At 34.3% G+C, this 71,775-nt stretch overlaps 6 protein-coding genes and 1 pseudogene across 8 annotated transcripts; 6 read left to right on the top strand and 1 right to left on the bottom strand.

Moving 5' to 3' along the window:
- The first annotated feature begins 22,625 nt into the window (after window positions 1-22,625).
- On the top strand, window positions 22,626-24,906 carry LOC131627796 (F-box/kelch-repeat protein At3g23880-like). 2 transcript variants are annotated; one of them, XM_058898652.1, is made up of 2 exons: window positions 22,626-23,905; window positions 24,049-24,906. In XM_058898652.1, the coding sequence occupies exon 1, from the start codon at window positions 22,650-22,652 to the stop codon at window positions 23,901-23,903; it is 1,254 nt and encodes a 417-aa protein (XP_058754635.1). In that variant the 5' UTR covers window positions 22,626-22,649; the 3' UTR covers window positions 23,904-23,905; window positions 24,049-24,906. The 2 variants fall into 2 exon arrangements, with proteins under 2 accessions (XP_058754635.1, XP_058754634.1); XM_058898651.1 differs by having other exon boundaries at window positions 24,094-24,904.
- A 2,027-nt stretch (window positions 24,907-26,933) lies between these two features.
- LOC131627776 (uncharacterized) lies at window positions 26,934-27,743 on the top strand. Its single transcript, XM_058898632.1, has 2 exons — window positions 26,934-27,476; window positions 27,522-27,743. The coding sequence occupies exons 1-2, from the start codon at window positions 26,934-26,936 to the stop codon at window positions 27,741-27,743; spliced, it is 765 nt and encodes a 254-aa protein (XP_058754615.1).
- A 1,952-nt stretch (window positions 27,744-29,695) lies between these two features.
- Window positions 29,696-32,124, bottom strand: LOC131627774 (uncharacterized). Its single transcript, XM_058898631.1, has 9 exons — window positions 31,999-32,124; window positions 31,793-31,887; window positions 31,476-31,568; window positions 31,245-31,372; window positions 31,061-31,151; window positions 30,831-30,987; window positions 30,368-30,487; window positions 30,215-30,286; window positions 29,696-29,848 (listed from the first exon to the last, which is right to left on the bottom strand). Exons 1-9 carry the CDS (start codon window positions 32,122-32,124, stop codon window positions 29,696-29,698), a joined length of 1,035 nt encoding a protein of 344 aa, XP_058754614.1.
- Window positions 32,125-33,412: 1,288 nt separating this feature from the next.
- LOC131627794 (F-box/kelch-repeat protein At3g23880-like) lies at window positions 33,413-35,646 on the top strand. 2 transcript variants are annotated; one of them, XR_009291565.1, is made up of 3 exons: window positions 33,413-34,163; window positions 34,582-34,731; window positions 35,372-35,510. XR_009291565.1 is itself a non-coding variant. In XM_058898650.1 (2 exons), exons 1-2 carry the CDS (start codon window positions 33,452-33,454, stop codon window positions 35,497-35,499), a joined length of 840 nt encoding a protein of 279 aa, XP_058754633.1. In that variant the 5' UTR covers window positions 33,413-33,451; the 3' UTR covers window positions 35,500-35,646. The 2 variants fall into 2 exon arrangements, 1 of the variants encoding a protein (XP_058754633.1); XM_058898650.1 differs by lacking the exon at window positions 34,582-34,731 and having other exon boundaries at window positions 35,372-35,646.
- Window positions 35,647-44,400: 8,754 nt separating this feature from the next.
- Window positions 44,401-48,081, top strand: LOC131627773 (F-box/kelch-repeat protein At3g23880-like). Its single transcript, XM_058898630.1, has 5 exons — window positions 44,401-44,505; window positions 44,603-44,718; window positions 44,892-44,940; window positions 45,434-46,722; window positions 46,859-48,081. Exons 1-4 carry the CDS (start codon window positions 44,401-44,403, stop codon window positions 46,718-46,720), a joined length of 1,557 nt encoding a protein of 518 aa, XP_058754613.1. The 3' UTR covers window positions 46,721-46,722; window positions 46,859-48,081.
- Window positions 48,082-56,685: 8,604 nt separating this feature from the next.
- On the top strand, window positions 56,686-58,870 carry LOC131627793 (F-box/kelch-repeat protein At3g23880-like; annotated as a pseudogene).
- A 3,813-nt stretch (window positions 58,871-62,683) lies between these two features.
- LOC131627772 (F-box/kelch-repeat protein At3g23880-like) lies at window positions 62,684-65,066 on the top strand. The gene is made up of 3 exons (XM_058898629.1): window positions 62,684-62,999; window positions 63,046-64,078; window positions 64,536-65,066. Exons 1-3 carry the CDS (start codon window positions 62,684-62,686, stop codon window positions 64,558-64,560), a joined length of 1,374 nt encoding a protein of 457 aa, XP_058754612.1. The 3' UTR covers window positions 64,561-65,066.
- Window positions 65,067-71,775: the final 6,709 nt, after the last annotated feature.

Below are 71,775 nucleotides of genomic sequence, written 5' to 3'. Positions count from 1 at the left end.
TCTTTCTTGGCTTTCCATTTAGGTTGCCTTGTCTCGTTTCGTTTCTTTTGTATTGGGTTGCACCCCTTGTGCGTTTAATACAAGTGCTTATCGAAAAAAAAAACAAAGAAAAACTAAATTGTTGGTGTTGATTTGACATGTTTTCAAAGAGAAAGAAAGGTTTTACATGTTGTTTTCAAAGAGATAGAAAACAAATAATGATAAAATGTTTTTTTTTTAAGTTTTCGATTTCAAATTTTTTAACTTAGTTTAAAGTTCCGTCAACTAAATAATATTATAAATTAATTCTTAATTTTATTTTGACTATCTAATTTTGTCATTTTCGTTAATTCGTGAAAAAAAAATCATAAATGTATAAAAGTATAATCTTTTTTTAAATAGTTTAATTGTATTTTTGAAAAAAATTCTTTATTTGTAATTTAATCTTTTTGACTGAACAATGTTTTATAATTAAATTATTAGTAAAATATAGATGTATAAAATTTTAAATAGTATTTTATTTTGATTGTTTGCAGAATTATAATTAAAATAAAATACCATACATTTTAGAGAAATAAGAATATGCACTCACAATATAAAATATTTTTACACTGTTAATCAATCACAACTATGTATCCAATTAAAACATAATTTTAATTTTAAAAAATTAATATAAAATGACAAGTGTAATGATTTTGATTGGATTCACCTTGTAGAATATCCACATAATCCTCAACTCCATATTTGAACGGTTTAAAGTCTCCCGTTGATATCGATTTCTTGGTTAGAGCGGTTAAACCTTCCATAGCAAGGACAAACAAGAAAGGTGAAATGGGATCACCTTGGCGTAATCCTCTTTGAACCTTGAAATCTTTTGTTGCACTTCCATTTACCAACACGGATATGTAGTTAGTAAAAATGCTAGCTTCCATCCATTTCATCCATCTTTTACCAAATCCCATCTTCTCCAATATCCATCTTAGATAATTCCAAGAGATGGAATCATATGCCTTTTCGAAATCCACTTTAAGTAATAAGCACCCTTTCCTCTTCTTTTTAGCCCAATCAAGAATTTCATTGACCATTAGAACCCCATCCATCATACTTCTTCCCGGAACAAATGCGGTTTGATTGAAAGAAACCAACTTATCCACTACACCCCTCATTCTTGTCGCTAACAACTTTGCAATGATCTTATAAATACTCCCCACTAAACAAATAGGCTGATATTCAAACAAATCTTGCGGATTCTTCTTTTTAGGAATAAGGGCAAGAAAAGATGAAGTTATGGATTTGACAAGAGTACCTTTGTGATAAAAGTCATTGCAACACTTCATAACATCTTCCTTTAGAAGAGACCAATATCTTTTGTAAAACTCCAAAGAGAAACCATCCGGCCCCGGGCTTTTGCTTCCATCACACGACCAAATTGCTTCCTTCACTTCATTTTCCTCAAAAGGTTTCTCTAAACCCGAAGAGTCTTCCGTAGATAAGGAGTTAAAAAAGATCCCCCTAAGCTCCGGCCTAAATTGAATTTCTTCTTTAAAGAAGTTTTCAAAATGCTTGAAAGTGAACTCTTTTACTCCTTCCACCTCTTCCAATCTACCCCCCGATGTTTCAATGGAGCAAATAGAATTTCTTCTTCTTCTTTCTTTTAAAGAGTTGTGAAAGTAACGGGTGTTATCATCTCCTTCGGATAACCAAAGTTGTCTCGACTTTAGTCTAAGAATACCTTCTCTTTTGTTCAAGTTGTCCCAAAAGTCCTCCGCCACTTTCATCCTTTTCAATATCACATCATCCGGAGCGTTACCTGCAAAATGAACAAACAAGTTATCTAAAGAGTGCAACTCTTTCCCATCCTTATTGATATTGAGGTCTATCCACCCGTAGATGTTTTTGTTCCACCAAGCTATTCGATTTTTGAGAGTTTTCAACTTTTCGGTCAAGCAATAATCACCTCTTCCTTTATACACTATCTTTTTCCACTCCTCCTCCACAAAGTCATCAAAATCCTCAGGTTTGAACCACATATTATTGAATTTAAAAGGTTTAGGATCCCAATTCTTTCTATTATCCTTCAACCAAATAGGGACATGATCGGAAACCTCCCTCTCTCCTATGTATTGACCCTCCACCTTCCAATCTTCAACAAAACAAACCGATAGTAGGAATCTATCAATCCTACTCATAGCCTTACCATTACTTTTAAACCAAGTAAACTTGCCTCCTATTGTAGGAAGATCCACCAACTCCATATCCTCAATGAACTCTTTGAAAAACCTTATCTCCCTCCTATAACTATGAGTGGACATTCCAATTCTTTCTTCCAAAGAAGTGATAGAATTAAAATCTCCACCCATGCACCAAGAGCCCTTCAAATTTTTGTTTTTGAACTCACATAACTTGTCCCAAGTCCTTTTTTTCGTGATAAGGTCACAAGAGGCATAGACATTGACAAAGTAAATAGTTTTACCTTCCTTTTCCACACAAAGGCCTAAGAAACCTTCACCTCTAAAACTATAGTTTAAGATGAAGAAATCCTTTTTCCACATTGTTAGAATGCCTCCCGACGCCCCTATAGCATTAGAATGCGACCACTCCACAAGATTATCTCCCCACATTTCTTTGACTACGTTCGGCTCTATTCCACTTAGCTTTGTCTCTTGAATAAAACAAACATCAACTTCTCCTTTTTGTATGTGATAACCAATTCTTTTCCTCTTAACCCTACTTCCACCTCCTCTTAAGTTTAAAGAGAAAATAATCATGGAAATTCTTGATTGTTGATCCCCTTTGTCACCCCTTCCTCTTTGATATCTCTATGTTCCATTTCCTTTATTTTTGAAATTGGATCAAATTTGTCGGATATATTCTTTATGCCCAACCTGACCATTGAGTTCCACAGCCCCTCCGCCGCCTTGTTCAGCACTCCATTGGATATTCTTTTGTTACAATTCTTGATATCATCACTTGAGATTGAGTCACAGGTTAAAGGTAAACCTCCTGACAAATAATTTGTCTTTAGAAAAAGCTTGTTCTTGTTGGATTGGGAAGAGGCTCCCAACAAGAGATGTTCTTTCCCTTCTATAAAACGATTCTCCACTGGGTATATGAAGTTTTCCGCTTGATCCCCTAAATCCAATACCTCCCTAATTTTCTTCCTCGCTTTTTTACTATTTTTCACCTTTTGACAATGTTCATCAAAACATAGATTCTGTTTTCCTTTGATACTGTGTTCCTTCTTTTTGATATTTTTAGTCACTTTCTTTAGAGGCACTGCAAAATTTCTCGATGCTATGGATTTATTTTTGTTGTTTGTAAACCGCCCTTGCATGCATGTATTTTCATCTTCTAAAACATTCTGCCCAACGCCCTCCTCTTGGCCCACTTGAAAAGGTAATTGGCCCACTTCATTAGAAAAAGCGTTAACTTCCCTGCTTGTCTTTTTCCTAACCTCCAAAAATCCCTCTCTTTTATCTTTCTCCAACATTTTGCAACCCTCTCTCACTGCCACCTCATTAAAACTGGTCGTTGAATTAGTCAAATGGTTGTTTAAAATGAATAAACCACCTGGTCCCACAACTTCAATGCTATCATTTAACTTTCTCTTCACACTATCGTCTCTGTGCTCCTCCTCTACCCTGCTCAGGGTTTTCACCGATATAGAGTCTGTTGTACTTTGTAAATCTGAAGGTTTCAAAAGTTTATCCTCTAAAAGCTTCTCACAATTAATTGTTTCTGCAACTTTGGTGCTTTTCTGACTTCCTTCTTCTCTGTTTTGCAGATTATCCGCTCCCCTATCAACATCAACATTAATGACGCGGTTCATTTCCCTATGCCCTTCTGACCTCCGGTCCGAACGATGCTCCAGCGTATCCTCATCTCCGCCGTGTGAGTCCTGGTAGTAGGAAGAATCTCCGGCCGAATCAGAAACGGCCGACGATCGATTTTCGTCTTGATCCCCTTTTTCCCAGGTTGGTTCTTCGATGATAAGAATATTGAACCAAGTTCCATCGATTAATGCCCTGATTCTGTTTCTAATGGGTTCCAAATGGTTTGTATAGATCATTAGTTTGATTACATCCATTCTGTTGCACTTCTGATTTAGAATTTGGGGATTCATCATTTTTCCATAACCTTCCCCAATAATATGTTCATAAATCTTTCGTTTCTGGTATAACAGGGTACTCCAAAAACGGACACAAAGGCTTCTCTAGCGCATTCGACATCTGTTGGCTTCCACTCCCTGAGTTCTGCGAACCAGAAATTTATCCATTCTCCCCCTTCTTTCATCAAGGTTTCCAGTTCTCCTTCTGCACTTTCCTCTAGAAGACACAAATTAGGGCCCAAAACAGATACCTCAATGGTGAAAATGCCTTCCTCCAACAAACTGTCTACAACAGCAAACGCATCTCCAGCTCTTCTAGTAACTCCAACCTTGGCTTTTTTGAATCTCTTAGTCTCTGATTCGTTGGTTGTGAAAATTAGCGATTGACTAGTCTGTTTTGCCTCCTCAGGGTTCATCGCTACACCTCCTCTGATGGCCTCTGCGTAAGTTTTCGAAGTGCTTGCTCCTTCTCCAACCTTGGTAAACCTTGGCATACGTCTTTCTGCTGGATCTGTTATTGTTTTCTTGTCTTGAAACTTTGATAAAACTGGGCTATGATTTTTTTTCAAATCCTTCCTTTTTATCCTTGAAATGTTTGCACTTAGTTTGATGCCTTCAAGCCAAACGTTGTCCATTTTAGTCTCCAACATCTTTTCGTCTTCCACATTGATAAATCTAACAAAACCGAATCGTTGTCCTCACCAATCTCTTTTTGGTGGAATCACTATCTCTTCAATCACCCCCAACTCTTTGAACTCTATGAATAAATCTCTTGCGCACCATTTGTCCCCAAAATCAGTTATAAAAATGGTTAACACTTCCCTCCTTATTACCTTAATCTCCTTCCTTAGTATGTCCCAAACTGGTCTACCCCCACCAACGTTACTCTTCTTCCCTTTAACTATGCGCCACTCTCCCTCCGTGATCATGCTGGTAGAAACAGAACTAAAAACTCACAGAAAACCGCTGCTTGGTGGAAACCTCTCACTCTTTCTCATCTCTCTATGAGTGAGAGGTTTCCACCAAGCAGCGGTTTTCTGTGAGTTTTTAGTTCTGTTTCTACCAGCATGATCACGGAGGGAGAGTGGCGCGTAGTTAAAGGGAAGAAGAGTAACGTTGGTGGGGGTAGACCAGTTTGGGACATACTAAGGAAGGAGATTGAGGTAATAAGGAGGGAAGTGTTAACCATTTTTATAATTGTAGGTATGTGATTATATTCTTTTACATCCATTTATGTTTAACAAATAAAATGATAATTTTTATATCTGGCAGTGTCGGGGGAATTCAGAGCTTCGAGAACAACAATTAAGGCAGTGTCAGGGGAGAAAGAATTCAGAAGAAAATGGTTTGAGTTAGATGGGATTTTTATATCTCGGCCTGAAAAACTTGACCTATTTTGACATCAAGTGCAACAAATGTATTTTCTACCTATTGTCAGAACAATTTATAGTATTACTTTCCATATAAGTGTAAAAGGCAACTCATATTTCACTGAAATGATGTAGACTTGTGTTGGCTGAGTTGAAATTACTTGGTGCATGTAATTTCTTCAATTTTAGATATAAGGAAAACATATCTTTCCCTTTTAAAGTAGAAAATTTCTTTAGCCACCTCCCTATGGGGGTCACCCCCAGCGAAAATTCCAAACTACCCCTGCTTCGGAAATGAATATCCGAAGCACTTTTTTTTTAAAAATTTCCATAATTCGGAAGTGCATCTCCGAAAACACCTCATGGGGGGTGTCTTCGGAGATGAACTTCCGAAAACACCTCATGGGGGGTGAATTCGGAAGTTCATTTCCGAATTATGCAGAAACTGTGTTTTTTTTTTATGTTTTTTCTTAAACAGTCTCGCGTTTTAATTAAACGCAAACGCCAAATAAAATAAGCGACATATAAACAGAAAATACTAATACGATAAATAAAATCCAAATAATATATACAAGCCTAACCAAATAGTAATAGTGTGCGCAAGATACAATCCGAAAACAAAAAATAAATAAACTCGACCACTACTGGGTGTGCCTAACCCTCTCACCCTGAGCCCTCCTCTGCCGCCTGTACCCCGCTGCACGGCTGGCATCAGTGACGATCGTCTCCATCACGGCGACTGCATCTGGACCGCCCTGAAGAACGACACCTCGATCCAAGGCGTCCCGCCCAAGCATCTCTATCCGCTGGCAGATCGGCAGGAGATCAATGGCGTGGTCATCCTCGGCCTGCTGAAGGGTCAACTTCCGGTACCCCCCTCAGGCTCGTGGGAAGTCACGGCCGCCACCTCCTCCTCCTCCTCTCGCTGGCGGGAAGAAGATGCCCGAGCCAGCCGACTCCTAGATCCTGAACCAGATGTACCCTCTCCCACGTCCACGGGAACTCGCACACGACGTCCCCGGCCCTGCCCTCGTCCCTGGGTCGACGCCAGCTGCGCCGCCCGCTCGCGTCTAGCCGACGCAATCTGGGACTCTCTCCCTTGTCTGATGCGTGCTGGTTGGTTGCGTGACATGTTCCTGTAAACAATCGAAATCGATTAATATGCGAGACAAATGAAAAAACAAAAAAAAAAAGAACTTCTGGTACAGTTCGGAAGTTCATTTCCGAAAACTGGGATGGAGGTGTTTTCGGAAATGAACTTCCGAAACACCCCTGCGCAGACCTTCAATACAACCTCCAATGGAAGACCCAAAAAACCTAAACCAAAACTACTTTTATGCCTACTAAACATCCTAATATCAGTACTAACCTATCTTAATGTGATTTTTTCAGTTTCTAAACACCCTATTAGAGTTTATTCAAATAGATCTAAAACTTGAAAAACAATGTAGAACTTATGAATTAGTGTTTGATGATGAGTTTGGAAGAAGACTTTGGAATGCTCTTTGATCTTACACTTGATTTTGGCAGAAAATTTGAAGAGAGGTTGAGTATTAAGTTGATTTAGGGTAAATGAATTGGCGAAGGGGGCTGTTTTGCTAAATCTGCAAAACGTGCAGTATTTCGGAAGTTCATTTCCGAAATGGTGTTTTCGGAAATGAACTTCCGAAATAAGACAATTTTTTCAAAAAAAAAGGCGCTTTTGGAGATGCATCTCCAAAAACGCCTTTTTCTTGCATTTAGGAAATGAACTTCCGAAGTCAGGGGTAGTTTGGGTTTTTCACCAGAGGTGGACTAGAAGGTTGGGAGGTCTATAGAGAAATTTCCTTAAAGTATTCATAACTCTTATATCCTTCATTTTAATACCTTATTATAGTTTGAGTCCGTTCTATTTTAAAATATGACAATAAGCATATGCTTTGTTTGTGTGATAGACATATAAAGGAATGTGTTTATTAGTCATTCTCCTAGATTCCGAGTGTTTACTAATGACCCATCAGTGGTATCAGAACCCGGTTCGAATAAGCGACCGGTTACTTGTGTCAAAAGTCTTCTTGACATGGTGGTTAAGAGGTGTGTTCTGTTGAAGTGCCCAACTGCCCATGATGAAATAAAGGTGTATCTCAATGGCGGTACAAGCATGTGGATAAAGAGCTCCTGCTTGAGGGGGAGCATAATGGATGGAATCACATTTGAGCACGAGATTGTTGAGAAACAAGTTTGCACGAATCCATTTAAATATTGTTGATTTTTTTTGTTGACAAATTGTAAATTCTACGTATTTTTCATATAAAGTTTGTAGAGGAATATCAACAATATCTAAAGGTTAATTTTAGTCATAGTCACATTAATAGAGATGAAAATGGGGTTATACGTTAGACATTACCACGTTTAAATAATCTGATGACAACTATATTTGAATAAAGGTAACGACGGAAAACTTCAAAAGCGTTTCCATTTTGAAAGTGCTTGGATTACGGGAAAAGACTATCATGAGGTGATAGATAAGAATTGAAAGAATGATGTAAGTATCATGGCCAATTTGAATGCAGTTCGGAAGGATATGGAAACCTGGAAGGATAGTTTCATTGATCAAGTTTTGAATAAAAAGAAGAAGCTACTGATCAGACTGCAAGGAGTGCAACGTAGCTTACAAATTAAAGGAGAGACAATGTGGAGGGACTGAGGAGACTTTAGATGAAGCGGAAGAAAGAATATAGTGATATTTTACGAAAAGAATAGTTAATGTGGTTCCAAAGATCTTGTACAAGATGGTTGGTTGATGGGGATCGAAACACGCCCTATTATCATATGAAAACAGTTCTTCGGAGAAGACAAAACAAAGTTCTAATGCTGAAGTCTGATCAAGGAGAATGGATTAAAGAGGAAAAAGAGCTTAGAAATCATGTCAATGAGTATTACAAGAAGCTGTATGAAATTGGCGCTGGATGGATGGAGTGGTTTACTAGATCTATATTACCTTCCCATCCATACATATTGATGATATTAACAGAATGGTAGGTCAAGTTGAGGAGTTGAAGTGAGGAAATCATTATTTTCAATGAAGCCTTGGAAAGTATCGGGCCCATATGGCTTTCCTGCAGGTTTTTATAAAAAATTATGGAAGACTACGGGGGACTTAGTGTGCAATCTTGTCAAGCGGATTTGGAGTAATCCTCATGAAATTGGTAGTATCAATAAAACCGATATTTGTTTGCTTATAGACTATAAGGAAAGTATATAATGTAGTCGAATTATATTCTTGTGAATCTTGTAGCAAATAGATAATTGGCAAAATACTCCTTTTAGTCCCTTAATTATACCCTCTAGTTCATTTTGGTCCCTTAATTTTTTTTCGTGTCACTTTGATCCTTTAAGTTTTTAAACATAACCACGTTAGTCCTTCCGTTAATGAACCGTTAGTAAAAGTCAAAAAACAGGTTTCAAGTGGCAGTTGACTTACTGATGTGGATAGGTGGAGTCCATATGGCATTGTTTAAGTCTCTTGAGATAAGATTGACCATATTCTCTTTCTTTCTTTTTCAGCAATTCTGAAACATAAGCCATTAGAATTTTTTTTGATATGAACAACAAATATAATCAAATTCCACCAATTTTTGTAAACCACAAAGGAACCACCAGATCCCAATAATTCATCTTACAAGTTAAAAATTAGAAAAAGATGCTCTTGAAATGTAAAATAACCTAAAGCCAGATCTAGTAAACAAGAACCCCTAAACCAATGTAAAACCGCTGTTTAGTAAACAACACCACTGTAAAACCAATGTCATGGTGAACTTGTTTTAGGACTTTGAAGATGTAGATCTTGTAGGTTTCCACGTTCTTCTTTTTCTTCTTCTTGTTCTTCTTCTTCTTCTTCTTCTTCTTCTTCTTCTTTTTCTTCTTCTTGTCTCCGGCGGAGACACCGTCTTTAGATGGTAGCTTCTTTCCAGCCTTGGGTTTTTTTATCGGCTATGGTGGATTTCTTCTCTTCCACGGGTTTCTTCTCGGCGGGTTTTTTCTCTCCTTTTGGTGCAATTTTTTTTTGGAAAATTGAAATTTGGAAACTGAAAGAAGATTAAGATGCAAACTGAGAAACTGCGTATCAAGCCATTAGAACTTGAAGAACACTTTAACAAAAAACATAAACTCTCAACTATAACCAGCTTTTTCTCAAACTTGTTCATAGGAACAAAGATACAAATAATCCCTGCTGTTATTGGAAACAAGAAAATAATGGATCCTATCTGCAAGGGTTTTACTTGTGTTGTTTTCTGAACTTTACTGAGGAAACATGTTGAGGAGAAGCTGATAGCTTTTTGGCATTAAGTAAAAAATGAAATATAAATATATATGATTATTTGTAATTTAAATCATGTAGGGATAAAGTGGCTTAGTGGTAAACTATGGTGAATTGCAATTATAATGGCCTTGGTTCGATTCTCCAACACATTATAAACGGACGTTTGACGAAAATAGATGGAAGGGACGCATATGCATCTATTAAAAAGTTGAAAGACCAATTTAACACAAAAAAAAATTAAGGGACTAAAGTGAACCAGAGAGTATAGTTAAGGGACCATAAAGGATATTTTGCCTAGATAATTCGTTAGGGTGAGGGAGCACAGCTTCTACGGTTCATTTCCAATCTTTTTCCTTCCTATTAAATTTTGTGATTACCGAAGATCAAAACACCTTCAATCACCAATTGTCCAAACTATTTTTTTATTACTTCCACACCGCCTTCATATTTCATTGAAAAGATGGAAATGTGTCTTGGTTGAGTTGAAATGACTTAGTGCCTTTAATTTGTCCAATAATAGGTTTAAAGCTTTTGTAGCAGGCCATAAACGTATTTTAAGCAAGAGAATTTCTTAATGTAACCTTATGTTTTCTAAAGGATCTATGGCGAAATTCCAGTTTTACTCTCTGAATTCAAAGATGTATCTTCAAACACACCACATTTCATTTTTTTAGAATTTTTCAGAGATGCATTTTTGAATAGACTCATAGGTAGGTTTCGAAAGTATATATCCGGAATAAACACGAAATGCTATTCAAAAAAGAACCTTAAAAAGTTTAACATTACATGTTTTGATAAATGAGTATCAGCGAAAAGTACTTCACATAACCTTTAAATCGTCATTCATCTTCAGTGAAAACTGTATGAACTATACATTTCCTTCAGTGTCAAGTGATGGTGAACAATACTTGAGTTTGACCATCTTCCCATTTTTTGGATATTACAAGAGAGAATTCAATATGGTAATTAGACGGCGAGAGACGTGTCCTCGGAAAACCTATATTGAAGCGGCAGCTTCACATTATTGAAGTAGACAAAAGCAAGGTGAGAATATGTCTGTGTCATCTCAGTTTTGTGGTGTGTGTGATGTTGAAGAAATGGATTGGAAACCCTATTTATAGAAGATTTGGAGCAATTTGGATCCAATCATTCTTATCTTGTGTCAGAGCAATGATTCGGATATACACTTCCGAATTCATCCTTTTTTTAACAAAAATTGGGGTTTTCATATATGCATATCCGAAACATGCCCCGATTGTTTTTTTTTAAAAAACTTTTCGGATATACTTATCCGAATTATGCATAACCAATACCAGAATTTTTTTAATAGATATATTAGATCGATAAAAGAAAACAACGGTAAAATGTTGAATAGATATAGTATATATGTATTAAATCGTATATAATTTATATTGTGTACAATAATACATACAAAAAATGATTCAATTACATTTTAAAATGTACGGAATGAGTTGTCACCGCTTAAATCTAAAACCAGTTCTTTTTTCGACTTCTCCCTATTTTATCTCTCTCAAGCCCCGTCAATTTAGTGAACTCTGTTATCCTTTAGAAAAAATGATCCAACCAAGTTTCCGCCTCTTTTGCGGAATGTGTTGTCTACTCCATTGATGTAGCCGAAATATGACGCCTCAATTTCAAATAAACCTGAACAAAATTGAGCATTCTAAGATACCCAATACAAATGATGCGATCGGATGTGGAAAAGAATTTTCGAAAATTCAAAACTCGTAAGATTGACACACAGCCTGTTATATGCACTTGCTATAAGATGACTTATTTTAGGGAAGCACATCAACTTTACAGGTGGCGCTAGGGATGGCAATGGGCAGGGTATGGGTAGGGTACTATAGTACCCATCCCCATACCCAAGGTTGAAAAAAATCCCCGTACCCGAGCCCATACCCGCTTGGGTAACAACTTTAGCACCCGTACCCGTGTCCTTTGGGTATGTAAGTACCCATACCCGTACCCATTACCCGCATTTCTAATAAAAACTAAATATATCAACTATAAAATATGATATCATTTTAAATTTTTAGTAACATTTAAATGTTTTCAAAAAACTTATTGTAAAATTATGAAATAAACGAACACTTATGTTACATATGTAATGGTTTAACATCGATGTATTTTTGAAAATTGATAGACATTTATTTTAATATAATAATATAAATCAAAATATATAAATATATATGTTGTGCGGGTATGGGGCGGGCTGGGTACTAAGTTGCCCATACCCGCACCCATACCCGCTTATTTAAGTGGGTAATTACCCGAGTCTGTGCCCGTACCCATTTATGCGGGTTTTTACCCTACCCATTATGGGTATTTTTTTGGGTACCCACTGGGGATGGGCCAAATTGCCATCCCTAGGTGGCGCGGAACCGCTAACACATGGAAAAAGAGCATTGTGAATTTTATCGAATTCTTCCTTTTTCCCATATATTCGCGTGTAAAGTTCCATATGCGCCATCAACTCCGAAATAAGTGTTTCGTGCACAAGAGTGTGGTTCTCATCTCCTTTACAAAGTAATCCGGATACGGCCTGAAATCTGCATTTACCATCTCCCTCACATCTATGACTCTTTCAATGCGTTTGTGCATAAAAAAGCGGTATCCCGTCAATGTTGATAATTTGTGGTGAGATTAGTGGTTTTTTAATTAGAGGTGTAAGTGGTGTACAAGGTGGTTTGGAAATGCGAGCTCTCTTAAAAACAATTGTTTGCGATTTAGTGGTTGTAAAATCCGGGAAATGTGAATAAACAACTTCATTATAAGATGGTGTCTGCTTTGTCGAATTGTCATCTTGTGTACTTTTTCCTTTTTTAGGAGCATCTTTGATTTCTACCGGTTGTGAAGGAGGTTTCATATCAATGCTTTCTAGATATGCGATTTTCCCCAGCTGCTCTTTAACGTGCAATCTCATAATGTCATCCGCTTTAGAAAAATTATCCATGATCACTTCCAACTCAATTACGATGGTTATACTCGATGTACCGTCATTTGTCGGACCGTAGTCTTCAAATCATAGTCTTTTCCAATGAGTGTTGACCTTATCCATACATATGGGGGAATTTAGCTTCAATTTTTTTAGAGGATTTTGGTTATGGGGTGAAATGAGGAGAATGAAATAGTTCATGTAGCAAGTTGGTATAATTTGAATATTTTCAGAAATATATATCTGAAAATATCACTGAATATTTAAATTTAACGTTCAAGTATAAATAAAGTATTTTCGGAGATACATTTTTAGAGATGACATTTCGAATTTTCAAAGGTTTTTTTCACCTCCTATAAAATATTTTATGAACACCTGAGATGTTAGAATTTTTTTGTACTAGACTTTGTTGGCACTTCAATATAGGTTGTTGTATATTTTTAATAGACTGATTATTTAAATTCAATCTTTCATTTCAACACATTTTCACTAAGCACTTAAAGGTATATTATGGTAAGGGCGATGAGCCAAGTTAACAAAGCTTGAGTTGGTGATTTTAGTGTAGATGAAGTAAAGAAAAGGTTATCAAACAATTTTGGCGAACCTAACCAAAGGATATGCACTTATATGTTCCCAAAATGTGTATGTATTTGCTTGTGAATGTCCAATGAATCGCGGAGAGTTATGGTGTACAAAGTAGGGGTGTTCATGGTTCATGAACTGCACTGAATCAAACTGTATTTATGGTTCGGTTCTGTTTGTAATAACCACTTTAATAAAAATGCAGTTAACTGCTAAAATGGTTTCAATTCAATTTAAAACTAGTTTAGAACCGGTTTATATTTATAAACTAGTTTATAATTAGTTTGCACTTTTAAACCAATTTTATATTTTGAACTCTTTTAAAATCAACTTTTTTTTAATTTCATGAAATATTATATTTTCAGAATATTTTTTTTCAAAAAAATATTTTTTTATTTTCAGAAACAAAAATTTATTTTCGAATTTTTTATTTATTTTCAAAAAAATAATTTTTTCCAGATTTTTTTTATTTCTTTTATATTTCAAAATAAAAATTAATTAATTTTTTAATTTTTGCTTAAATAATACTACCATAGAAAAGTACAGAGCCACCGTTCGAAAATTTCAATTTCAGCCGCAACAATTATCGAGTATGCATGTGGTTTATTTATTGTTTATTATTCACACTCGCAGGTTATTTATATTTCTCGATACATATTATAATGTCATGGTAAATGCAAACTAACTGCCGCAAAATTAAATATGAATTATTCAATTTAAACTAATACATGGTTATCTCTCCTAACACAGAGTCACGAAAAACAATTATATATCAATTTCAACTATATTTTCATTATCATAAACAAAACACTATGCTCGTTTGATTCCATCATGTAATTTAAAAATTATATATTATATAAAGTATCAATCAAGTTAGAGTACAAATTTTATTTTATGCAGTATTATATACGCAAATGCAATTTTATTTTTGGTTTTAGGAAAAAAAAAATTGAGAAATTTTTTTTTGAATTTTTTTAATTCCAAATGTTTTTTTAAATTCTTTATTTATATATATATTTTTAAAAAAAATTTTACTCCATTAATTTTTTATTCTTTTTATAAGAAATTATTTTATATAACTAAACCAGTTTATAAAAAGAAACTGGTTCTGAACTGGTTTTAAATTGAATTTGAATTGTTTAAATTAAATGGTTCAGTTCATTAACCATTTAAGTAGTTCAAGTTTTTTATGGTGCAATGCAATTTAGTTCAAGTATACAATTCAATTAACTATATTTTTGAACACCCACAAAGTATGATCCTTTTCATTATTTTTCTTTCAAAAATTTATTAGGGTTCAAGCGAAATCCCACTATCTCTTAAAGCTTATCATCATAACCTTAAAATTTTTAGGAGATAGAAGCTCCTAGCCTTGAAAATTTCCCTCCTATGGTTTGTTCCAATTTTTCTTCTTCTTTTTGCTATCGTCAGGGTCGGCCCAAACATATTAGGGCCCTGTTCTATTTTTAATTTATAGCAAATTGTTAATAAAATAAAATATAATTTGCTCTACTTTTTTGTTCAATTTTTTTTATTAATATAATAGTTCTTTTTAATTCATAGACATAATGATAACTATTCTAAAAATTAAATAAATAATAAATATTTAAATTTGAGGAAGTATTGAGATTAAACCGTTTAAATACATTTTATCAAAATTATTATAACTGACTTTACATATTAGTCTTAATTAACAAATATTTAATTAATATTTATTTTACAAATTTATAGCTATTAGTTTAAATAAACTAAAAAATATGAAAGAAAAAATTCATTAAAATTTTATACATATTATTTTTTATATATATATATATATATATATATATATATATATATATATATATATATATATATATATATATATATATATATATATATATATATATATATATATATATATATATATGCGTTCATTGTTTTACAGTATTTTGATATAAAATAATTTATTAACAGTAACTATAATAATATGCGTTCATTGTTTTACAGTATTTTGATATAAAATAATTTATTAACAGTAACTATAATAATATGCGTTCATTGTTTTACAGTATTTTGATATAAAATAATTTATTAACAGTAACTATAATAATATATATAGTATAAATTGGAAACATTATAAAATTATATAAAACTATTGATAGACTAGTTAGTATAGGCTAAAAGCAAAGTACTCCTTCCGGACATATTTATAAGCAAATATTCTCTTTTTAGATTCATTAAATAATGAATGTATCTTGTCTTTTATATAGATTAAATACATTCATTATTCAATGAATCTAAAAAGATAACTGTTGCTTATAAATCAGGTCGGAATAGTATTATTTTTTTAGGGTGTCGTGATAAAAGTAGCAAAAGTATATATCACCACACTAGCTACATCCCAATTCCTATACTATGTAGTTTTTTATTTTGAGGACCACTAGACATTTGGGCCTTGTGCTGTGGCACTGGTTGCACAGACACAGGGCCGGGCTTGGCTATCGTGATTCTAACTTTCCCTCACTCTTTTATAAATAAATTTAAATTTTTATTAGATAAATTCTTAGATATCCATAATAAGTAAATAGGTATCCTTACCTTTTTTTAAAAATTGGTTTAAAATTTGAATTCTTTTTTTAAAATAAAATAATTATAAAAAATAACGTGCGATTGAATAATAGTATTTGATTGAACAAAAATATCAATATCCAATTAAGTTCAAGGTTACTAGAGTATTCATTTTTTTAATTATTATTTTCTTTCAATGTTAATGGTCTTTGCTATCTAATACTTTTGGTGCTTACATACCCATCTTCTTCAATGCAAGTTAAGTCGACATTTTTACCACCAAACGTTTGTTTGGTTCCTAATCTGTTTAGATTTGCAGGTTTTAAGATTTAGTTGTCCCTAGCGCGTCACATGATTTTAGGTTTTTATTATACTGTGGGTTGTTCGTGGATTATAGCTCTAGTTCGAGTTCGTTGTCTTAAAATCTGCTTTAGTATGTTGTGATTTTAGATTAATTGTTTTTCAAAAATGTTTGTTATTCTTTTGTTGCAATTTCTAAGTGAATTGTTTGTTAATGAATTTGTTATATGTGTTACAAATGAGTTCATTTTTCGTATTTAGAATTTGAGTTTGATGCTCGTCAATTCTCTATTATATTATTTTATTTATATTTTAATTTGCATCATATGTGGTGATCTTACCTGATCAGAATGGATCGTCAAGGTCAGCTGTGGTGGACTTGAAGAATTGAGGAGGGGGTACCTGCAAGATACTCCGATGCCAAAGTAAAAAAGCAATTACAGAGAGCAAGTACTAGGTTTTAGAGAGAATGAATACCTGACCCTCTAGTAAAAGAGGCTATTTATAGCCCCCAGCGATGGGTCAAGGTTTCCTAATTGGGCCAGATCCAACTGGATGCGCACGTGCTAGGAAACTGCCATAACCCCTTGTGTTAGGGCTGCGTCAGTAGGTGGTTCCACATTTTGGGTGAGCACGTGCAAGGATCGGAGGCGGTTACCCGAATCCCTCGCGTTGGACTTGACCGCATGGTCTTCCGTGGACTTGATTCCACAACGATTACCAACAGCCTTTGTTGGGCCTAATGTAATTGGGCCTGCCCGACCTGGATGGGAGATTGGACCTTCTCAATTGTAATATGGGGGTTGGGCCTGCTCGACTCAAACCAGAATAGGTGGTTCGCTGGATTATGCACGTGATGTACGAATGTTGTTTCTAAATTCTATTTTTTTTGTAAGCAAGAATTATATTAATGGAAGAACTAAGGGTTCTCCAACCTTAATACACAAAACCGGAACACGTCCGACAAAAAGGAAATTACAAACCAATTACAATCACGATAAAAAAGACAACGGGTCTTTACAAAAATCGTTAAAGTTACAATTGGAATAAGTAATATCACCAAAGAAAGACCATCTCCACACCAAAATCTTGATTTTCCACACTATATCATTTACATTCCAAACCTCTTGTTTAAAGCAAAAGTCATTGTTTTAATATTTTTTTATTAGGTAAGATTCTATATTCCCATCTCCCTCCTTTTTTTTTTCTCAAATTGTCGCGGGGAAAAATCGTGTCTTTTTTCGGGATGAGACACCTGATGCCTTCTTTGGGCTCGAGTGCTCAAAAAATGATTTTTCTTTTGTACCGACCAAACTTTTTATTGTTTCCAAAAGAGGAAAAGGAAAAAAAGTTGCAATAACCTAAAAACAAATGCAAAGCCCGAAACTAAAAGCAATGCATGAGTGGGGGAGAGATTCCAAGTAAGAGGGTTGGTTATACGAAGGGAAGGTATTAGCACCCAACGTATCTATAGTACTCTATAGGTTTCTTTATTTTGTTTTTCATCCTTTGTGGTGGAAGTTCTTGTGAAATAGGTGGGACCTAAGGTGTTTGTTTGATTATGCTCGCAAAGATCATCGCGATCCTCTGCATACATATCTCTTAGAGGGAATCAGAGCATCTGTAGCTCGGGGTCTACGGGTGCTAAGGGTTGAATGGTTTTTTTGTTTTGTTTTGTTTTGCTCGCCAAGGATACGACCTTGTTTGTGCCTACGTATTCTCAAAGGGATGTTGAGAAAGTCAGAGCAATCGTAGTTCCCACTTATGCTAGTGGAAGCAAAGGAAAAGAGACAAATGTCATCTCAATGTTCGATGTATCTAATCTATATCATCACATACATCTGTTTGATTTGTTTGAAAATATTTTCATTATAAGCCCTGGGTCATGTCACTTATGGTGCTTAGAATGATAAAGATGTTTTTGTTTGTTTAACCAGCCATGTGGCAAAAAACTTTCAATGAAGTCAGCCTTGTGACAAAAAGTTTTGATTAATCAGCCAGCCTCGTGGCAAAAGTTTTAATGAAGTCAGCCTTGTGACAAAAACTTTGATTAATCAGCCAGTATGGTGGCAAAACGGTTTGATTGATTAGCCAGCCTTGTGGCAAAAAAGTTTGATTGATTAGCCAGCCTTGTGGCAAAAAGTTTGATTGATTGATTGTTTGTGATGATATAGAAGAGATACTCCTATCATAGAGATGAAAAATGTCTAATCTCCTAGGGTATTTGATTTGGATATTGGGGATGCTTATAAGAAGCCCGTGGGTCCTTGTACGAAGCCCAAGAGGAGGCTATCCGAGGGTCCTTGCATTGTAAGCCCAAGAGGAGGCTATGGGAGGGACAATCCAGGGTCCTTGCATTGTAAGCCCAAGAGGAGGCTATGGGAGGGACAAGTCGTTTGTACAAAGCCCAAGGGGAGGCATGGTATAGTTGGTTTGAGCTCTTAGAACGATTTCACCGGGAAACCATACTCTATGTCCTAACCTAAACTAGGGAGATTCTTTGCACGAAGCCCAATAGGAGGCTATGGGGAACCTAGTGTTGTACTAAGTTGAACAAGTATATATAACACAATCACAAGTATGAACAAGTATGAACAAACATGGACAAACATGAACGAGTATGAACAGTTATACATATATGACAAAGTGTGTGTATATAATGGAGTTTATGAAGGAAATATACCTGTAAGCATGATCCATTTGTATACACAGGGCTCGGGACTCATAATCGAGGAGAGGCCCATTGAGTTTATTCAACAGCTATGTAAACAGGTATTTACAAAAGGGCTTGGGACTTATACCTACATGGAGGCCCATGGTATTTTTGGGAAGATTTAAAGGAAACCTTCATTTTTTGATTTGTTATTCAAAGTTAAAAAACAAACTGATCGAGGTATGTACAAAAAAGTGTATGTACAATGAAATACCTAATTTCATGTACGGGAATGGGACTTATACCTACGTGGAGGCCCATGTTTTATTTTATAAAACATGGTTGATTGCTTTGTTAAAGAACGCGAGGTTTCATCGTTTTGAAAACAGTTTGAAGATTTGTTTTGAAAAAAGTTTATTTGTTTTGAACAAAAAGACTGTATAAAAAGAAAAAAGAGTGGGTCTTATACTCTCTAAAATTCGAGAGGCCCCACATCGTTTTAAAAATCAATTGATCAATTAAAAATTTTTAATCAATAGTTTCCTTTGAAATCAAAAAGAAATGGTTTATCGTTTTTGAAAAGAATCGCGATCGCTTGTTTTAAAATGGTTTGAATTTGAAAGAAATCAACTTAATTAATATAAAAACAAATTTTATGCTTAATTAAGACCTAAGTGATTAGGGTTTGATCACAAAAATATTTACAAGTGATTAAGTTTGAAAAATCAAAAGAAAAACAATATTTAAAGTATTTAAAAATACTTAAAAACAAGTCATTTTAAACCTATTTAAAAATGTATTAAATAAATATTTTTTGATGATTTGTTTTTGGTATTCATAAAATACATATATAAAATAAGAAGTGTGTAAAAAATGAATAAAAAATGAGTTAATTTGATTGGTTAAATAATTGAGTGAAGTTTGTTAAAAAAAATGAAGAAAAATAGTGTCAAAAAATAAGGTTTGGTCCTGCCAGGGTTTGAACCCACGCCCTGAGGTTCACTACTCAAAACAACAACCAACTGAGCTGCGCGTGCAGCTTGTTATTCATACGCGCTCATTTAATTATATTTAAAAACAAGTATTTGAATTTTCTGAACAAAAAAAATGGCGCCAAGAACACCATCCCCATTTGATTTTGAAAATCTTTGAAACTGGATTGTTTTGATCAAGTAGATAGTCTATCTTGCTCGATTTTTTACCAGGAACACGATGGTACCATTTAATTTCATTTATTTTCACTCTAAGATCAAAAATTTTCTGGAAATCGTGAAGAACCCTAATTCTATGATTCAATCTGAAATCGTGTATGTGCAAGTTATGATGCAATTGATTGAGGGTTAATGATCCATATGTATGCAGAAACATGATGGCAAACCAGTTTTTCATTTATGATGCATGAATTATAGAGTTTGAAGTTCAAAGCACTTACCTCAAAAACTTGCAAAACTGGAAATTGAAATTGTGCCAAGAGATGTTACAGAGGTTGCTTCTCTATCTGGATAGCTTCAATGGACCTTATGGAAGGTGTTTGAATGCCTGGAATGAACTGGAAACCTCTTGATCAATCTATGGTACCCGATCTGCAGTATGGCTTAAGTGAGGATCTAGCTTGATGATTTTGATATTTCAGATCATGGATGATGGTTGGAACAGTTCATATGAAGTATATGGATGATGTTTAGAAGGTTAGTTTGGACAGAATTGGCTTAGTATGGATTTTGGCATGATAAGGCTAGTGTTATGCATATTTGGAGGTGAGATGATGATTCTGAGTTTTGGGATGATTTGAGGTGTGTGAATGGTTCAAACACATCACATATGATGTTTGTGAGATGTTAGAATCATTACTTTGGCCAGAACTTCAAGGGTTTGGAGGTTGAAGTTTCTACCTCTTTGAAACTCATGAAACTTGCAACTTAAGAAAGAAAGAGAAAGCCTATAATTTGTGAGGCTTTGGTGTGATTTTGAATGTAGTTTGGACCTATATTTATAGTCCAAGAGTTCTGAACTCAGACCTTTGCAAGTTGATCAAGAATTGGTGATTTGGCTTAAGAGATAAAAAAGAATCTTTTACATTTAATGCAAAATGGTTAAAGTGACCAAACCATGGTTAAAACTCAAGCTTCTTATCCTCTTCCATTCTGATCTTCAAATCAGAAAATATCATTCAATTATTGCATTGGTGTGTCATCACTTGGATTATAGGTCATGTAGTCTTGAAACTTAGTGAAAAATGGCTTGTAATTTCATGCATAATGACCTCTAATGTCAAAATTCAAAACCATAGCTACACTCCATGTTTTTTCATGCTCTTGGACATTTTGGAAAGCTCATATTACACACTTCAAAACCCTAATTGAAAGTTTCTTCAAGACCTTTAAGGAAGTGGGTGAAAAAGATCCATGAACTTTGAAGAAAATGAGATTTTAAGTGCATTTTTCAAAAGATGCCAACTTTGAAGCTCCATATCTCTTAAATGGTTGATCTTATGGAAAAAAATTATATGTGTCAAAGTTGTTTATTGGATCAAAATCTACAACTTTCATGTTGGAAGTTTTTTTCAGTTTGTAGGTGAAATTTTGAGAAATTCCATTCCAAAGTTTGGAAAAAACCATTGAAAAACACTTAGAAAATTTTCTAAGTATGAAAGTCAAACTTTTGACTTTTTGATTCTTGATTGACTTTCTTGATTTTTCTTGATCAAATGACTTCATATATCATATATTGATGATTCAAAACTTCAAAAGTCATGGTTGACCAAAATTCCCCAAAAGTCAAAGGTGATCTTGTACAGTTGACTTTTTCAGACGAATCGCGTTTTTGGAGATTTCAAATGAAACAGGCTATCCTCACCAAATGAATGGTATGAATGGATCATATTGAAGCATTAGAAGATATTGAGCCATGGTTTGAGTTGTGGCACCATGTCCTGATTAAAAAGTCAGTTGTTCAGTGAATTAGGTCAAAAAAACCCTAATTGTCGACCTGATGAAATTGATGACTGTGGATCTTGAATTGAGATGCAATTTCCATTGGATATTATCATAGGGATTATTTGAAGATGATTGAAACCTTTGATTGACTTCCTGGGGATTTTTAGGGTTCCCAAATGTGATCCCTGATTTCAGTCCCTGATAGTTCAAAAACCCTGATCTGATGATTTGAAATTTCACTGTTGATCAATCCTTGTGTAGGAGATGTTCTGAGCCAATGGATTAGGTCAAAATGATGCCCTTGGGGTCTTGAGGTCATGTCCCAAGTCATTAGGTCAAATCCTGAGCAAAAGTCAGGAGTATGCTAACTTCAGTCAAAACCCTAATCTGGTTGATTCATAACCCTTGAGCTTGTTGAAATGAATCTTTGAGGTCCAAATGTTGATTGTTGATGAAGATGATTTATTTGAAATGAAGGGGGAACAAAACCCTAATTGATTGTTGCTTGTACTGATGAGTGATTTCTTGTTTAAATCCTGTTGAGTCACAAGTAACAAACACAAACTATGCAATTTGTTAGAGATGCAAATGATGCATATGCAAATGATATGAGGTGGTATCTTAGGTCAAAAATTGGGGTATGACACAAATTATAAAACATTTTCAGAAAAGCTTCTTTATTTGCAATACAATTTTTTTAATAAGAATTTTACAGACAAAATTCTTTATTTAAATTATTAGTAACATATATATAATAAGAATAATAATTATATATTTTATTGACCAGACAATATATTTTCAATGATAAATAATTAAAGTAAAATACAATGAATTTTATATGATTACCAAATTCTCTATATTACATTAAAATTCACAATATTAATTAAACATTAAAATTCACGTTAGACAAACATGGCTCTATCACCTAAGTTTTTCCCCATCGATCTAGTTAGCGAGATCTTATCCGCTCTTCCCGTGAAATCTATTCTGCGATTCAGATGCGTTAGCAAGTATTACGATAATCTCGTTTCCGATCCCAATTTTGTAAAACTTCATCTCAAGAGATCAGCAGCACGAAATCCGCAATTCATACTAATGGCCGATCACTACCTACACATCCCAGGTGAGTCCCCCTATGGCAGTGACGATGATTATGACGTTGATGAAGCTTTCATTCCCTATTCTTTATGCAGTTTAATCGATAATCCCTCTTTTTCCCTTGAAATTGATCCTTATTACTTGGTGAAAAACTTAAATTACCGTTTAATTGGATCGTGCAATGGATTGATATGTTTAGAGGGTAACTCCATCACCCGTGAGTATTATGAGTGTTGGTTTCGATTATGGAACCCAGCCACCAAGACAACGTCTCCGAAATTCGGATTCTTACGCTTATTTGTCAATACTCTCGCTGATGATGGCTATTACCAATTCAACTTCGGTTTTGATGATTCTACAGGAACTTATAAGGTAGTGGCCTCATGTTATAATAAACGTGAACTAAAAAGTAAGGTCAGAATTCTAACTTTTGGTGATTCTGTTTGGAGAGATATTGGAAGTTTTCCTGTTGATCCTTTGAATTTGGGCTCAGTTTTGGAATCTGGTGTGTATCTCAAAAGCACTATTAACTGGTTTGCTATTCAAAATAAACTTCGCTATAATTATAAGGATATTACCGCTGAACAATGTTTTATCACTTCCCTTGATTTGAGAACCGAGACTTGCAATAAGTATTTATTGCCTCGTGATTTCAAAGAGGTTCCTCCTTCAGAGCCAATTGTTAGTGTGTTGGGGGGCTATCTTTGTTTTTCTTATCATAACGAGGAACCTTATTTTGTTATATGGAAGATGGAGAAATTTGGAGCCGAAGATTCTTGGGCTCAATTCTTTAAAATTAGTTATCACAATCTTCAAATTGATTATGACTATAGTGACAATTACATAAAATATCATTATCAATTGAAGCCGTTATTCCTTTCTAAAGACGGTGATTCATTGATTCTAACAAGCAGTTTAAATTCTCAAGAGATTATTTATAGTTGGAGAGATAATAGAGTGGAGCAAATAGAAATTACTGCAAGTAGAACAATTAATGATGATACAACTATGTATAGGGCCAGGTGCACAGACGAGGAATATTTTGAAAGCTTAGTTTCAGTTTTATGAAAGTAAGTTCCTCTTGCATAGTTTTCATGTTTGAATTTATGTTAATTTATATATGTTGTTTGCATATGTATCAATTTTGTAAGTGCTTACTTTTATTATTTGTGAGGTTGATTGTATTTTTGAATGATTATTTATTCTGTATCAGCAAACGACAGTACTATATTCCTTAACTTCATGTGTGGGATTGCAGAGAATTAGAAGGACTGCCAACAACAACTAAGACAATGTGGAAATTAAAAGCTTAGAAGAAGAGCAGCTAATTCAGTGTCTGTCTAAGGAGGATGAATTCAAAGGAATGTGATTTGAATTAGTTAGGATTTTAAAATTACTGCATTGCAATGTTTATTACTTTTTCGTTTATGTTTAAGCCTTGGTGAGAAAAACGCATAACTGTTATTGACTTGTAGCAATTGTAGAAGGAATTCTACATTTTTAGTTATTATGTATTAATTATTGTGGTTAATATCCACACCACAATTGACACTTTCATTTATTCTTGTTAGTATTTTTAATTCACTTATGTACTAACCAGTGTTCAATTCAGCATGTTCCTCTGATACATCAGATAATTAAGTGTGCTATAAGATTAAGAGCGACAAAACGGGTCCGGCCCGTTAGACATGTCTGTTTTGCCCACACTTTAGTACGGGCGAGCCAAGGATTTCAACCCTCATCCTATAATGTGTCCGTCCCGCCCCGTTTTTTTTGCGGACTTTTGTGAGCATGATCATTTACATAAATTTTTGTGTTTTTAAACTTAAAAGGTGCATTGTCCGCGGGCTTTCTCCGCCCTGCCTTCAATCTTTGCAGGGTGAACTTAGGTTTTAGGCTGGCATCCTCCACTATAACCGCATCACCCTGTTTTTTTGCAAGCTTTTACCGGGCACGCCTAAAAGGGCGGACATGCTCGTTTGCCATCCCTAAGTATAATATGAACGTACAATGAATTTATACTATTTAAACATTCAATGGATTTATAGTATTTAAACATTCAAAGAGTCTAACGGAAAAATCAATGTTTTATATGTTTATCGTTTACGAAGGACTAAACTTGGTAGATCATAAAATCATGATTAATGTCAAGTTCAGTAATATTATTTATTAAAATTGAAATTATATTTAAAATTTTGAAATTAGTTGGAATTCTAGAAATTTTACACTTTTTAAAACTTAAAAAATAAAAATAAAAGTTTACGTATAACAACAAAGAAAAACTAAGTTGTTGACGTTGGTTTGACATGTTTCCCCTTTAGTCTATTAATTAAATAATGTTATAAATTAGTTCTTAACTCTAGTTCGTTTATTTTATTGAGTTTAATTGAAATATAATCGATAGTATAAAATATTTTTACACGGAAAATGAATCGTAACTATTAAATTGTTAAATTATATTTGATTTTTATTTTAATTATATATAAAGTAAGTATAAGGAATAGTTGTGATAAATTGATAGTGTAAAACTTTTTATACCACCAAACATAACAACTAATCTCTATCTCATAAATATTTATCTTAAGTAAATATAATTTTTTTTAAAGTAAATTAATTATATTTTTTAAAGATTAAAAATTTATAATTTGTAACTTTTTTGACTGAACAATATTTTATAATTAAATTATTAGTAAAATATAGAAACTTTATAAATATAAATATATATATGTATATATATATATATATATATATATATATATATATATATATATATATATATATATATATATATATATATATATATATATATATATATATATATATATATATATATATATATATATATATATATATATATATATATAGGGAATGTATCAAGTAGGAGGGTTTTTAAATAAGAGATAAGAGCATTCAATGCTAACCATTTGATTAATCAAGAGAGAGAAAAAATAATTATATTAATATTTTAATAAATAATTTAATTTCTCTCTCTTGATTAATCCAATGGTTAGGATTGGATGCTCTTATCTCTTATTTAAAAATTTCTCCTACTTGATACATCCCCTATACATATATATATATATATATATATATATATATATATATATATATATATATATATATATATATATATATATATATATATATATATATATTAAAGAATTAAATATGTTTAAAGAGACAAAAAATAAAATTTGGTAATTTTAAAAAAAAAAAACATATTTAATCCAATTTTAAATAGTATTTTATTTTGATATTTTTGAGACCGAATTATAATTAAAATAAAATAGCATAAAATTTAGGATTTAATGGAAATACAACGACAATGTAAAGTAGTTTTACACTGTCAGTGAAATCCAAACCATTAACTTTTATAAATGTTTGATTTTTTTTATTTAAATAACATTTAGAGTATTTATTTTTAAGGGTTGTGATACACTGACAGTGTAAAACTGCATTACATTTAAGCTCTAAAATTTATATAATAACAAACTTGTGTATATAATAAATGAGAAAAGACAAGAATGAGAGTGTAAACCTTTCACGACCATGTATCCTATTCCTACCAAGTCCTAGTATTTTTTTTAAATTAATGAAATAACATGACAGAATGATATATTCTCTTGGATATAAGCGCAAAACTTTTTTACATTGAATTCATTATTATAAATAATAATAGTAAAAATATTTCATAAAAAGAAAAAACTTATAAACACTTGAAGATTCCCAATAGAATTTACAATCATGTATCCATCTCCATTGTTCTTCCCTCAGGATCTCATCACCGAGGTGTTATCAGTTCTTAATGTTAAATCTATTTTGCGATTCAGGTGCGTTAACAAATTTTGGGACGCTCTCATTTCAGATCCCGCCTTCGTGAAATTGCATTTCAAAAGATCAGCAAAGTGAAATCCTCAATTCATTCTAATTACCGGTCATACCAAACATATCCCAAGGGAGTCACCCTATGGAAGTGATGATGAGAGCGAGCATGAATGCGGTGTCATTCCCTATTCCATTAGCAGTTTGGTTGATAATCCGTCATTCAACCTTTCTGTCGACTCTTATCAGCTGGTGGAAGACAAATGATGCTCTTGTATGGTTGGTTCTTGCAATGGATTGATCTGTTTGGCTGGTGATTACTTTATTCGTGAGTATAAAGACCACTGGCTTCGATTGTGGAACCCAGCCACTAGGACAACATCCCCAAAATTTGGGTGTGTTCGTGAATTTCGCAATCCACTAGATATTTTCGCCTATGATCACCGTTATAAATACATATTTGGTTGGGATGAATTTACTGACACTTACAAGGTAGTTGCCTCAGAATTCAAGGAACCTGAAATGAGAAGCAATGCGAGAATTCTGAGTTTGGCTGATAATGTTTGGAGAAAAATTGAAAGTTTCTCAGTTGAACCCATGGATTCAGACTATTCTTCTGAAAGCGATTATGTTGGTATGTATCTCAAAAGCACTATTAATTGGTTAGCTATTCGTGATAAACTTTGGTATATAGGTGATGATTATAAGAATATTAATGTTGAGCAATTTGTTATTGTTTCACTTGATTTAACAACTGAAACATGCAATCAATATTTATTACCTCGTGATTTTGACGAGGTGCCTCCTGCACAGCCAACTGTTAGTGTGTTGGGGGATTGTCTCTGTTTTTCTTATTGTTACTAGGAAACAGATTTTGTTATATGGAAGATAGAAAATTTCGGAGTTGATGATTCTTGGATTCAATTCCTTAAAATTAGTTATTACAGTCTTCAAATTGATTATGACTATAGTGACGAATATATAAAGTATCATTTAAATTTCGTTCCGCTGTTTCTGCCCAAGGATGGTGATACTTTGGTACTTGATTGCAGTAGGTTATTCATTGAACAACTTCGAATATCTTAATGAATGATTTATAGTTTGTAAGAAAAGGTTTTGAACAAACAAAGAAAGAGTAATGATATGTTGTATATTATAGATTGGAATGAATTACCAAGTGCTCTAATAGCAAAGCAAATAGATGCAGCATAGAAAAGAATGTGGTGGAACGACATTTTGTATGACTCTAACCCGTACCGGTCGCCCTTACCGTCTCTCTCTTGTTGCTTCTTCTCACATCGAACTGCTTGACCCATTCTCCAATACACTGTAAAACCACCTACTACAACACACTTTTATTCCTCCTTCTCCGTCCAAATAAACCACTGAAAACATCATAGAAGAACAAGGATCTCGTTGCCAGTTTCTCTTGATCCTGTATAGTGACTTCACATTTATGATGGCATCAACTATTATATCATCATAAATTAAATTATGTCAAGAAAATATTGAAATAATAATAAAGAATATGCTTACCATATAAATCAATGTTGACAAAATCTTTTTCTTTCTAACGAACTGAAGCAAATAAAACAAAAAATTATTAGTATCTCCAAAACATATTCAACTTCACTATCTTTCCCACCCCAATTCAAAACAAAAAGAGTAAGAAATAAGGAGGAAGTTGTATATGAAATTAAAATGAAGAGGAAAGGATATCCTGTGAAATAACCATCCCTCCTCCGCCACATATTTTGCCGGAACCCTACGAAAATTCCAGGTTATGAACCAAATCTGTTATGAATACAAGAATAAGAAAACAGAAAAGAAAGAACAATAGAAGAGGGAAACACATACCTTTTCAGAGTAGCAGAGGAAGGAGAAACGGAGACGAGAAAGGAAGGAGAAACGACGGATTTAGGGTTTGAGGAGATGACGGAAAGTTTAGGGTTGGAGGAACATATAAAGAGGGTGAGAGAAGACAAAAACGGAGAGAGAGAACAAAAAATTGGAGTACATTTGATTGGTTTATCAAACTATTGCATTACCCAATGGTTTAATTATTGTTAGCAAATAAACAATAGCAAAATTGAGAAAAGGGTGCCACTTGGAATAATGGGTACATTTGATTGGTCTAATAGAGTTTTGATTTAGCAAATTACCAAAATGGGTATATGTTAATGCAGATTTAACAAAGCAAAAGGGAAATTAAGGGAGTTAATAAGTATATTATAATCTTAGTTAGGTAGTTGATTTGTAACTCTTATATCCTTCATTTTAATACCTTATTATAGTTTGAGTTCGTTCTATTTTAAAATATGACAATAAGCATATGTTTTTTTGTGGGATAGACATATATGGGAATGTGGTTATTAGTCAGTCTCATAGATTTCGAGTGTTTACTGATGACCATCAGTAGTATTAGAATCCGGTTCGAATAAGCGACCAGTTACTTGTGTCAAAAGTCTTATTGACATGGTGGTTAAGAGGTGTGTTCCATTGAAGTGTCCATGATGAAATAAAGGTGTCTTTCAATAGCGGTACAAGCATGTGGATGAAAGTGCTCTTGCTTGAGGGGGGAGCATAATGGATGGACTCACACTTGAGCACGAGATTGTTGAGAAACAAGTTTGCGTTGTCTAAAAAAACAAGTGTAAGTTCTAAGTCACACATTGTTTAGAAAAGTGAAGGTTTAACACTTTATAAGTGAGAGAATCCATATACCCACTACTTTAAAGTTTTGGATGAATATGTGGTGTCTCTCTCATTTGTTTGGGTGAGTCTTTGACTTTTAGGTGAGCATTTGGCCCAATATGAATGCTTCCACCTCACAACAAATATATTTGCCATTATTTTTCTGCCATCAGAATAATTATTATTGTGATGAATTTGAGGTTGTCATGGCATGAGTAATGTACAGGCATGCCATCCATACAAATCTTACATAAACAGGTGTATATTTGTTGAAAAAGTCTATTTTTCCATCGAAAGACATAAGCAAAACACACACTAAACTAACAACAAATCTAATCATTCTTCTATGATTTAATTATCTTCTTGAGCTTATTTGATGAAATTTCTCCATCACATAATCCTTCCAAAGTAGTGGATTCACTTGATGCACCAGGAAAATGCCTTTTACCAGCAGGTGCGACAGCATCAGGTTTGTGCTCAGAAGTAATTTCCAGGTCCTGAAGGATAGAAGAATAAAATTCAGGATTATCGATACAAATGTAAGGAAGTAAATGTGGAACATGATACAATATAATATACTGGTAGAAAACCAAAAAAAAAAGGCGTACACAGTTTGAAGTTTATACCTCCAGAGGCTATGATATTATAATTTGGATTGGAGTAGGTTCCTTTGCAATTAAAAAAACAAAAAGAACATCAGTCGATAGGTTCATTATAATAGCATTAAATCTTATATAAAATGAATGACAATTTATAAGAGTGTACCTTATTTGTTCCCACTTTTCCTTAAGTTGTTGGATAATAGGGTCATTTTTTATAATCATAACGACTGAACAGTTCTTCCAGCGTGGATGCCACTTAACCTTAATAGCCATTTCCAACTTAAACATCTGATCAAGTGCTAATGGGAAGTCCAATGGATCAGTAATTCCACACTATATAAAGAAGTGGCGGCATTAATGTACGCATAGTATGGGAAAGTACATTCTATTCCGTGATCATAATAAATATATAACCTCGATCATAGTATTACGAAGTTGAGATGTAGATAAACCCAAGAGCATTTCACTTTCTCTGTTCCAAAACACAAAATTGCAACTTTGACCGCCATGTGTAACCTCAATCTCAATCTTATACTTGAATCATCATAAGAAATTATTCCATTAAAGTAGACACAACACGAAGACTGTTATAAACATGACGGTAACAACATAGATTAGATGGCAACAACTAAAACCTATAGATTTCATCCAGGGTTTCATGACCGGTTTCACACTCAAATGGGGGTTTGTCACCACGTGTTGTATATTGACCCATATGGCAAGCACGATAGCACCATCCGAATGGAGACGTGATCAATAATTTTATTGTAGTGATAGTAGCACAAAATGTAATCTGGACAAAGAGATGATTATATAAGAGATTATCACCACAAATGGTGAGGTTATAAATATAATATGAAACAATAGTAAGACATACATCCTTAAGTTGAATTATCTCAGCAATCGGTAAAACCACAACCTTCGACAACAATTTTTGCACGGGAGTAAGCTGAGAATTTTCAGAATTCTGTGAGGATAGTTGCGAATTTGATCCGAGTTGATCAGATAGAGTTACCCTGCTTTCCTTAGACATTCTACAGAAAGTGACAAAATTAGCAAAGCTCTAAATAAAGCAATGAAACATAACGAATAATAATAACAACATACTTCTCTATAAAGTCTTTCATGAGAGGGAAATCAGCATCAACACATAAAAGGGTGACATTATAGGTGTTTGTCACGGACAAAAGAAACTTTCCTGCACAAATAAATTAGACTTTGTCAGTGATTTTTAACAGAATTCGTATTTCTCCTATTAATTTAAAATGATTTACATAAGTGATGAAGTAACCTTCTTCCATCATTTTGGCATACTGAAGCAATGCATTTGTAGGAACTGGTGCATCAACCCTATATTTGTTAAACCTGATGAACTGGTCCGCATATGATTCCCAAATAGTACAGTTCAACATGTTGTTGCTAAACCATAATCACAAAACATTAGGATATAATACATGATTCTACTATAGGAGAGAGTTAAGAATTTGAAGAACAAACCCGTGGTCACGCAACACCATATTACTTTGCTGTTTCTTTGCACCAGATCAGTCTGTGCATAACCAATATTGTCCACCATTCCAATGACATCTGATATAAATATGTTAATTTCACAGGACTAAAAAACCATGAAAAAATCCACAAAAGAAACAGCAAAAAAGTATATTTACCAAACATGACATCTTTGACAAACTTCCCTGTTATGATGTCTAAAAAACTTGTAAAAACAACCGGCTTCGGGGGTATCTCATGTTTGTCTTCATCAACGAAAGACGTTCCAACAGTAAACTCTACCATATGTTTGTGTCATGATGCCTTGAAGGCCAGATCATTCGGCACTACCTTAAATTTGATACAATATAGGTATGACCTAATAGGCATTTTTTGTTGAACACCGACACATGCGATGCTGGAACAACAACATGAATATCATCACCCTGTGACACAAACCAAAAAAGTTTCAAATTATATGGTACACAACATAGGGAAAATCATACATAAATCATAAACATGCCAAATCATAAACAGGCCAATTACCGATTATCAACAAAGATCATTTCAAAATGTTCCTTGTTGTTAGACACAACATTCCATATGAGGTGAATCCTAACAGCAATCTTCCAAAGCTCTTCTCCATCGTTGATGGCTGCTAATCTTTCAACATGCCTAGCCATGGTCATGCAATTTCATAGCACACTGAAATATAACCGCAGAAGTTAGAAAACATCGAAAGAAGAAGAATGATTATTGATAAATATGAAAGGCATTATATGAGACCATTGTTGTTGTAAGCGGTTTGGAAAGTGGATGGGTAGAGAGAGTAAAGAATCTGTAACTGCAACATGATGAGAGTTTGAGAGGTTTAATGTTGCAACCTTAAAACTGGCGCAACACACAATCAGTAGGGAATGATGTGGAATATTGTGAGAGTGAGGTGCTGATGTGGCATTGCCATATGATCAGAAAAAGTTAGACTTTTCTTATATGATAGATTTTCAAAATGATTAGGCTTGAATTTCCCTTCATAAAAAAAATTAAACATAATAAAAAAATATAATAATTATAAAAATTAATAATAAAAAATATTACTTATAATTATTTGTGCTAATTGATATGATAAATAAAGAATGTGTTTTTCTAGTATAACGTTATAAATTAGTTTTTAATTTTATTTCAATTATTTCATTGAATTTAATTGAAATATATTTATGGTATAAAATATTTTTACATTGATAATAAATCGATAGATTTTAAATTAGAGTTTAAAAGTAGTGTACTGACAGTGTAAATTAACTTTATTCATAATTTTTTTTAATTAAAATTGTATTTTAATTGAATACATGAATGTGATTGGTTGACGGTGTAAAAATATTTTACACTTCAGTGCATATCCTTTTTTCTTTTTAAATTATATTTAACTTTTATTTTAATTATATATAAAGTAATCATGAATGATTGTGATAGATTGATAGTATAAAACTTTTTATAAGCTGGATAACAATTAATCTCTATCTCATTTTGTCCTTTTCAAGTTAATTTCTGACAAAAGAATTCATAATTATTTATCTAAAGCAAGTATAATCTTTTTTCTAAGTAATTTAATTATATTTTTTTTAAAGATTAAAAATTTATCATTTTTAACTTTTTTGACTGAACAATATTTTATAATTAAATTATTTGTAAAATATAGAAACTTTATAAATGTATAAAACTTTAAATAGTATTTTATTTTGATTTTTTTGGACCAAATTATATAATAACAAACTTGTCTACATTATAAATAATTGAGTTTAATGATTATATATAAGCAGACACTGTAATTTTCATGCAAATTAATATAACTTCTATCATATCATACAAAGTTTTTTAAAATTTTCAATCTGACTTATACAATAAAACTTTTACATTGCATATTCCTTTTTTTCTAAATAATAATAGTAAAAATATTTCATAAAAATAATAACCAGAAGCACTCGAAGATTCCCAATAGAATTTACAATCATGTATCCATCTCCATTGTTCTTCCCTCAGGATCTCATCACCGAGGTGTTATCTGTTCTTAATGTTAAATCTATTTTGCGATTCAGGTGCGTTAGCAAATTCTGGGACGCTCTGATTTCAGATCCCACCTTTGTGAAATTGCATCTCAAAAGATCAGCAAAGCGAAATGCCCAATTCATTTTAATTACCGGTCATTCAAAACATATCCGAGGCGAGTCACCATATGGAAGTGATGATGAATGCGAGCATGAGTGGGGTGTCATTCCCTATTCCATTAGCAGTTTGGTTGACAATCCGTCCTTCAACCTTTCTGTCGACTCTTATCAGCTGGTAGAAGACAAAGGATGCTCTCGTATAGTTGGTTCTTGCAATGGATTGATCTGTTTAGCTGGCGACTACTTGATCCGTGAGTATAAAGACCACTGGCTTCGATTGTGGAACCCAGCCACTAGGACAACATCCCCAAAATTTGGGTGTGTTCGCGAATTTCGCAATCCACTAGATATTTTCGCCTATGATCGCCGTTATAAATACACATTTGGCTGGGATGAATCTACCGACACTTACAAGGTAGTTGCCTCAGAATTCAAGGAACCTGAAATGAGAAGCAATGTGAGAATTCTGAGTTTGGCTGATAATGTTTGGAGAAAAATTGAAAGTTTCCCAGTTGAACCCATGGGTTCAGACTTATCTATGGACAGCGGTTATAATGGTATGTATCTCAAAAGCACTATTAATTGGTTAGCTATTCGTGATAAACTTTGGTATATAGGTGATGATTATAAGAATATTAATGTTGAGCAATTTGTTATTGTTTCACTTGATTTAAGAACTGAAACATACAATCAATATTTATTACCTCGTGATTTTGACGAGGTTCCTCCTGCACAGCCAACTGTTAGTGTGTTGGGGGATTGTCTCTGTTTTTCTTATTGTTACAAGCAAACAGATTTTGTTATATGGAAGATGGAAAATTTCGGAGTTGATGATTCTTGGATTCAATTCCTTAAAATTAGTTATTACAGTCTTCAAATTGATTATGACTATAGTGACGAATATATAAAGTATCATTTAAATTTCGTTCCGCTGTTTCTGTCCAAGGATGGTGATACTTTGGTACTTGATTGCAGTCAAGAATACCCAGATATTATTTATAATTGGAGAAATAATAATGTAGTGCGAACAAACATTAATGTAAGGAAAACAGTTACTGATGGCCAAACGTACGATTCTGTCTCATGCTCTGCCAATGGCTATTTTGAAAGCTTAGTTTCAGGAGTGTAAGTTCCTCTTCCATGGTTTACATGTTGATACTAATGTTAAGTTGTATTTGTAGTTTTCATAATTATAGATTGTGTGAATGTGTTTTTTATGATTGTTTCGATTGATTGTATTTTTTGAATGAATATCTTATTGCTATCAACAAATTGCATTGACATGTCTAAATAGTTTTTTTCAAAACAACATTAAGTGCAGATTTGATACAAGGAAAATAACAGATTTCATATGATATTCAGGGGAGGTATTGAAAAATATCTTAGCTGAATAGGATTTAGTTTTATAGAATGAATTGTAACTAGTAATCAGTTAATCACATATAGGTATTAAAAAATCTGTAATCTGCTATTCTGCAGGCAGGTTGCTTTAAATTGCATTATCTCTCGCTAAGCTTTTTTTCCCTTTATAACTCTATGGAGCTTATTTTCTTATTGCTAACCCACTTTTCTTTGCTCACTTTCTTGTAACATACATACATAACTGAACTCAATGTAGTGTAAAACTAACATTTCAGTGAGTATTTGTATTTCAGTATTTTTGTTCAATATTATAAATTTTTACGTATAATTGTAGGTATGTGATTATATTATTTTACATCAATTTATGTTTAACAAATAAAATGATAATTTTTATATCTGGCAGTGTCGGGGGAATTCAGAGCTTCGAGAACAAGAGTTAAGGCAGTGTCGGGGGAGAAAGAATTCAGAAGAAAATGGTTTGAGTTAGATAAGAGTTTTGTATCTGGGCCTGAAAAATTTGACCTGTTTTGACATCAAGTGCAACAAATGTATTTTTTTACCTATTGTCAGAACAATTTCTAGTATTACTTTCCATATGAGTGTAAAAGGCAACTCATATTTCATTGAAATGATGTAGACTTCTGTTGGCTGAGTTGGAATTACTTGTGCGTGTAATTTCTTCAGTTTTAAATTTAAGGAAAACATATGTTTCCCTTTTAAAATATTCATAACTCTTATATCCTTCATTTTAATACCTTATTATAGTTTGAGTTCGTTCTATTTTAAAATATGACAATAAGCATATGCTTTGTTTGTGGGATAGACATATAAGGGAATGTGGTTATTAGTCATTTTCCTAGATTCCGAGTGTTCATTGATGATCCATTAGTGGTATCAGAACCTGGTTCGAATAAGCGACCCGTTACTTGTGTCTTCTTGACATGGTGGTAAGGAGGTATGCTCCGTTGAAGTGCCCATGATGAAATAAAGGTGTCTTTCAATGGCGGTACAAGCATGCGGATGAAAGAGCTCTTGCTTGAGAGGGAGCATAATGGATGAACTGACACTTGAGCACGAGATTGTTGAGAAACAAGTTGTTTGCGTTGTGTGAACAAACAAGTGTGAGTTCTAAGTCTCACATTGTTTAGAAAAGTGAAGGTTGAGCACTTTATAAGTGAGAGAATCCATATATCTATCACCTTAAAGTTTTTGGTGAATATGTGGTGTCTCTCTCACTTGTTTGGATGAGTCTTTGACCTTTAGGTGAGTATTTGACCCAATATGAATGCTTCCACCTCACAACAAATTTATTTGCCATTATAATTATTATTATTGTGATGAATTTGAGGTTGTCATGGCAAGAGTAATGTACAGGCGTGCCATCATACATATCTTACATAAGCAGGTTTATATTTGTTGAAGAAGTCTATTTTTCTATCGAAAAAGAAAGTGTAGCTAAGGTGGTTTTCTTTGATACGATATGTGTTGTAAATTTTGTTTTTTCATTTATGCTTGTGTTTGATACCCACATCAAATTTGACTTCTTCGTCTATTATTATTATTAGTATTTCTAATTCACCAGATATATAATTATAAGTAGAAATTGTTTGGTCTAGAAAAAACAAGACCTCGAATCCCTATCATCATTGTGTAATTATGGCAACTACTATTTCAGAAATTGAATCTTCAGTTTTGACCTGAACTAGCTGCTACTACATTCCCTTTGTAACTTTAAACTCATTTCAACATTGTTTCATGAGTGTTTCTTCGCATCGATTTTGGATGACTAAAAATGACCTAGAGAGGGACTTAGTAATATATTCTTTGACATGATGTCAAAACTGAGATTACTTTTACACTAATTTTTATGTACTCTCATATTATAAACCCAATGATAGGCATTTAATTGTTTATGTCAGTTTGTGTCAACTTTGTAAGCAACTTTTCATTTATCATTTATCACTACTATAGTAAAAAGAATGACCCACACATGTATCATGTGCCAAACACATGTTAAGGTTAACCCTAATTTGGTCTTTACTTACACTATCATATTTATAATTTTTTGTTTATTTACTTTATCAGTAACTAACTTTTTTTTTTAAGAGTATAACAAATTTTGTAACTTGTGTGATTTTTTTTGTTGACAAATTGTAAATTCTAGTATTTTTCATATAAATTTTGTGGAGGAATACCAACAATATCTAAAGGTTAACTCTAGTCATAGTCACATCAATTGAGATGAAAATGGGGCGGCTATACGTTAGACATTGCCACGTTTAAATAATCTGATGACAACTGTTTGAATAAAGGTAACAATGGAAAATTTCAAAAGCGTTTCCATTTTGAAAGTGCTTGGATTATGGGAAAAGACTATCATGAGGTGATAGATAAGAATTGGAAGAATGATGCAAGTATCGAGGCCAATTTGAATGCAATTCGAAAGGATATAGAAATCTGGAAGGATAGTTTCATTGATCAGGTTTTGAATAAAAAGAAGGAGCTACTGATCAGACTGCAAGGAGTGCAACGTAGCTTACAGATTAAAGGAGAGACAATGTGGAGGGATTGAGGAGACTTGAGATGAAGCTGCAGAAACAATGTAGTGATATTTTACGAAAAGAATAGTTGATGTGGTTCCAAAGATTTCATACAAGATGGTTGGCTGATGGGGAACGAAACACGCCCTATTATCATATGAAAACAGTTTTTTGGAGAAGACAAAACAAAATTCTAATGCTGAAGTCTGATCAAGGAGAATGGATTGAAGAGGAAAAAGAGCTTAGAAATCATGTCAATGAGTATTACAAGAAGCTGTCTGAAATTGGCGTTGGATGGAGGGAGTGGTTTACTAGATCTATTACCTTCCCATCCATGCATATTGATGATATTAACAAAATGGTAGGTCAAGTTGAGGAGCTGAAGTGAGGAAATCATTGTTTTCAATGAAGCCTTGGAAAGCATCGGGCCCGGATGGCTTTCCTGCAGATTTTTATCAAAAACTGTGGAAGACTATGGGGGACTCAGTGTGCAAGCTTGTCAAGCAGATTTGGAGTAGTCCTCATGAAATTGGTAGTATCAATAAGACCGATATTTGTTTGATACCTAAAGTGGATCAACCTCAGAATATTAAACAATTTCGCCTCATCTCTCTGTAATGCAATTTATAAGGTGGTGAGTAAAATGGTGGTTGATAGGTTGAAACCTTGTATATAAAGAATAGTGTCGTCGTATCAAATCGGTCTCGTGCCTGGAAGAAATATTCATGAAAATATCATAGTTGCTAGAGAAGTTCTGCATAGCATAGATAAAATGAAGGGTAGAAGGGGATTCTTTGTCATTAAGGTTGACCTCTCAAAAGCTTATTATAAGATTAGTTGGGAATTTTTGTGGAAGGTACTCTGAAGTCCAGCTGCCAGAAAATCTCAAAATTTTGATCATGCATGATGTTACAAACGTTGAAACAAATGTTAATTGGAATGGAGCTAGGAGTGACTACTTTAGGCCACAACGTGGTATTAGGCAAGGGGGTCTGATTTCGTCGTATTTATTTGTGATGTGCATGGAGAAATTGTCTCATTTGACTCTTGAGGCTGTAGATAATAAGAAGTGGAAAGCCATCAAAATGGGGAAGCAAGGCCCTTGTATGTTGCATTTAATGTTCGCTGACGACTTGTTGCTTATGGGAGAAGCAACGGAGAACCAGATGCGTTATGTGATGGAAATATTGCAGAAATTTGGAGCAATGTCGTGACAGGAAGTTAGTAAGGAAAAAACTATTATTTTCCAAAAACGTGACAAGGAGGGTCAAGAGGAGACTGTGCGAGTTGTCTATGTTCATGGAGACACTTGAGCTTGGGAAGTACCTAGGTGTGGCTTTAAAGGGGAAAGCCTTGAGAAGGGGTGATAATAACTACATATTGGAGCAAGTTTTGAAAAGATTAACAGGTTGGAAAACTAGGCATCTATATTTTGCAGGCCGTGTTACGTTGGCAAAAAGCGTTATCGAGGCTATTCCGATATATCGAGTGTGCACCATAAAGCTAGTTAGAAGACATTCAATAGCTTCAGCAGAAATTTTTGTGGGGGGATATAGATGAGAAAAGTATTTATCATGCCGTTAACTAGGATAAAGTTACTAATTGCAAATCTGAAGAAGGAGTGGACCTGAGGAAGTTGGAGCAAATGAGTAGAGTCTGCTGCATGAAGTTAGTGGGGAAGCTTATTAATGACGATAGTGTGATGTGGTGCAGTGTGTTGAAGAATAAGTATAATGTTACGACTGAGTGTAACCCAAGAGGTGTGGATTCCAAACTTTGGAAGGATATTGTTAAGCTTAAACCAGCTATGTTATCACATGCTTGTTGGATAATAGGTGATGGTGTCGTAATTGATCTTTGGGAAGACTGCTGGGTTGAAAAAGACTTGCAGATTCAAGATATGGAGTTGAGTATTTCATAAGAGTTAAGGAATATAAAGCTTAGAGATTTGGTTAATTCCGACGACAAATGGAATTGGGCTTTGATGAATGATTGGATGTTGTATTCACTGATGCAAAAGATTAAGGCACTTCTCCCTCCAAATTTGGAATCGGGGAAGGATAAGATAATTGTTGCAGGGGAAGGGAGCTATGGCATTACAATTAGCAATTTGTATCGCAGCCTTGATGAGGATGATGTTGTTGGAGATATTTATATTTGGAAGAAACTCTAGAATCTCAGAGTTCACGAGAGAGTTAAGCATTTTGCTTGGATGCTAGTGCATGATCGCTTACTATAGAATCTGTAGAAGAGTTTGAAGGGTTTGGGCAATGCCGCTTGTGCGAGCTGCAATTGCGTTTGCAAAAGTACTCTACAAGCATTTAGAGATTGCAACACTGTTATGCAATTATGGGACAATTTTGTACTGGATAATATAAGGTTGAACTTTTTTAATGTTTGAACACATGGATCGGATCAAGATGAATATTAACCATAGTGAAGATTGGAGTAGATTTTGGGTCGAGGGTTGCCATAGTTTGTGGTGGTGCCATAATATGGAGTCTCACAATGAGCAGTTTAGAAGACTTCATTGCATAAAATATCATGTGCATAATAATATTTTTGAGTTTAATAAAGCCCAAATGAGTAGGGAGGTTACTATGAGTAAGGGATGTAGCACAACTCAAGTGAAGTGTAAAGCGCCTTGAGAAGGATGGGTGAAGCTCAATACAGATAAAGCTCGCAATATTAAAAGCGGTGCGGGTTATGGTGGTCTGCTTCATAATCATAAAGGTGAGTGGCAAGGTGGTTTTTACAAAATCCTGGAGATGTATAGTGCTTTATGTCCCGAGCTGTGGGGAGTCTTGGAAGGTTTACAATTAACCAGAAAAGCGGGGTTGAAATAAGGTGGAGATATGTGTGAACGCTATTCTGGTGGTTGAAGCTATTGATTCGGATATTGTCAAAGAGGTTGAAGGTTATGCTTTGATCAAGAAAATTTGAAACATAATGAAGCTTTTTGATGAAGTGAATGTTCTACACTCGTATAGAGAAGTTAATCTGTGTTCTGATAGATTAGCTAGAGCATGCATAGAGAGTTATATAGACATGGAGTTTTAGGATGAAAACCCAGATTTTGTTCAGGAACTATTGTGTAGTATTTTTTTCCTTTTGGGCCTTGGCCCTCCACTCAACTAATTTTTTCAACATTTCAAAAATTTGATATACTAAGTTAGATTAATTATAGATTTATTGCATGCTGGTGTTTTTAAACAAGTAATGTGCTTTTTATATCTAAGTCCAATATAAGCTGGTTAACTTAATAAGGTTTCAGTTTAAATTGCACAAGGAATTGAGTTTAAATTTTGTTGTCAACCTTATAATTTTATTAAGAATTTAAAGGAGATGTACTAATAGGTAAAAGAGTTTTACAATGTGACCTAAAAAAACATATCAATGTGACCTAAAAAAACATATCATTTGGCCATGGAATAAATTACCTCAAAACTACAGTATAATTTGGCGGAATTCATAGTCGTGATTGGTTGACAGTGTAAAAATATTTTACAGTGTTAGTGTATCATCTATTTTCTCATTTATTAATGGATAACACAATATCCTGTTGTGTTTGTTAAACTTTAGAGTTTTTTAAATCCTAATGAGGGCCTCTTTGTTTCAGCTTTAAAAAATAATTTTTTTTTGTATTTTTGAAAATAGATTTTCCAAAACCGTTTTTTAAAATATTACAAGTTTTTTTATATTCGTTGTTTCTAAAATGAAACACTAATTTTGATATCCTATAACATAAACATAAATTACTGAAAACCAAAACTTAATCAAAATTACTATTTGAAATAACTTCAAAATAACGTGATTTTTAAAAATTTTGATATGAAATTTTTTCCAATAATAATCTTTTTGATTCTTCAAATTACAAAGTCAAAAGGGTCTCTTTGTCATTTCCTAATCAAGACATTTTTTCAAATTCAAAACAAATCAGCATGCGCCACGTGTCCTCTTCTTCTCTCACTTTTTCCTTCTTCTTCAAATTGAACTATTTCTATCCTTCGATCTCTCTATTAAACACTCCACACACTTTACAAATTTTAAATTATATTTACTTATTTCTCATTCTTCTTTCAAATTAAATTCATTTTTCTTTTATATTTCTATCTCTTTTAATTTCATCATTTCTTTTCTACCTAATTATGTTATTTTCTTCTAATTATTTTTAATATATTAAAATATATAATTATATTATATGATTATCTTATTAATTACTTATTGGTATATAAATATATACAATATTGACATTTAACTTTCAACTCACAAATCACTATTAGAAAAATATATATTTTATTTTAATTAATATTTTAATTATTTGAGATATAAATTTTTATTTTCAAATTTCAAAAAAAAAATTTTCCTTGCATGTCATCATCAGCAAAATACTTATTTTATTTTAATTAACAATTATTTTTATTTCAGACACAAAATTTCTCTTTTTCTCACAGGGAACTATCAAGAAAATATATATTTTATTTTAATTAAAATTGACTTTATTTGATACACAAAATTCTTATTTTCAAATGTCAAAATTTCTCTTTTTTCACGGGACACTATACCTATTTATTTTCATTAACAATTGCCTTTATTTGAGATACAAAATTCTTATTTTTCAAAATATTAAAATTTATCTTGTTTCACAAATTACTATCAGCAAAATACCTATTTTATTTTAATTAACAGTCGCCTTTATTTAAAACACAAAATTCTTATTTTTAAATATCAAAATTTTCCTTTTCTCCATGTTACAGACATTTTTTTTAATCATCGTATTAAATAAATTTACCCGTGCGAACGCACGGGTATTTCGTTAGTTTTGTATGAGAAGTTGTTTCAATTATATTTCAAAATAATATATTTAATATTATTTTGAAGTTATATAATATTGTGTTTTGGGACAACAAAATGCTTTAAGGTAAAAGGTCCAGTCATCCACCATCCCAGTCAATTTTATTTAGCATATATATTCATCACGTGAAAGATAAAGTACGTTTTTTTATCTACACTTTTAATTATATTCATCTTGAATTCTAAATTGATTTGAGAGTTGGAACATTAATCTTGCAGCCAATCGAAGACAGTATTAAAAGAAGCCACGGTCGGCGATTTCAAAGTCTTACATCATCGTGGAAATAGGTTAGGCCGATAACAGGGACCTACAGACTAGTCTATTTAGGCTCAAGACAGACAACACATTATTTTTTAAATAGAAAAGACCTAGTCTTTTTTATAAGTCTATTTAGTTAAAAGGCTAGGCCCTAAAATTTTTTTTAAGCTTATTAGGCCGGCCTATTTATATAAATACGAATACATTTTTTTTACTATCATTATGTTATGTTTTGTACTTTGAATTAAAATACATAAATAAAACTTTGTTACCTTGAAGAACTTGTGAAAATAAGATGAAAACATCTTATGAACATTGTTTTCATAAGTTCTCTTAAACAAATCGTCTCGTATAATTTATGCTAATATGTAAGTTAAAATAAGTCAATGCAAACAAATTTTTAGTCTCTTGGTATTTTAGTTAGTTAGTCTGTTTAAATATTATTTTAATTTCTTATTTATATATGTCTAAAACAAATAGGCTTTTACGTAGGCTAACAAGCTAATCAGGCCTTTAAAAAGGTTAGACCCAGGCCTACAAAATAAGCCTACGACAAACTACAGGACAGGCTTAGGCTTCCGTTTTTTTGAAAGGCCAGACTTAGACTTGGCAAAGGCTAGCTGGGCCCAGCCTATTTCCATCTCTAATCATCAAGCAACACTAATTTTAATTCCACAACGAAACAATATACTTAAATTAATAAAAAGGCGAAATACCCCCTTTTGTCCATTAAGTATAGCCTTTGGTTCATTTTTATTCCTCAATTATTTTTCGTGTCAAATTGGTCCTTTAACTTTTTAATAGATGCATGCGAGTCCTTTCCGTCTACTCTGTTAAAAATCTACATGGCAGTGACAGGTGGATTTGACCAACTCTTGTGATGGAATTAGCGTCTGAAAAACCGACGCTAAAAGCTATTTCTGGCGATTGATTATTGTTGTTCATGTTCTTCCCCAGTTTTTTTACAGTGATACCCCAACATAATAAAATAGAAGAAAGAAGAAACACAACCATATTGGACGTGGCAAGCTGCATGTTGAAGTAGAAGAACATGCCAAAATCCTTATAGGGTGAAGCAATCACCACCACTATTTATATTCTAAATAGGTGCCATACCAACAAACTAACGAACAAGGTTAGCGAAGAATAATGGAGTGGCAAACGAACATTAATGAGTCATGTGAAGGTGTTTGGTTCTACTTGCTACAAGCTTGTTCCTGATGCAAGGAGAATGATGCTTGATGATAAAAAATTAACTTATGATTTGGGTAGGATATCACTAAAATGGAGCTTACATGATATTTAACCAAATCAATGAGAAGATCGCAATGAGTCAAGACATTGTGATTGATGAGAACTCTGTCTGGGAATGAAATTCAGATGATGTAATTAACAAGCATTTTAAGAGTTATGGAATCGACAAAGAAAATAATGAAGTCGAATTTGACCAGTTGTTGACATTCCAGACATAGTCGAAGTCGATGAGGGTGTAGCTAGCACAAGCTAAACACCTCAAAGGACTAGAGTTCTACCAACAAGGTTTCAAGACTATGAAGTTATTGGTGATGATGAAGTCACAAGAGATGGAGAATTAGTTCATTTTATTTTAATTAGGGAAGGAAACTACGATTGAAGAGTTACAAGCGGTCGAAAGAAACAACACATGGGAGCTAGTCGAATTCCCAATGCACACAAAAGCTATCAAAGTGAAGTGGGTGTTCAAATTGAAGCACAATGCTAATGGGTCAATAGTAAGACATAAGGCAAGATTAGTAGGTCATGAATTTCTTCAAAGATCAAGACTCTACTACTTTGAAGTATATGTCCAGTAGCAATATTGGAGATTGTCATATTGGTGGTAGCCCTAGCATGCAAGCAAGGCTGGTCAACATTTCACTTAGATGTGAAATCAGCATTTTTAAATGGTTCCTTAGATGAAGAGATATATGTTACACAAACTTTTGAGTTTGTGATACATAAGGAAGCGAGGAAAGTATACAAGTTGCAGAAAGCCCTCTATGGTCTCAAGCAGACACATAGGGCATGGAACAAGAAGATTGACTCATACATGGTCAAATTGGGATTCATCAAATGCAGGTATGAGTATGATGTTTATGTTTAGGTTGTGGCACAAGATATAACAATTATCGGCTTATATGTCGATGACTTGCTAGTAATTGGAAATAGCATGGAGAACTTGTCGACGTTCAACGAGCTGATGAAAAGGGAATTTAAAATTTTGGATCTGGAAAAATTGTCTTATTTCTTAGGCAAGTAATTTCAAATGTCGAAGCAAGGTATAATGCTACATCAAAGAAAGTATGTCAAAGAAATAGTAAAGAGATTCAGGATGGAAGACTTGAATTCTGCATCCTTATCCTTCGAACCAAATTTGAAACTGGAGAAGCATGGATAGGAGGACAAAGTCGATGTAACTTTGTTCAAACAAAATTTAGGATCTTCTTTTCAATGAAAATTTATATATATATATATATATATATATATATATATATATATATATATATATATATATATTAATTTATCTAATTTTAATATATTTTTAAACAATATTCTTTATTTGCAATGCAAATTTTTGAATATTTTTTACTAAAAAATTATTTTATTTAAATTATTAGTGATATATATGTAATAAAAATAATAATTATATATTTTTATTGACCAGACAATATTTTTTCAAAGATATAAAAAAATAATTAAAGTAAAATACAATGAATTTTATAAAATTACTAAATTCTATATATTACAAATAATAGACTTTACAAAACTAATTAAACATTAAAAACCAAGTTAGGTAAAGATGACTCCGTCGCCCAAGTTTTTCCCCAATGATCTCGTTGGCGAGATCCTATCTGCTCTTCCCGTGAAATCTATTCTGCGATTCAGATGCGTTAGCAAATATTGCAATAATCTCGTTTCCGATTCCCTTTTTGTCAAACTTCATCTCAAGAGATCATCAACACGAAATCCTCAATTCATACTAAAGGCCGACCATGTCTTACGAATCCCAGGCGAGTCCCCCTCTGGCAGTGACGATGAATGGGAGGTGGAGGAAGGTTTCATTCCCTATTTTGTGAGCAGTTTAGTTGAAAATCCATCTTTCGCCGTCGCTGTTGATCCTTACTACGTGGTGAAAAACCATGAATACCGTTTAATTGGTTCCTGCAATGGATTGATATGTTTGGTTGGTGAATCCATCACGGATGGTGAGTATTATGAGTACTCGTTCCATTTATGGAACCCAGCCACCAGGACCACATCTCCGAAATTTGGGTTCTTACGTTTATTTCACAATCGTCTCGGTTGCACTCCCTCTATTGACGATGGCTATTTCATATTCAGCTTTGGTTGCGATGATTCTACAGGAACTTATAAGGTAGTCGCCTCACGTTACAATAAACGTGAACAAAAAACCAATGTCAGAATTCTAACTTTTGGTGATTCTGTTTGGAGAGATATTGGAAGTTTTCCTGTTGATCCTTTGAATTTGGACTCAAATTTGGAATCTGGTGTGTATCTCAAAAGCACTATTAACTGGTTTGCTATTCAAAATAAACTTCGGTATAACGGCGATGATTATAAGGATATTAATGTTGAACAATGTTTTATCACTTTCCTTGATTTGAGAACTGAGACTTGCAATAAGTATTTATTGCCTCGTGATTTCGACGAGGTTCCTCCTAAAGAACCAATTGTTAGTGTGTTGGGGGGCTATTTTTGTTTTTCTTATCGTAACGAGGAACCTTATTTTGTTATATGGAAGATGGAGAAATTTGGAGTAGAAGATTCTTGGGCTCAATTTTTTAAAATTAGCTATCAGAATCTTCAAATTGATTATGACTATAGTGACGCATATATAAAATATCATTATCAATTGAAGCCGTTATTTATTTCTAAAGACGGTGATTCATTGGCACTAAGAAGCAGTTTAAACTCTCAAGAAATTATTTATAGTTGTAGAGATAATAGAGTGGAGCGAATAGAAATAGCTGCAAGTAGAACAATTAATGATGATACAACTATGTATAGTGCCTGGTGCAGAGACGAGGAATATTTTGAAAGCTTAGTTTCAGTTTTATGAAGGTAAGTTCCTTTTTCATAGTTTACATGTTTGAATTTATGCTAGTTCGTATATGTTGTTTTCATGTGTATCAATTGTGTAAATATTATCTTTTATATTCCTTGACTTAAGAGCTTTAATTTGATGCGTGGGATGCAGAATTAGAAGAACCGCGAAAAGCTAATACAATGTGAGAATTAAAAGCTTAGAAGAAGAGCAGCTAAGGTAGTGGCTGTTTGGGAGGGTGGATTCAAAGGATTATGGTTTGTATTAGTTAGGATTTTAAAATTAAATTACTGCATTGCAATGTTTATTACACTTATTTGTTTATATGTTTAAGCCTTGATGAGAAAAAAAGAAAGCTCAATTGATTTGTAACTGTTGTAGAATGAATACAACATTTTTAGTTAACAGTATGTATTAATTATTGTGTTTGATATCCACAGTGGAGTTGACACTTTCATCCGTTCTTGTAACTTTGTAGTATTTCTAAGTCTGTGACAACAGTTGAATGGGTGTGCTATGGTATGAAAAGGTATTTATCAAAAGCGTTGCCGGTAATGACTCCTTCAGCAAGAAGTGATAGGTGGCAAAGGTATAATGGATATGTCACATATTGAAGAGCACAACTTAAATGGATTTGTAGGTTGAAGGGTCATCAAACTTAAACGGTTAGGCATTAGAAAAACTGTGGCATATTATATACAAGGACATATTGAGCTGTTGGAAATGACTTTTTGTAGAAACCATCTTTGTTGTTGAAACCCAAAAAATATAACAAGATTTTTTGCAAGCCTATTTTACCAGGTCCTTGTATACGTCTTATTTATGCATGCATGAGAATAATCACTAGGCCCTTAGAACAGTGAAAAAGATCATGGTGTACTGATGATTCTCTTTTGATCATTTGAGGTGAACCGTAGCTTCTTATCTTCGCTCTATCACAATCATTACCATCCAATGCAGGAAATTTGTTAGACCTTTAGTAAAAATTATTAGGAATTAAATATGTTTTTAATGGTAGTTATTACTCCCATTCTGCCTCCCTTCTGTGCCTGCATGTTCGTGCTGCCGCCCTCCCACCTTTTTAGCCTTCTCGGCCTCCACAGCTCCTCAACCTGTTAAAATCAATAGCAAGGGAAGCTATTTCACATCTATTCTTACTAGATAACTGTTGTGCGAGAAAAGTCAGATATTCTTTAAATTCGCTTGTATAAATTTATCATAACTAGTTTTTTTTTTTGTTGACAAATTTATCGTAACTAGTTAAAGAATGATATACACTTGATAATTACCATATGGATTTTTATTAGTATTTGTTCAATTTTATAATTTCATGTGTGGGATTGCAGAATCATAAGGACCGCCAAGAAAATACCTCATTTTATGTTTCAAAGGTGACGCTATGTTGCCCAACATTCATTTGTTGGATTTTCATCTCGGTTTGCATATTCAAAAACTTCTTTTAAAGGCTGAGGCATATCATAGTTACTGCATTGCAATGTTTATTTGTTTTAGTTTAAGCCTTGGTGAGAAAAGCGCATAACGTTTATTGATTTGCACCTGTAGTCGAATGAATCCTACAATTTTTAGTTATTATGTATTAATTATTGTGTTTGACATCCACAGCACAGTTGACACTTTCATTAGAATTTAGAAACTAAATCTTCAGCTTTTGACACTATGTATTATTATAAATAGTAGGAAGAAAATAATTAGAAACTGAATCTTCAGCTTTTGACACTATGTATTATTATAAATAGTAGGAAGAAGAATTTAGAAACTGAATCTTCAGCTTTTGGCCAAAACTAACTAGTTTTGGATGTATTATTATAAATCTACTGAGTATGAAGAGTACTGGCTCTGGTTATTCTGTTTAGGTATTTTTATCGTGATTTCCGCAGCTCTCAGTGCAACAATTTCAGGTCTCATGGCATTTTTGGGTTTAGGAGTTCAATAGACACTCATTAGGTGGTGGCCTCTTGTGACAATCCACATCAACAAGGTGGTGGCGTCCTGTTACAATCCACATCAATGGAGAAGCAATGCGAGAATTCTCTGTTAGAGTGACATTTTTTGGATAGAAAAAGACTTAAAACTCCAAATGCATAATACTCCCTCCGTCCCATAATGAGTGACCCATTTGGAATAAATTGATGTCCCAAAATGAATGACCCATTTCAATTTCCAATACACTTTTTCCTATTTTACCCTCTAATTATTAAAAAGTTCACCATTTCCAATACATGATAAGGGTACTATGGTAAAAATAATATTATCTCTCTTACTTTTTTACACTTTTCTTAATCTGTGTAAAATGGTGTGCTGGGTCACTCATTGTGGGACGGAGGGAGTAGCTCCAAATCTATGATTGCAGCATCAGTTTCGGAATGCTTCTGTTACTCATACGAGAAGGCAGCTTCTTTTCTGTTATTTCAATTAATTGTTTTCTGCTCAATTATGCAGAAAACCAGTAGCCAATAGCCACTATGGGAATGTCAATAACCCGCAAGAATCTTTTAAGTTGTTGTCATCATTCTAAAATAGAACGTACAAAAGGTATTTTTGCGGTTTTTGCAGCTCTCAATGCAACACTTTCAGATTTCATGGGATTTTAAATTTAAAGTTTGGTTTGAACAATTTAACACACGCTTATACGGATCATTACAGAACAGCCAGCTGCAGCAAAATGAGATGTAAAAAACATCATTAAAGAATAGTCAGTCAACTGTCGATCCACCTACAAAGATAACTCCAAAAATACTACAAAGACCATAGAACCCACACCTCCTTTGAATCCATTTCAATCCTTACACACTTCCGGGCACATGAACCATTGAGCCACACAACTTACTAACTGATTAGATGTATTATTTATCCAATTTCTCAAATTTATTTATATTGATTCAAGCATTTGCTCCTTTGAGGCATCCTTATTGTTGAATACTTTATTGTTTCTTGATTTCCATATTTTCCAAATACAAGCAAACCACACAACGTTTAATCTGTTGGCATAAATTCTTCCGTTTCCGAGTAGGGAATCAAACTGATTAAAATGAGTCACACACACTCTTTAAAATACTGTGAATATTCCAACCCTATTGCTAATTGTATACCATATAATTGCGCAAAAATAGAACACTAACAAAAGTGAGGTACGGTTTCCACTATACAGCACCTGCCCAATAGAGTAAAAATTGTTCTCACTTATAAGCACCCGGCTGTATATTGTTTTTGAGACTCTCTACAAGTCTACATATATCATTTACATTTCAAAAACTATTTTTTTATTAATAAAAGTTTCTGGTTTTAATTTTTAAATTCTTAAACAATGGTAGTATAATGTTTTTTTAAAATTATTTTGATTAGAACATATTTTTTTAATGGAGACTACTTAGATACAATTCCTTAGGTGTGATTTGTACTATTTTCCAATAAAAATATGACAAATGTATAATTTCCTCTTACACATAGACAAGTTTTTCCTATTTTCATTCCTTAAATGATGCTAAAATACACTTATCATATTTTCATTGGAAAATAACATTAACCATACCTAAGAAATTGTAAAAACATCTCCTCTAAAGATTATTATAAGCGGCGATTTCCGGCGAGCCTATGGCGATTTCCGGCAAACCTTCTCTATCGATCTGGTAAGGCGCGGTGGGGCCTGTATACAGAGATTTTCTAAACTCCTCGTCTTCGGTTTAAATTCCTGTTCTTAGGAACATGGACCTTGTCGAGGGGTTTTCTCCGAGATTTCTGTTAAGGGTTTACCATTGGCTTTAGTCAGGTGGGTAGCCATGTCCGGTGACGATGTCGGTCCTGAAGGGGTTTGGAATTCTGTGAGGAAGAAACATTTCAAAGCTTGGATCCCTAGATGGGATGTATTCTCGGTGGGCAAGATGAAGGAGGTGAAGAGGAGGAACAAGGTGGGAAAACGATTCGGCTTCGTGAGATTTGATGATGTTGCTGATGCTCGTTTATTGGCGGTGAAGGTTGATAACGTGTCTTTTGATGGGATTAAGATCCACGCTAATGTTCCCAGATTCTCGAGAAAAGCTGTTGAGGGCTTTCCGCACAGAGTGGTGAAGATGGATGACGCTCTTCCTAGCTTTAAGAAAGGGAGGTTTTATGGAGGTCAGGGGGCGAATTCCGGGATTGATGCGTCGAGGAGAAAACCACGTTCCTTCGTTGATGTGGTGGCTGTCAGGTTTGTGGGTGGGGATAAGCTAGTGAATAAGAAATCTCCTTTGACTTATTCTTCGATGGAGGAAGACAGAATTAGATTATTAAAAGCTTTGGTCGGGACGCTACAGATCCCAGGGTCGGGTATGGGGATCCAATTACAGATGGAGAGAGCAGGCTTCTTTGCTATCAAGGTAATTCCACTTGGTGCAACCAAGTGTCTTCTGGAGGAAATTGAGGAAGGTTCTTAGGTTGATTTTACGAAGGAAGGTGAGTTATGGTGGCAGGATTGGTTCTCTGAGGTTTCTGAATGGAAAAATGATGTGGTAGACCCTTTTAGAACGGTGTGGCTTCGCTTTTGGGGCATTCCAGATGTGGCTTGGAATTCTATTTTCTTTCAGACTTTGGCAAAGGAATGGGGCTCTTTGGTTGGTGTGGATGCGAGTATTGCGGATCGTAAAATAATGGAGATGGCTAGAATCCAATTGAAAGTGGAGATTGATGTGGTATTTCCGGACTCAGTGGAGGTTTCAATTGATGGCAAGCTATTCCCTTTGGCGATTCAGCTTGAGGCGTCACAGACCAGTTTCCGTTCAGGTAACATCAATTCTTCTGCGTGTAATTTTATTTCTTCTGACTCGATTAGTTCTGGTGGAGTGTGGTCCGAAGAGTACGTTGATGTTGAGGATGAATCGGTAGATAGTATAGAAGATTTCTCGAGTGTTCTAAAGGTTGTGAATCCGGTATCACGAGTATCAGATATAGCTGTCAGTAACGCAGGTTGTGCTTTTGGTGTTTTAGGAAATAATGTTATAGTGGGTGTCTCTGATATTTCTGTTGTTCCGAATTCCTTTATCGGTGCTCCTGCTGGTTGCTTTGATGAGGCGGTTAGGTCGGTAGGTCAAGTCGGCTGTGACGACGAGGTTGATTCATTGGTTGTTAAGGGACTGGTTTTGAATCAGAAGGAGGACGGATTGGGCGCGGCTTCTGCTGTTAGGGAGGATGTGGCTGGATCTGTTTCCGGGCTGGTTTCTTCTGCTGTGGATGTTGTTACTAACAAGAGACTGGTTTTGGAAAAGTTTATGGATGAAGGGGAGTTGGGAATTCCGGATGGAGTGAAGGGCGAAGGGGTGGCTGCTTCTCAGCAGATTGTGGGTCAAAAGTTTCTTTCTTTAGCCGCTGAGTGTGTGCCCAAGAAGAAAATTTTGTGTCCCAAAAGTGTTAAGTTTAAGAACCTTATGGAGTTGGGGGCTGTATAAAGAGGAAGAAAAATATTAAAAATTGGACCAAGAAAAAATTTATTGGTGGGGATTCAAAGAAGGTTAAGGAAGGTTTTTCTTCGGGCTCGTTAGAGGGATCTTTATTGGATCCAGTTTCAATTCAAAGTGGCGGAGAAATTATTTGTTATGAGAATCTTTCGGAGAACGTTTTGATTGGTATTAATAATCCAAAACAGTGGGGTTTTGTTAACAAATACGTGGAGGGTAAAATGAAGTCGGCTTGTGAAGAGTTGGGTTTAAGTAATTTGAAAGATCGATTCATCAATTTTGACAAGAAGGGGAGATCGGATCTAGAAGAGCATTTAGCAATTGTCCCAAGGAAGAAGCTTTCAACTACGTCTTTATGATAATTGGATCTTTTAATATTGGGGGGGGGAGGGAATGCTCTTAAGAGGACAAGAATCAATTCTATCATTAAAAAGGGGGATGCGGATATTTTTATGATACAAGAAACAAAAATTACAAAGATGGAGGATTTTATTGCTTGGGGTTTGTGGAGTAATTTGGAAGTGGGGTATTCTTTTTCGAACTTGATTGGTAGATCGGGAGGGATTCTAACTCTTTGGAGGAAGGATAGGATGGAAGTTCTTAATAGCTTTAAAGGAGAGGGATTCTTAGGGATAAAGGTGAAGTGGAAGGAGAATTTTTATTATGTAGTGAACATTTATTCTTCTTGTGTTCTACAAAAGAAGAAGGAATTATGGGACAATTTGTTAAAGTTGAAAAGTTCCTTTTCGGATGGGGAGTGGATCTTCGAAGGGGATTTTAATGCGTCTAAAAACGTTCATGAAAGGAAAGGAAGATCGATGACGGATATGGATTCGGGTTCGGATCTCTTTGCAAAGTTTATTGATAATAGTGGGTTAGTGGATGTTCCTAGCAAAGGAAAAAATTTACTTGGTATAGTGGAGATAGTAGATCCATGAGTCGAATTGATCGTTTCCTTGTGTCGATCAATGTTATTAATGATTGGGGAGTTATTGGGCAATTAGTTGGGGATCGTGATATTTCGGATCATTGTCCTGTATGGCTTGTGGTGGATAAGCTTAATTGGGGACCTAAACCGTTTAAATTCAACAATGAATGGTTTACTTTTAGTTCTTTTCTCCCTTTTGTTGAAAAGGAATGGAAGGATATGGTCGTGGAAGGAAGAGGTGATTATGTGCTCAAAGAAAAACTTTCCCGGATTAAAGATAGATTGAGATGGTGGAACAAGATGGTTTTTGGTAGAATTGATTTGGAGGTGGAGGAAGGAGTGAGAGATATTAATGAGGGGGGTTCTAACTTGGAGGATACGACGGAGAATTTGATTGGAGAGTCTCTTTTTTGTAGGCAAGAGGCCAATAAGAGATTTTGGTTGAACTTGAGGATAAAAGAGAATATGCTTGTTCAAAAATCTAGACTTAAATCGTTAAACGAAGGTGACTCGAATAGTGTGTTTTTTCACAAAGTTGTTAAAGAAAGAAGAAGATTTAATCATTTAGGTCCCATTGTTACTCAAGGAGGGATGGTGGAAAAGGTTGAGGACGTAAGGGAGGAAGTTTGGAAGCATTTCTCTAATAAATTTTTGGAAGAAGATTCAGATAGAATCCTCTTGGACGGAATTTCCTTTAATAGCATTAGTTCTAATGATGCGACGTTTCTTGAAAGGCCTTTTCAAGAGGAGGAAATTAAAGAAGCCATAGATAGTTGCGGTGTTTCTAAGAGTCCGGGCCCAGATGGTTTCTCCTTTATGTTTATAAAGAAGTGTTGGAGTTTCATCAAGGAGGACTTTTTAAACTTTCTTAATTATTTTCATTCCGGTGGTTTCATCTCTAAGGCGGTTACTTCCTCTTTTTTGTCTTTGGTTCCTAAGTCATCTAGTCCTATCTCTTTGGATGATTATAGGCCCATTTGTTTATTGGGATGTATGTACAAGGTGGTATCGAAGATCTTGGCAGGGAGATTGAAAAGGGTTCTTCATTCTATTATTTCGTCTTGTCAGAGTGCTTTTGTTCCAAATAGACATCTCCTCGATGGGGTTTTGATTGCTAATGAGTTAGTGGATTTTGCGAAGAAAGATGGTATAAGTTGTCTTTTATTTAAGGTAGATTTCGAGAAGGCTTATGATAAAGTTTCTTGGAATTTCCTTAGATACATGTTAAAAAGAATGGGGTTCGGAGAGAGGTGGAGGAAGTGGATGGAGAGGTTGGTTTTTCATAGTAATATGTCCGTTTTAGTTAATGGGTGTCCGACGAAGGAGTTTTGTGTTGAGAAAGGGCTAAGGCAAGGTGATCCTCTATCACCTTTTCTTTTTGTGCTTATAGCCGAAGGTCTTACGGGTCTTGTCCGGAAGTCGATAAACAATGGTGATTTTATAGGAGTGGATTTTAATGATAATGTGGCGGTGGATATTCTTCAATTTGTGGATGATACTTTATTGGTAGGAGAGGGAAGTTGGAAACAAGTGTGGGCTATTAAAGTGGTTTTGAAGGCTTTTGAGATGGTTTCGGGTCTTGGGATCAATTACCATAAAAGTAAGTTGATAGGTTTAAATGTTTCGAGAAACTTTCTTGAGGCCGCCGCTTATGTGCTTTCTTGTAAAGTGGAGGATAGTTCGTTTCTTTTCCTTGGGATTAACATTGGGAGCAACCCGAGGAAATTCACATCTTGGTTGCCTCTTTTATCGAAGATGAAGAAGCGCCTCACGGGTTGGAAGAACCGTTGTCTTAGTTTGGGAGGAAGATTAACCCTTTTGAGGTCTATTCTTGGTTCGCTTTCCATATTCACGATGTCTTTCTATAAGATGCCTCTAAAAGTGGTGAAGGAGATTTCAAAAATGCAAAGTAATTTTCTTTGGGGAGGGGTGGTGGAGGACAATAAAAGACATATTCATTGGGTTAGTTGGAAGAATGTTTGTCTCCCGTTTGAATACGGAGGTCTCGGAATAAAAAATATTGCGAAGTTTAATATGGCTCTTCTTAACAAATGGAGATGGCGAATTATTAAGGGAGAGAACTCGCTTTGGTATAACTTGTTGAAAGCTCGTTATGGTGACATCACCATGAAAAGCTTTTGTGGAGGTATGTCTTCTTCTCTTTCTTCTTATAACTCTCCTATCTTCTCTTCTTCTACTCCTTCTTTTTCTTGGTGGTGGAAAGATTTACTTTCGCTTGGTAGCATTGAGGGGGAGGATCCTTTTTCCGGAAATTGTGGTTTTAAATTGGGTAATGGGTATGCTACTTCTTTTTGGGAGGCAAAGTGAAGGAATAACTTGAGTTTGAAAGAGGAGTTTCCGGTGTTATTTTCTCTTTCGGCTTTGAAAAAAGTGTCGGTGGTGGGTATGGGAGGGTGGAACAACGGTATTTGGGAATGGGGAAGTTGTGGCATTTTGGATTCTCAAATTAATTGTGTTTCTTTGAATTTGATTTGGGTCTCGTTTCAGAATGCTCTTGTGGGATGGGGGCCGTCTTGTATAGGGAGGGATGAGGTTTTTTGGAAGGGTTCGGGGGATAGCTTTTTCTCCGTGGCGTCTTGTTATAGACTTTTTGTTAGTAAGCGGATTCCTTGCGGGCCTTTTGAGAAGTTCAACGAGGTCTTGTCTTTAATTTGGAAGTTGGATGTCCCTTACAAAATCAAAGCTTTTGGTTGAAGTTTTTTTGTGAATAGGCTTCCTTTTAAGGATTTACTTTTGGTTAGAGGTATAGTTTTAACTCCGGATAATTTAAAGTGTGTTTTTTGTGGTATTTTTCCGGAAAACCGGGAACACTCTTTTATGGTTTGTAAAGGTGTGGAGGTGGTGTGGAGGGAAATTTCATCTTGGATTGGGAAGCCTTGGAGGGCGATGGAAGAAGAGTGTAAAACGTGTTTTATGGATTGGTATTCTATTTGTAAAAAGAACAAAGTGAAGAAGGTTAAATTAGGTGTGGTGTGGCTAGCCACTATGTGGATTCTTTGGCTTAGTAGAAATGGGATTTGTTTTCGAAATGAAGGTTGGGATGTGAATAATACATTGTGAAAGATTAAATCATTGGTTTGGAAATGGTCTTTTATTGGAGAAATTACTCATCCCATTTGTAGTTTTTACGAGTTTAACAAGGATCCGTTGTTATTCCTATCGTGGACCCGTTGTTATTCCTATCGTAATTCTAAATTGGTTTGTAATTTCTTTTTGCGGGGTTTCCTCGTCTGTGTAATTAGATATTGAGAACTTTTAGTTCTCCGTTTTAATGAATCTTGCTTACACAAAAAAAAAAAAACCTAAGAAATTGTAGGTAAGTTTTCTCCTTTTGTTTTTTTAATTAAATAACATTCTCACTCCATTTTTTATTGGTTTATGTGTAAAATCTTTATTTATAAAAACCAAAAAGAAAAATATAATTCTTTTATTATATATTAAGAAATTATTTTAATTTTGTTAAATAAAATATTTTTTTAAAAATAAAAATCTGAATTATCAGTAACATATAGAAAGTTTTAATTATATAACCATTTTATTGCATTTTACTCTAATCTTTTTGACCAAAAAATAAATAAATTAACACACCATAAAAGTTTTAGTTCAACTATTACAACGGGGCTGCATTCATCCACATCATTGACCATGCCGCCGGTGTTCTTCCCCGGCGATCTCATCAGCGTTGTCTTTTCTGTTCTTCCTGTAAAATCTCTTGTGCGATTCAGATGTTTGAGTAAGTCTTGCGACTCTCTCATCTCCGATCCTATCTTTGTCAAATTTCATCTCAAAAGATCATCGATTCGAAACCCGGTCTTAACAATAAACACACAGCACATCAAACAGATTCCAGGAGATTTCCTATGTGAGATAATGTGGGAGGTGGATGAATGTGTTGTCCCATGCCCGGTTAGTCGATTAATTGATAATCCTTCTCTCACCCTTTTCATTGATCCTTGCTATCAATGGAACATTGACCAGAGATGGGGCCGTATAGTTGGTGTCTGCAATGGATTGATCTGTTTGTGCGGCGAATCTTCCCATTTCATCCATTTCTATACAGAGTATTGGCTCCGTCTATGGAACCCAGCTACCAGAATAACATCTCCTAAATTTGGGTATTTTCCTTATATTAATAATGGCGATGACATTTATGGTTATTCCTTTGGTTGTGATAGTTCAACAGACACTTACAAAGTAGTGGCATTCAAGTACATTCCCGATCCATTCACAACTGAGGTGCGAATTCTTAGTTTAGGTGATAATGTTTGGCGAAATCTTGAAAGTTTTCCTGTAATTCCTCTTCGTCTGGGTTATGAGGAAAAAGATGTCTATTTCAGTGGAACTCTCAACTGGTTGGCTATTCACAATATGCAGTTATATAATTTTAAGGATATTACAGTTCAACAGTTTGTTATAGTTTCGCTAGATTTGGGGACTGAAACATATCATCAGTATCGGCTGCCCAATGGTTTTGATGAAGTTCCAGCTAAAGAGCCAACTATCGGTGTGTTGGGAGATTTTCTTTGTTTTTCTTATTCTTACAGAGAAGCCAATTTTGTTATATGGCAAATGAAGAAGTTTGGAGTTGAAGATTCTTGGACACAATTCCTTAAAATTAGTTATCAAGATCTTTAAATAGATTATGACTTTAACAATGTTACGACAAAGTACCGTTTTCAATTGATGCCAATGCTTCTATGTGAAGATGAGGATACATTGATACTTAAGAGCGGTCAAGATCTCCAAGTAATTCTCTATAATTTGAGAGAGAATAGAGTAGTGCGAACAGAAATTAGTGTAAGTAGAACTCCTACCGATAATAGAACTAGCGATCACGTAGCCTGGAACTTTTTCAAGGGTTCTGTTGAAAGCTTAGTTCCTGTCTTTTGAAAGTAAGTTCCTCTGCCATGATTTACAGTATGAATTTAAGACAATTTATAAACGTTGTTTTCATAATAATCGATTGTGTGAATATTCTTTATTTTTATCGGCTTGAAAATCTCCGGTAATAGCAGACTGCCACATAGTCCTAGTAATATATTCTTTGACTTGATGTCAAAACTGACAGTACTTTCAACTGCTAATATAGTATGAGGAAAACAGCCAAGGCAGTGGTGTCTAAGGAGGAAGAATTGGTTTGAATTATTTAAGATTTTAAAATGAAATTTGTCCAGGTACTTAGAACATGATTTTTGATGTACTGCCTGATAAAATACCCATGGAGGATGTCTGTTGTTGATTTGGATAGGGATGATGTACTGCCTGATAAAATACCCATGGAGGATGTCTGTTGTTGATTTGGATAGGGAAACACCTTATTGAATGAAATACCTTAGTAATGGTAACACCCTATTGTGTGTTTTAAAGGTGATGTTGTTTATTTGTTGGCTTTTTAAAAGGTTAAGGTTGTTAGTTGCAGACCCAATTAACAGAGAATGATAGACATTCAATAATGAGAATTTATTTACTGAAAACTTCGGCTAGAAACTCGAAAATAGCCTTAGGAGATGCATCTCCAAAAAAATTGAGATTTTAGTAAATTTGGAGATATATTTTCGAAAACACAAAAGAAAATTTTGAATTTTGATTAATTCGGACATGTATATCCGAATTAATCAAAATCCCAAAAAATTAAAAATATTAGGATATTGATAAATTCAAATATCATAAAACTGTTATAATTTATAAGCAAAATACCCTTTTTCGGTTTGAACCAAAGACATTTTGATTAATAAACACTATGCCATACCACTGGGCCATGTTGTTTTGTTGTTTTTAATTCCTTCTTTGACTTATTTAACTACTTCAACCATTTTATCTCAATCACCCTAAAAATATCTGCACTATTATTATTATTATTATTATTATTATTATTATTATTATTATTATTATTATTATTAAGGTTTTGGAATAATAATAATAGTCTTATAAAAAAATATTTAAATGAAATTTAAAAATAAAATGTCTCTATAATGCGCTTACCCTATACACATGCACCGTGTTCGTTATTAATATTCATGATCTATGCTATGGTCTATGGGTATCGTTTTCTACATTATTGTCACACTAGTAGTTACATTGATATCTTTATTTATGCATATTATTATTCCAAAATTCTATTAATAGAAATAATAATAGTGATAATAATAATAATAATAGTAAAAATTGTAGATCCAAATTGCTTATTAAAAAAAAAAATATTAGTAAAAATTGTAATAGTAATAATAATAAAAGTAATAATTGTAATAGTAATTATATTAATAATAATAAAATAATAATTGTAATAGTAATAATAATAATGCAGATTTTTTAGGGTGATAATAATAATAATAATTGTAATAATAATTATATTAATAATAATAATAGTGCATTTTTTAGGGTGAGAATTATGAAATGGTTACAGTAGTTAAATTAGTTACAGAAGGAATTAATAACAACAAAACTGAACTTGTCCTAGTGGTATGGAAAAGTTTGTATTAACTATATTGTCATTACTCATTAGTTCAAACGTTGGTGTGTACATTGAATAATTTTTAGAATTTTCTGGACCAAAATAGATAAGAGGTCTATTTGAACGTTTTAAATATTAAAGGACCAAAATGATAATTATAAGGTTGGTTGATATTTCTTTTCTAATTCCAATTATAAATTAAAAAAAAACTCATAAAAATTTAATCATTTTTTGATAAATTTCTTATTAATAATTACTAAAATTATAACAAAAATAATATAATTATAATTATATAAAAAATATTAATAATTATTCAACAAAAATTTAAAATAAAAGAGATCAAGTAAGAATAAAATTATTTACTACTTTATTCTTATTTTAATATAAATTTCGAATTACATGAGTTTTTCAAATGATTTTTTTATGTATCATAAAAAAAATAGTAAATAAGGTGTTAATTTAAATATTTATTAGGTTAATATTATTATTATATCTTAATTATAATGATATATATCTAATAATATAGTTTAATTAATACAATTAATTATACTATTAATTGTATTGATTCACACATTGATTTTAATTTTTTAATAATTATTGAATTTTTTCGGATATGCATATTCGAAACATTCTAAGATCAAAAACTAGAATATTTCGGAAAAAAAAGAAATTTAGAGTATTATGATTTAATAATACAATTACTACTTTCATGTATCTTCTTCAGGGTCACTTATAAGTATTACTTTCATATATGTCAGATTTACTCATATAAAATAGATCTGTCTCATATCTAACATTGGTATCAGAATTCCGATTGTAGGACTAGGAGCATCTCGTATTTGAAAAGAAAAAATATGAAACCATAGATGAGAATACTGAAAGAGATGTGAGGGTTGTAAAAACCGGTCCGAGACCCGAAAACCACCGCGACAAAAAGGTATCAAAAGCATCTGATACCGTTATTCACCGTTTTAAGATAGAAAAAACAAATCGCAAACGAAACTCCTTTATTATCGTTAAAAACACCGATATGGCAGCGAAACACCGCTATGACCGCAAAACACCGTTAAAGACATAATTTTAAGAATCTGAAAGAGAATCGAAAAGTATAAGGAATCAGAATATTAAAATTATGAAGTTAAATTGCTTTACAGTGAGTTGACAAACAACTGAAAAAGTTAAGAAGAAGAATCACGTGTTAGTTTTATTGTGCAAGGTTATGAATAATTTACACCACGAAAACCAACTGTTTTCAGCAACACAACATCTATATCGACTCAAATCGTGAAAGTCGATACACAACCACAACGTGACCGCAACTGATTTATAGATGTGGCCGAAATTGTGAAAGTCGATACACGACCGCAACCGGTTTTTACATGGGATGCCATAACGACTAAGATATACCATGTCATCAATTTAGATGTAACACATAGGGGTGGCAAAGCGGGCGGGCCGCCCCGTTTAGGCCCGCCCAATTTAAGCCCGTCCAAAAGCGGGGTGGGGAGGGGCGGACCTACTTAGGTGTCCGAGCTTAAAATGCCCGCCCCGTTTACTAACGAGTAGGCGGGATGGCGGGCCGGCCCGCCAATTTTTATTTATTTTTTTATTTTATAATTTGATTTACCACATAATTTAAAAAAATTTAATTATAACCAAAAATGTCGATAAAATAATTTTTTTAAAAACGCATAATAGAACTTCAACATATCTTAAGTCCAAACAATTCAAAAAATAAAACAAATAAAGATCAATTATAACAAAAAAAATAACGAAATAAACTCAACCACAATAAAAAAGCGTATCAAAATAAATAAACAAATAATACATACACACTCCGTCCCAAATTATAAGAGAAATCCACTTTTTAGATTCATTGAATAATTAATATATCTGGTATGTATACAGACCAAATACATCATTGAATAATTAATGTATCTGGTTTGTATACAGACCAGATACATTAATTATTCAATGAATCAAAAAAGAGAATTTCTCTTATAATTTGGGACAGAGGGGGTATCACTTTAATCCTATTTAAAAACTAACTACTAAAAATCCCAATTAAGAATTTACATAAAAGAGACGGTGATAACAATTACACCACATAATACATCACGGTGCATAAAATAGTAGTGCATAAAATATCAACACCTAACTTTCTCACTAATTACTTCATATAAACTTTTATATTAAGCGATTCCTTAATAGTTAAATCCAAAATTTGTCACACTTATAGACTCATCAAATCCTTTTTTTTAAATCAACATCTATTTCTAAAGAAAACATGTGAGCTAATGTATTAACAACTTAATAATTATGCATGTTATACAACTGTTCTTTTATTTCAAGCTTTTTCAATCAACACATGTATTATAAAGTTATAGAAAGAACGTTACAATTATAATTCAATTTGTATGTATTATAATTTAGAATACAATTCAATCAATATAATTATAAAAGAAGAGTGTTGTTTTTATAGTTAAAGTTATTTTAATTCTAAATAATTTTTTTTTAAACAAAAAGCCCGCGGGCAAAACCCGCACCGCCTCGACCCGATTTTTAAGCGGGCTAGGCGGGACGGATAAACCTAAGGTACTGAGCCAAAAACCTCAGCCCAGCCCGCCTAAAATGGCAGGTCAAATGGCTCGACTCGGTGGACCTGACCCGTTTTGCCACCCCTAATGACAACCATAAAAAAATAACACTCAATAGTATAAGGAGTAAAATTCTCTAAATATTAACATGGAGAGACCTTTAATTAATTTCAAAAGAAATTAATAAGAAAAATGAATATTTTAAAAGCTAACAATTGCATATATTTGTCTTAGAATAGTACAATCTTTTTTTATAAGTAATTTGGTTATATTCCTTTAAAATATTATTTATTTGTATTTTACTATTTTAAATCTTTTTGACCAAACACAACTTTTAAATTTAATTTATAGTAAAGTTTAGAAAATTATAATTGTTTAATTTTTAAAAGTATTTTACTGTAACCTTTTTTGACTAAAAAATAATAAAAGTAAAATACCATAAATTTTATATAATTACAAACTTCTATTATATAGTTAAAACATTTCATAAAAACAAAAACATTTCTAAGAGTCCATATAGAATTTACAATCATGTCTTCATCTCTATTTTTCATCCCCGACGATCTCATCAGTGAGGTCCTATCCCTTCTTAATGTAAAATCTATTCTTCGATTCAGATGTGTTAGCAAGTTTTGGGACACTCTCATTACCGATCCCATCTTTGTGAATTTGCATCTCAAGAAATCAGAAAAACTAAATCCTCATGTCATTTTAACCAGCTGGCATACCAAAACAATCACACCCTATGGCAGTGACCATGATGGTGAGTATACAGGTGAGTCACCCTATGGCAGTGACGATGATGGTGAGTATACAGGCGAGTCACCCTATGGCAGTGACAATGATGGTAAGTATACGTATGTCCACGGTGTCATTCCCCATTCCATAAGCAGTCCACGGTGTCATTCCCCATTCCATAAGCAGTATACTAGAGAACCCTTGGTTCACTCTTTATGTCGACTCTGACTACTTGGTGGAAGACAAAGGTTGCTCTAGTATGGTTGGTTCTTGCAATGGATTGATCTGTTTGGATGGTCTTACAGGCACCCGTGAATATTATGAGTATTGGTTCCGATTATGGAACCCAGCCACCAGGACAACATCTCCAAAATTTGGGTTCTTACGTTTATTTCACAATCGTCCCCACTACACTTCCTCCTATTCTGATGATGGCTTTTACAAATTCACCTTTGGTTGTGATGATTCTACGGGCACTTATAAGCTAGTGGCATCACGTCACAATTATAGTGAATTGAGAAGTAATGTAAGAATTTTAAGTTTGGGTGATAATGTTTGGAGGGAAATTCAAAGTTTCCCCGTTGATCCTTTGTGTTTGCGCTTAAGAGGTGAAACTGGCGTGTCTTTCAAAAGCACTATTAACTGGTTGGCTGTTCATAATACAGTTTGGTATATCGGTGATGATTATAAGGATATTACTATTGATCAATTTTTAATTGTTTCGCTTGATTTGAGTACAGAGACTTACAATCAGTACTTATTGCCTCCTGATTTTGATCAAGTTCCACCTCAACCTCCAATTATTGGTGTGCTGGGAGACCGTCTTTTTTTTTCTTCTCGTTATAATGAAACTGATTTTATAATATGGCAGATGGAGAAATTTGGGGTTGAAGATTCCTGGACTCAATTTCTTAAAATTAGTTGTCACTCTCTTCAAATTGATTATGATTATAGTGAACATATGAAGCATTTTTTTGAATTGATTCCACTATTTCTTTCTAAGGATGGTGATACACTGATACTTAAGTGCACTCAAGAAGACCAAGAAATTCTCTATAATTGGAGAAATAATACAGTAGTGCGAACAAATATTACTGCAACTACAACAACTACTGATGATGAAACTTCGAATTCTGCCTCATACTCTGCCAATGGCTATTTTGAAAGCTTGGTTTCAGTTTTTGGAGTGTAAGTACCTCTTTCATGGTTTACATGTTGATATTTATGTTTAGTTGTATATGTTGTTTTAGAAATCATAATTGTGTGAATGTTCTTTTTTTGGTTGTTTAGATTGATTGTATTTTGTTTAATTACTGTCTTATATATATTAACAAGTTATATTAATATATCTAAATATTAGAAGTTAAAGAGTATTTAAAAACAGCATTAAAGTGGCTCCTTGAAGCCTGAACTTCACATGTTTAAATTTAGCCTCTTGTTAAAGAATGAGATATAATTGATAGTTACGGAATGGCTTCTGAGTTATTTTTGTTCAATATGATAATTTTGTACATGCAATTGTAGATTTGAGATTATATTCTTTAACTTAATGAAAACACCGAGTTTTCTTTCAATGACAGTGCCTTCTTTTAAATCCATTTATTTTTAACAAATAAAATGGTGACATTCATATATGGGATTGCAGAATTAAAAGGACCGCCAACAACTAATACATTTTGGGAATTCAGAGGTTTGAGGAACAACAGCTAAGTCAATGGTGGGGAGAAAGAATTCAGCGGAACATGGTTTGAGTTAGTTAGGATTTTTAAAGTGAAACTTTTCAAGTTCAAGGTAATATATATGGCTGCAAGATTAGACCTTTTGTCATGGAGATGTTAATTCATCGCTACTTCAAAGTGGAATTTCCCAGGCTAGTGGTTTCAATCGATCTCATGATTTTCGCCTCCCTGAAGACGATAACTTGATTTCTACTGGAGACCCTCTATAAACCTTTTTTATCTGTTGGAAATTCAGTGATGGCAGATTTGTCTCAAGACTCACCTGCTGAGAATACTAGAAAACTTGCCGCTCTGAATTCTGCATTTAGAGTGTTAGGAAGAGACCCAATAGAATTAAAAAAAGATCCATTTGGCTGAAGGTGTTTGTTGAAACTCAGGAAGTTTTATTTTATTAAGGATCACTTATTTAAGTCTTTTAATGTTATTTGTTTTAGTTAGGCCCATGGCCCAAATAGTAAGGGAAACCCTACTATATAATCTTTGTATGCTGCCTCTTTATGACTAAGAAGAAAAGTTGCTTTTATCTTATTGTCTTTTTATGCAATTCTAGATCTAGGGTTACTATACACAAACCTATCATTGGTGCTTTCATCTCATCCTCTCTTGTCCTCCCATGGCTCCCCCTAAACCCCCTAACCCATCTTCTAAAGAGATTTTAGAAGAAGCTATTCAAATGTCCACCCTCCATCTCAACCAAGCTATGGCTGAAACTCAAGAGCAAATGGATGTAAGATTTGCTCAAGTTCATGATGATATAACCAACCAAGTGAGACAGATTCATACCATGTTAGAGAAAGACAAAAAGGTGGAAGGTTCTAGGTATGAGGCTGTCATGGCAGCAATTCAAAAAATATCTCTACAACAAGGGAAACAACCTGCTGTTACAGCAGCTGCAGCACACTCAGGAGGTAGTTCTTCAGGTATCACCCCAAAACCCTCTTCTATTTCTTTTGGTTCACCACCTCTAACCCACATTATCACCCCAACCCATTCACCCATAACCCATATTCTGTCCCCAGCCCACTCCACCATCCGCCCCACTCCAACTCACGTAATCTCCACCACTCAACCCACCATTTCCTTACCCCCTCAATACACCACCGTACCCCCACCCCCCCTTTTTCCACATTACCCTCCATATAATTCCCATTCTGCATTTGTCCCAACCCCTTCTTTTCAACCACAAATTCAAAATCCAGACCCCTATCATCAGATTTCACATATACCTCCTTTACCCCCTTTTAGATCACCAAAACTTGAACTACCTTTATTTGATGGGTCCAACCCTTTGGAATGGTTGTTTCAGGCTGATCAATTTTTTAGCTTTTATAATCCCCCACCAGAAAATCGTTTATCACTTATTTCATTCTATATGAAAGGAGATGCATTAGGGTGGTTTAAATGGATGCATCAAAATCGTTTGTTGACTGATTGGATTTCTTTCACAAGGGCCTTAGAATTACGGTTTGGTCCTTCTACTTTTGAAAATCATTAGGCTGAATTATTTAAATTGAAACAAACTGGTTCTGTTATGGACTACCAAACGAAGTTTGAACAATTGGGTAATCAAGTAGTGGGCCTGCCTGCTGAAGCCATTCTAAACTGTTTTATCTCAGGGCTGAATTTAGACATTCAAAACGAATTGGCCATACACAGACCCGCGTCAATCTCTCAAGCTATAGGTTTGGCAAAATTAATTGAGTCAAAACTAAAAGAAGCCAAACAGAAATTCCCCAAACCCTTCTCCACACCTTTCCAAAAACCAACTTATCCTAACATAAACCCTCAAAATGTCAAACCACCAACTGCAACAACCCAGCCCAATACTACCCCTCAAAAGAGTTTTTTTGCACAGCAGCCCAGATTTCCAATTCGAAAACTCACACAGGCCCAACTACAAGAGCGACGAGCCCAAGGCCTTTGTTTTAATTGTGATGAAAAATTCATCACCGGCCACAAATGTTCAACTAACAAATTCTTCATTTTGTTGGCTGAAGAAGAAGGCTTAGAATCAGAACAGGAAACAAATGAAAAGGTGGATCCTTCTCATGACCAAGATTTTAGTGACACATATTTTCAATTATCCCCCCAAGCTCTAACCGGACAGTTTTCCCCACAAACTTTGAAATTTCAAGGATCCATTCATGGCTTACCCGTTATGGTTTTGGTAGACACGGGTAGTACTCACAATATTATGCAACCTATGATTGCCCATCACCTCAATCTTAAAACCACTCCAATTAACCAATTCTCGGTGATGGTGGGCAACGGATCTCACCTTCAATGTGAAGGAATCTGCCCCAATGTTCAAATATCACTTCAGAACAATCCTTTTATATTACCTTTTTATCTACTTCCAATTGAAGGTGCAGACATTATTTTGGGCATGGCTTGGCTTCAAACCCTTGGGCCCATACAAGCAGATTTTTCAATTCCCTCCATTACTTTTCAACACCAAAACAACCCACTTACCCTTACCGGCGACCCAAAATCACTCCCTACAAATACCACTTTTCACCAACTACGCCAACTCATACATACTGATTCAATTGCCTCTTTTCACTTGTTACTTATGGAACCCATTCCCACTTCCCAAAATCCGCCCAATTTTTTTCTGCATCCTCTAGTAACCCATCCCTCCCACTCCCACTTACCAAACTCTTAACTAAATTTCAATCTATTTTTCAACAACCCAAAGGCCTTCCCCCACCAAGACCCCATGACCATCACATTACCCTTCTTCCAAATACACCTCCCATCAATGTGAAACCCTACCGTTACCCTCACTCAAAAAAAGATACAATGACTAAAATGATTCAAGATATGTTGTAAGAGGGAACTATCATGCCTAGCACTAGTCCCTTTTCATCCCTGGTTTTATTAGTAAAAAAAAGGACAGAACTTGGCGTTTTTGCGTCGATTACCGGGCTCTTAATGCTGTTACAGTTAAGGACATATTTCCCATACCCACCATTGATGAACTATTAGATGAACTAGGCTCAGCTACCATATTTACCAAGATAGATTTGTGTTCAGGATACCATCAGATCAGAGTTGCATCAAAAGACACGTATAAAACAGCTTTTCGAACTTTTGATGGGCATTACGAATTCCTAGTAATGCCCTTTGGCCTAACAAATGGGCCTTCTACTTTCCAATCGGCTATGAACGATCTGTTACGCCCCTACTTAAGAAAATTTGTTCTAGTTTTCTTTGGTGATATTTTAATTTATAGTGCTAATTTTGAGGATCACCTAACACATCTGCAGGTTGTTTTTGAGTTGTTAACAGAGCAAACATTTTTTGTGAAGTTATCTAAGTGTGTTTTTGCAGCAAATCAGATTGATTACCTAGGACATGTAATTTCAGCAGGCGGAGTTGCACCTGATTCAGAAAAAGTGAAGGCCATTTTGGACTGGCCCGCACCACGTTCTCTCTCGACACTCCGTGGTTTCTTAGGCCTCACCGGTTTTTACCGTCGTTTTGTCAAAAATTACGCCGCTCTCGCCGCTCCTCTAACCGATCTGTTGCGTTCCACTAATTTCATATGGAGTACAGAGGCTGCTATGGCCTTTACAGAATTAAAACAGAAGATGACCGACATGCCGGTCTTAGCCCTACCAGATTTTACAAAAGAATTTACAATAGAAACTGATGCTTTCGGCGTTGCTATCGGAGCTGTGTTGTCCCAGGAAGGCCATCCAATTGCCTTTTTCAGTAAGAAGTTGTGTCCGTGAATGCAAGTGGCATCAGTATATGTGCGGGAGATGTTTGCCATCACCGAATCTGTCAAGAAGTGGCGTCACTATCTTATAGGTCATAAATTTCACATTTACACAGACCAAAAGAGCCTAAGGAATCTGTTGCTACAACGCATTCAAACCCCAGAACAACAACGGTGGACAGCGAAATTACAAGGATTTGATTTTGAGATTTCTTACAAACCTGGAAAGTCGAATCTTGTTGCAGATGCTTTAAGCAGAAAGTTTGAACCAGACAAAGCCACTCTTCTAGTTTTCTCTTCACCCCTTCCAGATGTGCTCAATACCTTGAAGCAATTTTACAGAAATGACAGTGTGGGTCAGAATTTGCTCAACTTAGCAACTCAGCATTCTACAAACAAGGAATACAGTGTATGCCAGGGTCTACTATACTACAAAAATAGATTGTTCATACCAGATCTAGCTAATTTGCGCCAAAACATTCTGCACGAATTTCATCATACACCTACAGCATGCCATTCCGGTGTTAAAGCGATGTTAGCAAGACTGAGAGCTTCCTTTTGTTGGCCAGGGTGTACCTCGAAGTGAAAAACATGATAAAAAAATGTCCCACATGTAAGCACAATAAATATGACACACAGAAAAAAAAGGGTTTGCTGCAACCATTACCCATTCCTAAACAAGTGTGGGAAGAAATTACAATGGACTTTATTACACACTTACCTAGCTCTTGTGGTCACACGGTTATCTGGGTGCTTTGCGATCGCCTATCCAAATTTGTTCACTTCATTCCTTTACCAACTCATTTCACAGCGAAAGATCTGCCCCATCGTTTCACAGTTGAAATTTTTCGTCTCCATGGCAGCCCTAAAACCATTGTCTCAGACCTTGATCCCTTGTTCTTAAGCAAGTTTTGGAAGGAGTTCTTCAAGAATCATGGCACAACCCTGCAATATAGTACATCATATCATCCAGAGACCGACGGACAAACTGAGGTAGTAAATCGTTCATTAGAAACTTACTTACGTTGCTTTGTTCACGATCACCCTCGCACATGGCATCGGTTTCTACATCTGGCAGAATATTGGTTCAATACAACTTTTCACTCGGCGATCCAGATGACCCCGTTCAAGGCTCTCTATGGTCGCGATCCACCAAATATTTTGGATTATGTCCAAAACTCAGTTTCGGAGGTCACACTTGATTCAGCGCTTCAATAACAGCAACAGATCATAGATCAGTTAAAGGTACACTTGAAGAAAAGTAAGACTATGATGGAAAAACAAGCCAATGTGAAACGAAGACACGTTACCTTTGTAGAAGGCGACTTGGTTCTGTTAAAACTTCAGCTGTATCGACAGACCACAGTTCATCGCCGTACATCTCAAAAGCTTGCTCAATGTTATTTTGGCCCTTTTCGCATCATCAAACGTGCGGGTACCATCACATATCTTCTGGATCTGCCATCGTCCTCTCGTATCCATCCTATTGTTCATGTGTCTTTATTGAAGAAATATCATGGAGCGCAGCCGTCGGTGGATTTTCAGCAACTCCCTTTGCTGGACCTTGTAGATTTCGAGAATAATAACCTGCATCTACAAAATGAAACGGATCTAAACCACCTACCCACAACTTCAAGGCTAAACAGAACAGAAGAACAAGTTGCGATGTCAAAGGTTGTAGGGATCTTACCGTCCGATGATGCGAACAAAATCATTCAAGTTGGGGAAGTGGGTACAGATGGGTTGGCCTCAAGGGTGAAGACAAAAGGGCAACGAGACTTGCAAGTGCAAACGAGGAACAAAGAACTAACAAAAAGCTCTGAACTTGGTGACTTGAAGAGTTCACCGAAAGTAACAAATGAGAGGTACTTAGAAGACTCCTCTTTTATTACCCATGCCTCTTTGCCTACTAACGGTACTTTACTTGGGAAAGCTTCACACGTTTTCCAACTTACAGCTGGTTGCACTGCCCAAGGAGATAAGTGTGATCCTCACAACCAATCAGAAGCCGCGAAGAAGATTTCTTCTTATCCCCCACCAGTCGTTTCACCCAATAATCACGTGGGTGTGTTCCCACCATCCAAACAGCTGTCAACAAATTCAAATGCATGTGGGCTGCGAATCCAAGAGGGCCCAAATTCGCCAATAGAGCCAACAACTTCTTTACCATTGAACCTTGAGGACAAGGTTCCTAATGGGCCCAGGAGTAATGTTAGGAAGAGACCCAATAGAATTAAAAAAAGATCCATTTGGCTGAAGGGGTTTGTTCAAACGTAGGAAGTTTTATTTTATTAAGGATCACTTATTTAAGTCTTTTAATGTTATTTGTTTTAGTTAGGCCCATGGCCCAAATAGTAAGGGAAACCCTACTATATAATCTTTGTATGCTGCCTCTTTATGACTAAGAAGAAAAGTTGCTTTTATCTTATTGTCTTTTTATGCAATTCTAGATCTAGGGTTACTATACACAAACCTATCATAGAGACAGACGACTTATGATGAGATATTAATCCTGAATTGTTTTTCAATAATTTACTTGTAGAAAAATGTTATTGGGCGTGGATTAATTGATATATCAATTCTGTTGCAATTCATTTTGGATGCTTGATTGTTTTTTTATGACAAGGAATTTAGTGGTTGTATTTTATGCTTATTGGGATTGATTGATCTTAGCTTTTTAGATTTAGCATTTATAATCTTTTATTCTTTAGTTGAAGACCACATGGATTATGAGTTTCACAATGGGTCGTTTGCAATTCTGATTGTGGCTTTATTTTCATAATCACTATATTTAATATTTTTCTACTTGCACATGTTTTACTGACCTTGAGGACCAATGGACTATCAAAGCTAGTTATTGCTTGTTCTGGTTTACACGATTGTGTTTAGCTCATTCAATCATAAGTATGTCATATATTTAATCCAGTGCACTAGTGGAAATATAAATTGACCGACAAACGGTTGATTGTTTTGTTTTTGTTTTAAAACTGCGTTAAGAACATACAACTGACATGTTTTTTTTGGTTATTTTATTAGCCCCAGTCCAGGGGTTGCTGGTAGAAGGAATCATCCAGAAGCAATTCAGAGACTTGTCTTTTAGGCTTGTCCTTGCTAAAAAAAGTATATATGTGTGGTACACCTATGCTAGTAGGAGTGGCCAGAGATTTTATAATTTATGGTGGATTAGGGCAAGCTCACTATGGCGGGAGTTCATGTTTTGGGGTGTTTTTTGTGAGACGAGGGCAAGCTCACAAGGGTGAGAAACTCTGTATTTTGGGAGTAGTTTGTAAAAGCATAACGTTATCGTTCGGTATCATTTATGTGCCTTTGTATCTTTTGTGTGTTATGATATTTTGTTTATTCGATTATTGATTGATTGCATATTTGTAATTTGCATATAATTTCATTCGTGTGCTTGTACT

This window comes from Vicia villosa, unplaced genomic scaffold, assembly GCF_029867415.1.
Source record: "Vicia villosa cultivar HV-30 ecotype Madison, WI unplaced genomic scaffold, Vvil1.0 ctg.000402F_1_1, whole genome shotgun sequence".
Lineage (NCBI taxonomy): Eukaryota > Viridiplantae > Streptophyta > Magnoliopsida > Fabales > Fabaceae > Vicia > Vicia villosa.
The sequence above is the reverse complement of the archived record's forward strand: the minus strand, read 5'-3'. Positions and strand labels throughout refer to the sequence as shown.

Bases quoted from the DNA above. Each gene is read 5' to 3' on its own strand.
- LOC131627796 (XM_058898652.1), top strand. From the start codon at position 22,650: ATGGCTCTATCACCTAAGTTTTTCCCCATCGATCTAGTTAGCGAGATC.
- LOC131627776 (XM_058898632.1), top strand. From the start codon at position 26,934: ATGGTTGGTTCTTGCAATGGATTGATCTGTTTGGCTGGTGATTACTTT. The intron at 27,477-27,521 runs GTTAGTGTGTTG...TATTGTTACTAG, and splicing joins TGCCTCCTGCACAGCCAACT to GAAACAGATTTTGTTATATG.
- LOC131627774 (XM_058898631.1), bottom strand. From the start codon at position 32,124: ATGGCTAGGCATGTTGAAAGATTAGCAGCCATCAACGATGGAGAAGAG. The intron at 31,888-31,998 runs GTTGATAATCGG...TTTGTGTCACAG, and splicing joins AACATTTTGAAATGATCTTT to GGTGATGATATTCATGTTGT. The intron at 30,988-31,060 runs GTATGTTGTTAT...CACTTTCTGTAG, and splicing joins ATGAAAGACTTTATAGAGAA to AATGTCTAAGGAAAGCAGGG.
- LOC131627794 (XM_058898650.1), top strand. From the start codon at position 33,452: ATGTATCCATCTCCATTGTTCTTCCCTCAGGATCTCATCACCGAGGTG. The intron at 34,164-35,371 runs GTATGTATCTCA...TATATCTGGCAG, and splicing joins TATGGACAGCGGTTATAATG to TGTCGGGGGAATTCAGAGCT.
- LOC131627773 (XM_058898630.1), top strand. From the start codon at position 44,401: ATGAATTTCTTCAAAGATCAAGACTCTACTACTTTGAAGTATATGTCC. The intron at 44,719-44,891 runs GTATGAGTATGA...CTTATTTCTTAG, and splicing joins TTGGGATTCATCAAATGCAG to GCAAGTAATTTCAAATGTCG. The intron at 44,941-45,433 runs GTATGTCAAAGA...AAACCAAGTTAG, and splicing joins ATAATGCTACATCAAAGAAA to GTAAAGATGACTCCGTCGCC.
- LOC131627772 (XM_058898629.1), top strand. From the start codon at position 62,684: ATGTCTTCATCTCTATTTTTCATCCCCGACGATCTCATCAGTGAGGTC. The intron at 63,000-63,045 runs GTAAGTATACGT...TTCCATAAGCAG, and splicing joins CTATGGCAGTGACAATGATG to TCCACGGTGTCATTCCCCAT. The intron at 64,079-64,535 runs GTAAGTACCTCT...ATGGGATTGCAG, and splicing joins TTGGTTTCAGTTTTTGGAGT to AATTAAAAGGACCGCCAACA.